Source organism: Mobula hypostoma, chromosome 21, assembly GCF_963921235.1.
Source record: "Mobula hypostoma chromosome 21, sMobHyp1.1, whole genome shotgun sequence".
Classification (NCBI taxonomy): Eukaryota; Metazoa; Chordata; class Chondrichthyes; order Myliobatiformes; family Myliobatidae; genus Mobula; species Mobula hypostoma.
This window is the reverse complement of record NC_086117.1, coordinates 29,158,070-29,230,158: the sequence shown is the minus strand read 5'-3', so window position 1 is coordinate 29,230,158 and position 72,089 is coordinate 29,158,070. Positions and strand designations below refer to the sequence as shown.

At 39.7% G+C, this 72,089-nt stretch overlaps 1 protein-coding gene across 1 annotated transcript; it reads right to left on the bottom strand.

Moving 5' to 3' along the window:
- Nucleotides 1-43,700: 43,700 nt before the first annotated feature.
- mymk (myomaker, myoblast fusion factor) lies at nucleotides 43,701-65,187 on the bottom strand. Its single transcript, XM_063074170.1, has 6 exons — nucleotides 65,066-65,187; nucleotides 64,842-64,976; nucleotides 64,160-64,274; nucleotides 61,071-61,219; nucleotides 58,798-58,914; nucleotides 43,701-43,844 (listed from the first exon to the last, which is right to left on the bottom strand). The coding sequence occupies exons 2-6, from the start codon at nucleotides 64,974-64,976 to the stop codon at nucleotides 43,701-43,703; spliced, it is 660 nt and encodes a 219-aa protein (XP_062930240.1). The 5' UTR covers nucleotides 65,066-65,187.
- Nucleotides 65,188-72,089: the final 6,902 nt, after the last annotated feature.

Genomic DNA, 72,089 nt, shown 5'->3' with positions numbered 1-72,089 from the left:
TCCAGTGAACTAAATGCACCCTTCCAAGATCAAGATGCACAAACCATTAGAAGAAAAAGGAAGAAGAAGAAGAAGAAGAAAGGTGGCTACCACTGTCAGAACCACTTCCTGCAATTTCAGAGTCAACTCCTACAACCACCACAAAGGAAGCCCCAGAATCTGAGATTGTTTTCATAACCACACGTCTCTCCTGCCAAGCAGAGTGAGCCCCCTTGTCAGGAAAGATATTATCCCACAAGAGTAAGAAGTCCTCCACAGCAAATAAATCTTTAGGCCTGAATGGGACAATTTAAAATTTACTATGCTTGCATGCCTGTAGTTGTATTATATATTGCGTATATATTTCAGATGCCTTCTCTATTGAGTTGGAGTTTATAGCTAAGCAGGGAGGGCTGTTGTATATTTAGTATTTCAGTAATATTTGATTAATCTTGTATATATACTGGTTGATTAAGCATTCTTGTTCATTTAAATAATTCTTTACAAGTTATATATAAATACATGAATTGCATAGATAATCACACTACGACATGATAAGTGCTCGCCTCCTTAAACACGAAGTTAGACCCACATTCCCAGACTTCCTTTCATTTTCACTACTGGCCATTTCTGGCATCTCCATACCTGAATGCTTGATACAGCAGTCAGGAAAACAGTTCGGAATCATCTTACCGCTTATTTCTCACCAACTACCAGTGACAAAAATCACTGTTTTTTGAGCACAAATACACGCAACTGATGCTATTTTAAAACTGTTTGCTCTAAACACAATGTAGTGTCTTACAGTCATGCAAGTCTGCATGACTCATGCTGGTTTGTACTGACTCCTGCCTCAATTAAGTGTCCCAAACAAACATAGGGAATCCCGGTATATTTCTTGATTAGTTTTTGTTCTTTAAGAGTTGTCCCAAATAAGCAGTTCCCATGATTAACCAATTATCCATAATCTACTGTACATATAAGTCACCATGTACTACCCTGCAATTCATTTCTTGTGGGCATTCACAGTAGATACAAAGGAACATAATAAAATCAATAAAAATCATCAAAGATGGACAAACAACCAATGATACATCAAAAATGATACTAAGATACATCCCTAAGAAGAAGTATTCTAAAGAGCAGATGAGGCAACTATGACTGACCACAGAAAACAAAGATAGCATAAGATCAAGAGAGGGCAAATAATGTAACAAAAATTAGTAGGAAGTTAGAGGATTAAGAAATTTTTAAAATCCAACAGAAGGCAACTAGAAAAGCCACAGGAGAGAAAAGATGAAATATGAAGGTAAGGTAGCCAATAATATAAAAGAGGATACATAAACTTTTTTCAGATAAATAAAGAATAAAAGGGAGGCAAGAGAGGATATTGGACTGCTGGAAATGAAGCTGGTGAAGTAGTAATGGGGGACAAGAAATGACGGACTTAATAAGTATGTTGCATCAATCTGCACTGTGGAAGACACTAGCAGTATGCCAGAAATTTGAGAGTTTCAGAAAGCAGAAATGAATGTCATTGTTATTATTAAGGTGAAGGTGCTTGGGAAGCTGAAAGGACTGAAGATAGATAAGTCACCTGGACCAGAAAGACTACACCCCAGGGTTCTGAAAGAGCTAGCTGAAGATATTGTGGGGGCATTAGTAATGATCTTTCAAGAATCACTAGATGCTGGAGTGGTTCCAGAGGACTGGAAAATTGCAAATGTTACTACGCTCTTTAAGAAGGGAGGGCAACTTTAAAAAAGAAATGATAGGACAGTTAGCTTGACTTCAGTGGTTGGGAAGATGTTGGAGTCCATTATTAAGGATGAGACTTCAGAGTACTTGGAGGCACATGATAAAATAGGCCAATGGTTTCATTACAGAGAAATCTTGTCTGATAAATCTGTTGGAACTCTTTAAGGAAATAACAGGCAGGATAGATAAAGAAAATCAGCGGACATTGTTCACTTAGATTTTCAGAAGGCCATTGACGAGGTGCTGCACATGAGGCTGCTTAAGAATAAGAATCCATGGTATTACAGGAAAGATACTAGCATGAACAGAAGATTGGCTGACTGGCAGGAGGCAAAGAGTGGGAATAAAGGGGGCCTTTTAAGGTTGGCTACTGTTTTTCTAGTGGTTTTCCACAGGGGATGGTGTTCTCTTCACATTATATGTTAATGATTTAGATGATGGAATTGATGGCTCTGTGGCCAAGTTTGCCGAAGATATAGAGAATCAGAATCAGAATCACTAGCACACATTGTGATATTTGTTGTTTTGTAGCAGCAGTACATTGCAATCCACAATAATAAAAACTATAAATTACAATAAGTATCTACGAATAGAGAAAAAACAAAAAAAAGTGCTGAGGCAATGTTCATGGGTTCATTGTCCATTCAGAAATTTGAGGGTGGAGGGCAAGAAGTTGTCCAGAAATATTGAGTATGTGTCTTCAGGATCCTGTACCTCCTCCTTGATGGTAGCAATGAGAAGAGGGTATGTCCTGGGTGGATAGGCCTCTTTAATGATGAATGCTGCCTTTTTGAGGCATTGTCTTTTTAAGGTTTCCTTAACACTGGGAAAAGCTAGTGCTCATGATAGAGGTGGCTGAGCTTACAACTTCCTGCAGATTTTTCAATCCTGTGTAGTCGACCCTCCATACCAATGTTGGTGCAACCAGTTAGAAAGGTCCCCACAGTACAACTGTAGAGATTTGCAAGGTTTTTTGTTGACATACCTACTCTCCTCAAACTCCTAGTCTGGTGTCATGTTTTCTTTATAATTGCATCAATATGTTGGGCTCTGAATAGATCCTCAGATATGTAGATCCAGGAACATGAAACTGCTCACCCTTTCCACTTCTGATCTCTCAATGAGGTCTGGTGTGTATTTCCTCGACTTCCCCTTCCTGAAGTCCACAATGAATTCTTTGGTCTTACTGACATTGAATGCAAGGCTGTTGCTACAACACCACTCAACCAGCTGATCTACCTCACTTCTGTATGTCTCCTTGTCACCATCTGAAATTCTGCCAACAATTGTTGTGTCATCAACAAATTCATAGATGACATTTGAGCTGTGCCTAGCCACACAATCATTGTTGTAGACAGAGCAGAGTGGTGAGCTAAGCACACACCCTTGACATGCGCCAGTGTTGATTGTCAGCAAAGAGGAGATGTTACTTCTGATCCACACAGACTGTGGTCAAGGATTCAATTGCAGAGCGAGGTACAGAGGCCTAGGTTTTGGAGCTTGTTGATTAGAACTGAGGGTATGATTGTGTTGAATGCTGAGCTATAGTCAATAAACAGCAGGCTGACATAGGTACTACTATTGTCCAAGTGATTAAAGGCTGAGTGGAGAGGTGTGAAGTTGCATCCGCTGTAGACCTATTGTGGTGATGGGCAAATTGCAGAGTGTCCAGGTTCTTGCTCAGGCAGGAGTTGATTATAGTTATGACCAACCTCTCCAAGCACTTCATTACAGTAGATGTGACTGCCATTGGGCAATACCCATTGAGGCAGCTAATCCTGCTCTTCTTGGGCATTGGTTTGATTGTCGCCCTTTCAAAGCAGGTGGGAAACTCTGACTGCAGCAGTGAGAGATTGGAGATGTCCTTGAACACTCCTACCAGTTGCTTGACATAGGTTTTCAAAGCCCTACAAGGTACATTATCAGGGACTGTTGCCCGGTGATAGTTCATCCTCCTGAAAGGTGTTCTGATATCAGCCTCCAAGACAGAGATCACAGGGTTATCAAATGCTACAGGGATTTGCACAGATGTAGTTTTATTCTCCTTTTCAAAGCAGTATAAACGGCCATTGAGCTCATCCAGGAGTGAAGCATCACAGCTATTCATGATGATAGGTTTCACTTTGTAGGAAGTATTGGCCTGCAAACCCTGCCAGCACTGTCATGCATCCAATTCCATCTCTAAACTCAGAATAGTTTTATTGCCCTTAAAATAGCTTTCTGTAGGCCATACCTGAAGTTCTTGTATACTTCTGGATCATCAGTCTTGAATGCCATGAATCTAGCCCTCAGCAGACAATGAATCTCTTCATCCACCCACAGCTTTTGGTTTGAGTATGCCTGGTGTGTTCTCAAAGCCAGACACTCATCCACACAGGTCTCAATGGCAAGTTATTGACAACTGTGGCGTATTCATTCAGACTTGAAAATGAATCCCTGAATATTGTCCAGTTCATTGCCTCAAAGAAGTACTGTAAGCATTCCTCTGCCTCCCTTGACTATATCTTCTTAGTTGTCACCACTGGTGCTGCAGTTTTTAGCTTCTGCCTATACTCTGGGAGTAGAAGTACAGTCAGGTAATCAGATTTTCCAAAGTGTGGATGTGGGATGGCACGGTAAGCATTCTTGATGGTGGTATAAAAGTGGTCATGTTTGTTGGCTCCTCTGGTTCCATAGGTAATATTTTGGTGGCGGTTGTTCAAAGACTTCTTCAAGCTGGCCTGGTAAAAATCTCCCACAGTATTAGGGAAAGCATCAGAGTGTGCAGTTTTGTATCTAGTGTTTACATTGCTTAGTCCTTCAGTGCCTGCCTGACCTTGACCAGAGGTGCAAGGTACACCACTGGCAGGATGATGGCAGAAAACTCCATCAGCAGATAAAACGCTTGACATTTGACCACTAGATGTTCCAAGTCAGGACAGCAGAACTGAGACAGAACCGCCACATTTGTACACCACAATGAGTTAATCAGAAAGCATATTCTACATCTTCTGCCTTTAAAAGACTGAGCTGTCCTGTCTTTGTGGAGAATAGTGAAGCCATAATGCAGCAGCGCTGCATCTGAAATTGTGGGTATGAGCCACGTTTCCATAAAGCAGAGTATATAGCAGTTCCTGATGTCCCTCTGGTACAGCAATTTTGCTCTGAAGTCTTCATATTTATTTTCCAGAGACTGTACATTCACCAGCAGGATAGTCAGCAGTGGAATTCTAAGACTTCTGCATTTCAATCATACCTGTAGACCACAGCGCTACATTCCCACTTCCATTTTCTTAAAGGGAAACTGTACTTGCGACCTTAGTCTGCCAAAAAAGGTTTATTGATTTTCAGTATCAATATTTTTAAACATCTTAAAACGATGCTACTTACTGAAATACCCATGGCTGTGACTCTGGATTTCAGCTGTAGTAGTCCTAATCATGAATATTTGATGATTCCCATCGGAGCTGCACATAAATAGTTGCCACTTAATGGCACCATCTTACCAGAAGTTGGAGAGGTCTGTAGTGCTGAGGAAGCAGGGAGTTTGCAAAAGGACTTAGATTAAGAGAATGGGCAAAGAAGTGGCAGATGGAATTTTGTGTAGGGAATTGCATGGTCATGCATTTTGGTAGAAGCAACAAAGGCGAGGACAAAATCCAAAAATCAGAGGTGCAAAGAGATTTAGGAGTCCTCATTCAGGATTCCCTAAAGTTTAACTTGCAAGTGGAGTTGGTGGTAAGCACTGTTTCCTCTAAGCTGTGCATGTGCACAGCCACGCAGTAGCTGAAATGTTCCCATGTGCGTAGGCTTTGTTGCCACACAGCTGGAATTGTCTTTTATATAATGTTAATATATTGTGACATTTTGCTAATATAATTTTGAAATCTATGTTAATATAATTGTGAAATACCCTATAATTACATATTAATGAATATAATCCATAAATTTTCAAAATAATAAAAGTAGCACAATGTTTACAGTAAACATTTTAGAACTTCAACATATTTACATTGTTGATGTTTCAAGTTACAACACCGTTACAAATTGTAAAAATATATACAGAATGGAAGTCGGTAGTCATGTTTAATAAACTGCTACCTTGATGAATACATACATTGTTTGAAGTCCATGCAATTTCAGAGCAATGGTTGCTCCATGCAGCTGTAAAAAAAAGAGGGAAGGTTGCTGGATAGGAAGACAAATGCAATGATAGCATGCATTTTGAGAGGACTAGAATATAAAAGCAGCGATGTAATGCTGAGACTTTACAGGTCATTGGTCAGATGGCACTTCTGAGTATTGTGAGCAGCTTTGGGCCCCTTACATAAGAAAAGATGTGCTGGCATTGAAGAGGCTCCAGAGGAGTTTTATGAGAATGATTCTGGGAATGAAAGGATTAACGTATTTGATGGCTCTGGGCCTGTGCTCACTGGAGTTTATCAGAATGAGAGGGACTCAGTAAAACCTACCAAATTTTGAAAGGCCTAAATAGAGTGGATCTGGAGAGGGTGTTTCCTATAGTGGGGAGTTTAGGACCGGAGGGCCCAGCCTCAGAAGAGGGATGTCTGTTATGAGGACGAATTTCTTTAGCCAGAGATTGATGAATTTGTGAAATTCATTACCACAGTCGGCTGTGGATGCCAAGTCATTGGGTATATTTAAAACAGAGAATGGATAGATTATTTACTAAAAGATTACGGGGAGAAGACAAGATAATGAGCTGACAAGGACAATAAATCAATCATGTTGGAATGGCAGACCAGATTTGATGGGCTAAATGGCCTACTTCTGCTCCTATGTCTTACAGTCTTATGGTCTTATAATCAATACTGAATTCTATAAAGCTATTGAGGGGCTGGTAATGAAGGTACCACAATACTTAGGTGAAATTATTCTTCCATTTTCAGTATTAAGATGGTTTTCTGTCAAAATAATAGTAAAGCTACAGCCACTATAAGTAGCAACTTGCAGCTAAATGCAGCAAACTGCTTTTCATTATGATCTGTTCATCATAAGCAACACTAGGAACTGCATCTTGCCATTTTCCTCACCATCCCACATTGAATGATGTAACAATTCTGCATTTGCACAATGATTATAAATTCAACTCCAAAGAAAATTACTGTCAAACTTCCCAGTGTAGAAAATTTTATGATATCTGAAATCTCATTTCTTGGAGGCATAGTGGCACACGTATCATGGGAAGAGGTGTTTTGGCCCTTGATTCCATGCTGACTATCAAGCACCACTTACACTAATCCTACACTAATATCAGTTTTTATTCTCTCCATATTCCCATCAAATCCTCCAAATTCTAATATGCATCCTTCATGAGAGATGTCATCACATAGTAAATCCAGCTGGAGATACATTTCTGAGTGTACATTTATAAAGTTAGTAGCTCTTATAATAGCCATGTATGGTGGATGAATTTTTCTTGAACATCATGTGGGATTCACACTTTGACTCAGGGAGCAACATCTCACTGGGAAGAGAAGGCTGAAGAAGACTCTTGCAATGAGTTGTCCTGCAGCAGACAGCAAGGTAACTCTTCTGTAGCTACTGAAATTGAATTTGTCACCTTTCTTGAAGATGATCATGATTCGGTCTCTAGGATGCCTGGTTTATCTTTTTAGCAAGCTGTGAAAGGTGAAGCTATAAATTTTCACCTGAACCTCTTCTTTATCAAGTTCTGGAATTTCAGCAGAAATAATATCTACTCCCAAGAACCTGTCGTTTCTCAATTACAGATTATGTTTTTGACACTTGGTCTTCTGACAATTACTTGGAACAAGGACTTATCATAAGTAATACCAAGACCCCATGGCAATACTCTGATCCAGGCACTGGTACCAGCAAGATTACACCATCTTGTGACTGAGAGATGGGAAGGATGTCTACATTAACTATACCATGAAAGCTATTGATAGCTGTTGGACTGACTGTCCTACCTCCATCAGCCTAAAAGAAGGAACAGAACAACTGTGACAAAAAAAACAATGCAAATTGTCTGAAGAACCCTGTAAAGGAAGATTTTCTTAGATATTAATTTACAGGCAACCTGATGAACATTAACCAGCTGAAGCCAAAGAATATCCACAGTGTCTAGATTTGAACAAGCAGGATAGACAAAGGAGAATCACTCAATGTTGTGTACTTGGATTTTCAGAAGACCTTTGACAAGGTGCCAAGCCAGGCTGCTTAACAAGCTACGAGCCTGTGGTACTGCAGGAAAGATTCTAGCACAGATAAAGCAGTGGCTGATTGGCAGGAGGCAAAGAGTGGGAATGAAAGGAGCCTTTTCTGGTTGGCTGCCGGTGACTAGTGGTGTTCCACAGGGGTCTGTGTAGGGACTGATTCTTTTTACGTTATATGTCAATGATTTGGATGATGGAATTGATGGCTTTGTTGCAAAGTTTGAGACAATATGAAGATAGGTAGAGGGGCAGGTGGTTTTGAGGAACTAGGCTATAGAAAGACTTGAACAGATTAGGAGAATGGGCAAAATAGTGGCAGATGGAATACAGTGTCGCGAACTGTATGGTCACACACTTTGGTAGAAGAAATAAAAGGGTTGATTATTTCCTAAATGCAGAGAAAATACAAAAAAAAACTGAGACGCAAAGGGACTCAGTAGTCCTTGTACAGGGTTCCCTAAAGGTTAATTTGCAGGTTGAGTCTGTGTTGAAGAAGGCAAATGCAATGTTAACATTCATTTTAACAATACTAGAACATAAAAGCAAGGATGTAATGTTGAGAACTTATAAAGCACCGGTGAGGCCTCACTTGGAATATTGTGAGCAGCTTTGGGCCCCTTAGTTTTGAAAGGATATGCTGGAACTGTAGAGGGTTCAAAGGAGGTACACAAAAATGACTCCAGGATTAAACGGCTTGTCACATGAAGAGCTTTTGATGGCTGTAAGCCTATATTCACTGGAATTGAGAAGAATGAGGGGAGACTTAATTAAAGCCTATTGAGTGGTGAAAGGCCTTGACAGAGTGGAAAGGATATTTCCTATGGTGAGAGTGTCTCAGATCAGAGAACACAGCCTGAAAATAAAGGGGTGTCCTTTTAGAACGGTGATGAGGAGGAATTTCTTTAGCCAGAGAGTGGAGAATCTGTGGAATTCATTGCCACAGGTACCTGTGGAGGCCAAGACTTTATGTATATTTAAGGCAGAGTTTGATAGATTCTTGATTAGTCAGGGTATGAAGGAACACGGAGGAAGGTAGGAAATTGGAGCTGGGAGGAAGGTAGGAAATTGGAGCTGAGAGGAAGGTAGGAAATTGGAGCTGAGAGGAAAAATGGATCAGCCAGGATGAAATGGTGGAGCAGCCTTGATGGGCCAAATGGCTTAATTATGCTCGTATATCTTATGGTCTTATGGTCTTATTTACCTGAAATCAACCATAGTTAAAGCCAATGAAGAGACCCTTGGCATTTCTGGCAGAAAACACAAAAAATAATTTGATGAGAATGATGAGGACAGTCGGAGCTAATAAACAGGAGATTCAGGGCATTCCTGGACTGGAAAGTCTACCATAGCGCTAAAGTCAAGAAACAGGCTTTCAAACACAGTGGTCCACAAGAAGCTGAATGTCCTGAAGAACAGGTGGTAGATAGAATGACTGCAGGAGAACCAACAATTTACCAGTAACCTTGACATACAAGATTTGTCAGTACTCTCAAGACAATCTAAGCTCCAAATACTCAAAGGCCTAAGCTCCTGAGAAGCTAGAGTGGAAGAGAACATCACAAGGGTAGAAAGGTAGTCATCATGTGCTGAAGGAACACCTTGAAGAACTTCTCAACTGTAGCTCTCTCACTGATCCAAAAGCCGTTGATTCCATCCCAGAAGAAACCGATTAGTTTGGTCTTGACTAACAAAAACTGACAAAACATAGCATTAACAAATCAGTACTTGCTCACTTTTATCAATTCACACTTACAAGTGGTTGTTAATATTTTTCCCAGATTATTGTTTATACAAGTGTAACTCTCGGTTCAGCTAGCAGTTTAATCCAGGGGAAGACAGCCCTCGGCCCAGCCAAACTTAAGAAATCTTGTTCGGGTGGATACTGCGCGATGTGTCCCCTGTTACAAATCAATACCACGAAATAACAAACAGTACACAATATGCGATTAAACGATTGAGCTTTATAAATTTTAATTTGACTATATGGTTAGTAAAGAAACAAAAATAGGGCCCACTCCCATGAAACAGTCTAATGCATAACATTGGAGCTCACTGATAAGGCCATTCGTCCACCATCGACCTCCTCCGAGCATTGCTGACTTTCGGACCCTCGCTCCAAGTCCACTGCATCTGGCATTCTACCAACTCTCTCCATTCGCATCTTCTCTCTCATCTGTCCCCAGCAAAAGACCGTGAAATCCTTGCTCCCAGATCCACAAGAAAGAACAACATCCCTCTCATTAGATATTCCCACATTCCAAAGCCCCGTTATCTCTAGTCATAACCCAAACATTGCTGCTACAGAGAAACCATTACATTGCAGTGAAACCTTACAGCGCGTTACACAAGGTTCATGAATTTTGTCATTAAACCATTTGACCACCTGACTTAACTTCAGTTTTTGAACAGAAATGGTACAGTTGCTGTCCTCGTGTTCCGTGGATCAACATCAATGCAGGAGAATTGCAAGAATTTCTACCCTTCTTTTGCCTAGCAACATGAAAGTATCCATTCTGAATGGGCAATCCATCCATTTTAAGTACTGTCAACATTTTAGGAGCCTCCTCATCACTTTTTATCTGTACCTTCTGTTCTTGTGTCTCAGATGCATTTAACATTGCTTTGGAAAATTCCTCTTCCATACTAAGTACCGAGGCAATGTATTAGTATTGCTTGGAATAAGCATCACAGAGGAAGTCATATTTGGCTATTTCTGCCTCACAAGAAACTTGCTGTGCCTCTGACCTCACAGTGGCCTTCAAACATTGTAAAGGATTGTTGCATCCAACTTTTTTTTAAATAGTGGCATTTTGAATGATTACCTAATAGCTGTTGACATCCATCTCTGGAGAATTCCGATCTTTGACTCTTGACCTTGACCCTGTGTGCTCCCAATACATCAGTTTCTAGCATGAAAACTGCAGACAAATATTTGGAAGAGGTTACCATGAACTTAGCCAGTACAAAGGAATTATGACCCAGTTGCTAATGCAAACCACTGAATCACTCCATATATTTCAGGTGACCATTAGCCATTCAGCACTGTGGAAGAAAGTTAACAATAGCAAATCACATCTATCTTTGTTCTCCCATAACCCCCAAACATTAGAATGACTTTAATGTTCTTTTGAATTCACTTTATTTTGTTATTTTCACATCAGTTTGCAGTCCTTGTCTGAAAGTGCTGAAGTTTGTTGGGCATGCTCCAATTGCATGTTCAAACTGATCTTTATTGTATGAATTTAAACAGTGTGTGTCAGCAGGATGTTTGACTGTGGGTCACGAGTACCTGACACCCACCCACACACATTTACCACCAGGGGTCACTGGCTTGTGATCAAGAGCAGGATTCTTGGCTGATTTTCCTCTTCCTTGTCCAAGGACACGTGAAATTATTTAGCATACATTACGATATGTCTTTTGTATAATACCATCAGATTGTTGTATTATTATATCAAAGCTCTGGAAAGATGCACTAATTAATACTAATCATTTAGTACCTCAAATAATTAAAGTCTGCGGTCCCCAATGTCTCTGAAATAAAATTTCCTGTGGCTTCTCTTTACACCACAGTACAACTATCCAAAAAACGTTGCCATTTTTAAAGTACCTGATGAGTTTTAGAATTATTCCAGAGAAAGCCTTGCTTTGTCTCATTAGTGTCTCATTAAGTGAGAATGGAGCAATGTCAATGCTGTGAATACTCTCCTGTCCAATGTTTTCACGTTGATTCTATAATATCTGTCGGAAGTTTGATTATGATGTGTCTGCTCAGAACTGTTTCTATCTGATTTTTAAAAATAGGATCTGAATACCTGTCTCGACACTTTAATGGTTCAGTTACTAACAGTCTGCTTGACTTAATCAAAAGCAGACTTTTACATCCTTGCTGACAAGTAGGCACAGTAACAATGTAGACACAATTCCAAATATAAACACCGAATTCTTGCTTCTAATGGAAAGTGACCACACATTATGGAGATATTGTATGGAGCAGGGGTATAGAGTAACAATGCAAACTTACAGCTCAGTAATCAGGTCCAATAAATGTTAGCAGCTGAGGACTAAGCATTGCCTGTGACATGAAGAATGTTTGTACTGCACTGGATGAGAGGGTGTCTGCGGCTAGACTGCATTAAGAACAGTTTGTGCAATCCAGCTTCCAGACAGCTTCAGCTCTCTGGAGTAATTTAGCAGGAATGGTAATTACAAACCCCCTTTTGTTTTGGTCTGACCGACTGTCTGTGGACCTCAGCACATGTTCCGTGCCAGACGCCTGTTACTGCCTGTCAGCCTTGAAGCAGTTTGGAGTATGCTTCAAACAGCCAAGAGGCAGCAGATATTTAACTTTCATTTCTCCTAGTCTGTGAAACACAAACACACACTAAGTGAGTTTAATTTCTTTTTTGCGTAATTTTGTTGTTGATGTTGCTGCATACTTTCATTTATTGTATTATGTAAGATTGTTTGACAAATAATTTCACCAAATTTACCACAAAATCTGTTGGATCATATCCAATGCTTGTCCCAGCCAAGTTGTGCACAGTCAATTCAGAAACACCAATTTGGTTGAGATTTTAAATGTTACAAATTTATAAAGATATTTGTAGATTATAATTGAATCTTCTTCAATGTTATATTTGACTATTTCTCCCTATTTAACAGACCACATAGCATTTGCAGTTTTTGTATTTTGAACGTCCTGTCATTTTCTGTGTTTTTTTTCTTCTAAATGAATACTCATGAACAATATTGAGGACAATTTTTCAAATTATCAGAAACTAGTTAGCCTTCTACAGAAATTGTAATTCCTAAATTATTTGATGTTGCTGGAAATCACATGAAAGGAATTTTAAATCATATTTAAATCACTTTGTTCATATTTTGTCTCAGTTTTTATCTGCTGACCTTTTCTTCCTATTTATTCCACATGCTCTGACATAATACTTTCTACTATTACTGATATAATTTCATTGTTTTAAATATTAGATGTTAATGTAAATTTTAGAGGAGCTGATAAGATGCATTTACTGCTATTCAGTCGTTCTCTGACAGAGTTGCCTAGACATTTCCACTTCGGCTTCTACAAGCCATTTGACTTGAGCTCCATAGCAGATTTTGTATATAGAAATGGGCAAGTGTATTGAGTAGAAACATAGGGACACTTATTGAAAGGGGATAATTTGGGATGCAAAGTGGAACAGAATTGATAACTGTGCTCATCAACTATCCCTGTTTATTTTCCGAGGTTTCCTCACACTGTCACTCAGTAATTCCACCACCAGCACTCACTTGCAGTATTTCTACTAATAGTCCAATTTTCTCCTATTGACAGAACAACCTATCCCCCAGCACCCCACATCACTAATGTTAAACAAGCTTTCATACTGACAATTGCTGATACTTCATTAATTGAATGTTTGCAATATACAGCTGTTTTATACAATCTACCCAAGTAGATAGTATTTTATACTATATTCGCTCTACCTCTAGTACCTTGTAATACCACTGATGTTAGTCCTGCTCCCTCATACTGTTACTCAGTACCAGCACCCTAAATCACTAGTTGTGTCTTTACTGATGTTAATCAGTTCTTTTCACTGTCACTCAGTAACCCTTTTGCCCAGCATCTTGCATTACTATGTATTCACTGAGTTAATCCAGTTGGTTTACACTGTAATTTAGTGATCCAGCAGCAGCGCCCTTAATTGTGCATAATTTCTGCATTGATATTATTCAGTCTCCTTCTCACACACATAATAATCCCTTTGACCAGAGTCCTGAGCCACTTATTGACAAGCAGTATCAATTCTCAATGAAACAGCAAAATGATGCATGTTGATGTCAATGGAATTGACTTCAAAGGAGGCTATGTTAAAGTCCTCAGTCATTTTGTTTGACCTTCTATCTTTAGTTACATACACAAAATGCTGTAAGAACTCAGCATCCATAGAAATGAAGAAACAGTCGACGTTTCAGGTCAAAACTCTTCTTCAGCACTGGAAAGGGAGAAGATGCCAGAATAAAAAGGTAGGGGAAGGAAAAAGAAGGATAGCCAATAGGTGAAGCCAGGTGGTGTGACAGGTAAAGGGCTGGAGATGAAGGAATCTGATAGGAGAAGCAAGTGGACCATAGGAGAAAGGGAAGGAGGAGGGGCACCAAGGGGAGGTAAGAGGAGGTAAAAGGCCAGAGTGGGGAATAGAAGAAGAGGGGAGGAGGAGGGATTTTTTTTAACCAGAAGGAGAAATCAGTATTCATACCATCAGTCTGGAGGCTACGCAGATGGAATGTAAGGTGTTGCTCCTTCACCCTGAGGGTGGCTTCATCGTGGCACAGGAGGAGGCCATGGACTGACATGTTGGAACAGGAATGGGAACGTGAATTAAAATGTTGGGCCATCAAAAAAGTTCTGCTCGATGATGCAGTCCCCCAATTTATGACGGGTCTCACTAATGCATTGGGAGCACCAGACACAATAAATAACCCTAGCAGCACTTAAAGACAAATAGCTAAATCTTTACGTGTCTTTTAGTACAGCTGAAGGGGGACACAAAGTACAGAGAACTTTTAAAGAGTAATGACAACCTCCCAAAGTAAAGGCAGCTGTTACTCAAGAACATTCATTCACCCCAAACAAAGGTTTTTAGGCTGCAGCAGACTGCAAGCAGCTGATGCGTGAAGCATTCTCCTGTGGTATGGGGCTACGTCTGTGGTTAACTCCCTCTGGTCAGAACTTGTGTGTGACTCTGACTCTGAGAAAATTCTAAACGTGGAATTTGCTTCAATGTCTGCAAAAATTTTGCATTAGTAGATTCAATCTTGGTGTGTTTGTGTGTGTGTGTGTGTGTGTGTGTGTGTGTGTGTGTGTTATTCTAAATAGAATTGATTTTGCCCCAGACTATCATATTAAATACAGGAGGAACTCAGCAGGTCAGGCAGTATTTATGCAGGGAAATAATCTGTCGATGTTTTGAGCCAAGATCCTTCATATGCTATCTTTAAAACTTTCCTCATTGCCTAAAATGGATTTACTGGGCTTATCCCACTCTCTTTGTTGATTAGTAGTGTAACATTTGAAATCTTCGGTCCTCAGACTATCTTCTCATTCAAGCAGGACTGGGAGGTTGTGCATAGAGCTTTGAAATTTCCACCTCCAGCAACTACACTTCTATTTTTTACAGACAATACTTCTTAAGCTTGAGTGCGGGCAACTTTCAACCTTCTTTTTTTGTTTGACTCCCCCCTCCCCCTTTTCTTTCCTTGAGATAATGGGACCATCTCACCAGAAAATTATTTTATTTAGAGATACAGCGTGGAGCAGGTGCTTCCAGCACAACAAGCCGCACCACCTAGCAATCCAGCTATTTAACACCAGCCTAACAGAGTAAAATTTACAATGACCAATTAACTTACTAACCAATACATCACTGCACTGTGGGAGGAAACTGGAGCATTTAAAGGAAACCCATGCAGTCACGGGAAGAACGTAAAACTCCTTACAGATGGCACCAGAATCAAACTCTGAACTTCAAGTGCCCTGAGCTTTAAGAGCATGTCGCTAACTGCTACACTACCAAGGTGCCCATTTCACTATTACAACGCGGTAACATCTTGCTTTCTGCCCATCTTTTAATTGACAAAGTGCACCCACTTCTGTTGCTGTCATGCAACTCTTATTCCTAAGCCTTTATTTGTAGTGCTCGAAATGTGAAAGATTTGATTTGTAACACCTTAAATGATCCATTTCCCTCTCAACCTTATTACCCTGCCTTTTCCCAATAACCTTTCACGCCCTGTCTAATCAGGAACCTATCAACTCCTGCCTTAAATGCATCTAGCAACTTGGCCACCACAGCCACCTGTGACAATGAGTTCCACAGATTCACCATCCTCTGGATAAAGGAATTCCTCCTTATATCTATCCTAAGTGGATGTCCCTCTATTTTGAGGTTGTGCTCCCCCACCAAAAGAAACATCCTCTTTATATCCACTCTATCTCGGCCTTTCAACATTTGATAGATGAGATCTCTCCTCATTCTTCTAAATTCCAACAAGCCTTCAATCGCTGCACTTATAATAACCCTTCCATTCCCAGAATCAACATATTATTAATCCTTTAATGCTAAGATAGTTTTTATAGTTGTCTAGTAAGTTATCAACTCAGACTTAGCTTACTAGTTATTCATAACAATAATAATTTAGAAAAGGATATGGTTCATTTTCCATAAAACTGCACTGAGCATAAAAAATTGTAGTAATAAAATACCTATACACTCATTGCATAATTAGACATGAACAAACTTATCTGCAAGAAAATGACCATGTGAAGAGCCATTTTAGCCCATTGGTTACCCCAGTTATCCTTAAGATGATCATAATGATTTGCCTTCTTCAACGAGGGCCACTCACATGATCAAGGTGGTCCCACAACATTACTGAAAAGGAATTTTCAGAATTCTGACAATATTAGAATGGCCAAAAAAATGTCCAAGGTAAGAAGGTGCATGGAAAGGAGAGCTTTATAAAGATCCAGACAATTCCCTCTATAAAAGAATGGATTTCAAAGGGGAAGTTTTGTTACCATGGGTAATCTGAAGAAAAGCATTTCCTGCTAACGTGCTCCTTTTCATAGTTCCAGCACAGAAAGAGTGCACATTAGAATGTGGAGCGATGATGCCCTTAAAACTTGCTGACCATTTACATTAATAATTGAAATTTCCACATACCACACTTAATCAGACTTCTCATATCACTCACAAAAGAAAGTGCTGTAAAGAGTGCACATGAAACTCTTTTGCTGATGAGTGTTAAGTAATCCTCACATTACCTTCAATTCAACTTGTCTATTTTGCTCCTTTTAGAATGAATTAACATTGCATGAAATTATTTTGCAGAGACTTAATTTCCTCCTTTTTGTTCCATTCTACAGTTTATAAACAGGAATTAATGTTGAGACATGAGCTGTCCAGTACCAGACAGCAGTATATGTAAGCTAGTCTTGGATTGCATGCATTTCTTTCACTATTACATCAATATCAACCTTGCTTCCATTATTGTTGTGATAAATGTGTATTCAGAATATCCCAATGAGAGTTATCAGTTAGCAGAGAGCAGTAAAACATTCAGCACAGCTGCTGAGGACAGCTTTATGCACCTGTGGTGTGCATTTCTCAGAAGAGCTGGTGTCTGTCAGAGCATTGCACTCTTGTCAAATTCATTCAGCTTTCTTCAAAGAAATGTGTAGTATTGCCAATGGAAAATGTCATTTTTCTAAATTAATTCATCTTAAAAACATTTCTCAAGGCAGATGTAATATGGGGTATGTTTGAAATTTCTGTGAGAGATCCTCTGTCATTCTTTGGAAAAAATGATGATTGTTTATAGAGAAAAAGTAAGGACTAACTTAGTAGACATTTAAAGCAACTCAAAGAAGTTGTAAGTTCATCTTAAGTTATTCAGCTACAATACAACCTAAAGCGGACTCTCACATATATTGATAGTGATGTGTGTGCGCATGCACACACACACACACACACACACACACACACACACACACACACAAGTTTACAGATTTACACAAACATTACATGTGTACTTCCACACATACATTGTTCAAATAGTAGGTGGATTTCTTCCTGAGTTCAACTACTGCTGAAATTCCAATTGCTTCATGTTTCCTGGATGGTCCCAAAACCTGCTATTGCCTAGGATTGTGAAACAATACACTTCCTTAGAAATATGTGGTTTGTGTCAGTGTTAATACCACACACTGGACCTGTGTACCAGTTCAGTAAGGCAATGTGGAGCACATTTCTATGGAGATCTATTTAACAAGTCATTAAAACAACAGAAGATGAATGCCTCAAAAATGTTGTACATCCTAGAGGGTATGCTGGGATGGCACAGATGCAATGGTACAGCAATTATTTTAGTTGTTGGTACACTATCTAAATTCAATTGCATTCTGATTGTGCTACCCAGTGTTTTTCTCCCAAGCAAGTTCAGGAATAGAAGCAGGGAGAACAGAAATTGAGGGGAGAGGGGGATTTGGGGAAGGAAAACAACTCTGCTTTAAGTTCAAGGAAGGCACTCCAGTTGAGGATCAATGAGAAAGGTGAGAAGGATCAAGAGGGGAATTCTTAATGAGACTCTGAAGAGAGAATCTGGTGCTTGGGAATTATAGGATCTGGGATTTGTGAGCAGTTTGAAGATCAGGTGAAGGGGGATCAATGCACTGCCAGGAATGGGGTGGATGTAGGTAAATAATTTATTTATCATGTAGTCCTCCAGTGATGCTGAAGCATGACAATACTACCCGGGAGTGTTCAGTGATGGGTACCCAAAAATAATCAAGTTCCCCTGCAATTTTCTATAAGATGTGTTGCATAGCGATTGAAGTCTCGCTATGGATCCTTAACATGAAAGTCAAGTAATGGTGCCAAGGATTATCGTAGCTGGAATGAATTCTCCAAGTGACACAAAACCTATCCCTGAAATAGCTGTTACCATGTATCACCATGGCAAAATCACATTTTATTTGAATAATGATGAAAAAACTCGTAGCTCTGTATCTTTCTATCTATTCTACAAAGCCTTTCAGATCTACTGTCTCCTTCTGTCTCTTAGCCAATTTATATTCAGACTGCCAAACCCACTTAAATCTAAAGGGTTTCAATTCTGCCATGAAGCCCATATATATTATTTATTAACTGCTTTTATTGTACATTATCCTTTCATTAGCAAATCAGTCAAGTTAACTAATTGATATATCTGCACTGGTTTTCGTGTATCAACCCTATAATTCAAAAAAATATTTAATTTTGTCTCAGATAATTGTCTCTAAAGTTTAGTCCTAATGGCCTGCCATTACAAAGATTTTATTTTATCTTTGTTTTTGTTAAAAGGAAGGATAATTTGTAATTCTCTAGTACCTTGGCACTTCTCCACATTCTAGGAGGGTAGAATGATTATTCCAATCCCTCTGCAGTTTCCACCCTTATTTCCCAGAGTAAACTAGGAAGCATCCTTATCCGGATGAGATGACATTTTTTTACTTTGAGGATTGCCAGTCTTTTAAATTCTACCTGTGTTGTTCTATTCTCCAGTTTCACTGCTGCCTCCTCATGTTGCTATGTTGCCAGCATTCTATTCTCCAGTGAAAATAGATGCAGTGCAGCATTTGGTACTTCAGGATGCTCTGCCCGCTTAAAAAGTCTCATATAACTTTCCATTATCAGTCTCACTGCCCCTTTTACTATCCTTTTACTGTTTAGATTCATTAAAGAGGTTGGAGTTCCCTTTTCAGTTAATAGTGAATCTTCTCTGTTTACTCTCTCTCTGCCACTTCTGCACCTCCAGCATCAATTGTTTTAGATCTCATGTGCACTTTCTACTTTCCTCATATCAACCTTAGCTCTTGTTATGAACGTTACAATAGTTATAAGTCCCTTCACTACCACTCACTTTACCCTTTAACTTTAGATATCCTGTCTTTCTTATACTTGCACCATCATCTCTTTGCATGCTTTTGAAGACAGCCTAACAATGTATCGACTCCAGCCCACCTTATCCAGAACTTGTTTCAATTCAATATACTTTTATGCTTGAATGCATCCTGCCATTTCTATATTCTAATTTTTAAATGTGCTCTTACTTCTTCCAGTTAAGTTTATTATATTCAATGCTAATATGGTTTTCACTGCTGAGAAGCCATACTCAGATTAGGTGAATGCTCTGCAAAATGCTTCCATTCTATTTCCAAGGGTAACTGACACTTTAATTCTCCATCCCACTCCAATTCTGATCTTTCTCTTTCTTGGGCTTCTTCCATTGTTCCAACAATGCCCAACATAAGCTCAAGGATTGGCATCTCATCTGCTGTCTTGGCATTTTACAACCCTTAGGACTCAGCAATGAATTCAAACAATGCCATACAACCAGCTAAGCCAGTGTTGATGAAAGGTTTATGAACTCCATCGTTTCTTTGTACACAAATAGTAACTGACCTGCCAACTTTCCATTAAAAAGCAGAGTGTTTTATTTCATTGCTCCAGCACTGAACAACAAGCTTTACTGTCCTCTCTCTATTAGCACCAACATCATAATTTCTCTTAATTGAAGTTACCACTCAGCTGTAGTTCTTGCATCTTTGTCTTTCCCAATATTTAGCAATTTACTGTATATATCGGGTGTATTATTCTATTGATCCTTAATATGAACCAAATAAGCTATATCTTTGGGATCATGACTACAATAAGCCTTTTTTACTTTGAAAATAGTTTATTCAATCAATACAGCTGTCTCTGCATTTTCAACTTCCAAACATTCCAAAATCCTTTGAAGCCAGCAATGTTAAATTGCACTTCGCCCCCTTCATCTCTCTTATTACTATTAGATTATAATCTCATATGCAGCCTTTTGGACATAGTTCATCATACTTGCATTTGCCCACTGCATCCCTCCTGTTTCTGAACTATTCTTTAGTCTAGTGCCATTTGCCTTTCCTGTCCTCTACGTATACATTCTTTTACTGCCCTCTAATATTTCATTCTTGCAACTATATTCCTGACAAATTAGCTATCGGCTCCCACACTAGCAGGAAGCAAGCTGAGCGTAATCCCGAGCATTAACAGGCAGCAAGCTGATGGACTCCCCACTTCTAATGAGTAGCAAATTGAATAGACTCTCTGAAGCACCAACAGTGATCTAAGGACATTCAGCAGTGGTTACCTGCAATTTGATCTCCTTTAGTTATTTTTAATTACTTGATTACTTTAGTCAAAATATTTTAGGGAACTTGCATGAAAGATAAAATACAGTATTAGATTACTGACATAGTAGGTGCTTTGTCGAGCACCTTCACTTCTTCTGCCTCAAAAAGCAGGATTTCCCAGGGACCACCTATTTCAATACTACTTCACATTCCCAATCTGACATGTCAGTCTCTGTCCGCCAGAGAAAGCAGGATCTCCCAGTGGCCACACATTTTAATTCCACATCCCATTCCTATTCTGATATGTCTTTCCACAGCCTCCTCTACTGTAAAGATGAAGCCACACTCAGGTTGGAGGAACAACACCTTATATTCCATCTGGGTAGCCTCCAACCTGATGGCATGAACATTGACTTCTCTAACTTCCGTTAATGCCCCACCTCCCCCTCATACCCCATCCGTTATTGCCCATCCTCGGGGCTTCCCCCTCCCCCTTTCTTTCTCCCTAGGCCTCCCATCCCATGATCCTCTCATATCCCTTTTGCCAATCACCTGTCCAGCTCTTGGCTCCATCCCTCGCCCTCCTGTCTTCTCCTATCATTTTGGATCTCCCCCTTCCACTTTCAAATCGCTTACTAGCTCTTCTTTCAGTTAGTCCTGACGAAGGGTCTCCGCCCGAAACGTCGACTGTACCTCTTGCTATAGATGCTGCCTGGCCTGCTGCATTCACCAGCAACTTTTATGTGTGTTGCTGACATATCAATCCATGGCCTCCTCTACTGCTACAGGAAGGCCATGCTTAGGTTGGAGGAGCAACACCTTGTACTCTGTCTGGGTAGCCTCCAACCTAATGGCATGAACATCAATTACTGGAAGTTCATTAGCTAGTCCCACCACTCCCTCTTCACCATTCCCTATCTGTTTCCCTCTCACACCTTCTCTTCTTACTTTCCCATCACCTCCCCCTGATGTTCCTCCCCCTTCCATTTCTTCCATGGTCTTCTGTCCTTTCCTATCAGATTCCCCCTTCACCAGCCCTTATCTTTTCCACCAATCAACTTTACAGCTCCTTACTTCACCCCTCCCCCTCTCCCAGTTTCACCATCACTTCCCACCTTGTACTTCTTCCTCCTCTCACCTTCTTATGCTGACTTCTTTCCCCCTTCTTTTGCAGACCTGATGAAGGGTCTCGGCCCAAAACATCAACTGTTTACTCTTTTCGATAGAAGCTACCTGATCTGCTGAGTACCTCCAGCATTTTGTGTGGGCTGCTAACATAAATTATTTAATTATCAATTTGATTACTTTAATTGATGATATTTAAGTAAACATTGTTACTCAAGGTGCCATATATTTTTAAACTGAATGTAAATAAAGATACTGAATAAAACCAAAATAAAAGTTGAAGAATACATTAGAAATTAAAGTGTCTCAATGATAAATCTTGTATCAATAAACACAGGATCAGATGTTACAAATAAATCTCATCTGTATTCAGCCAAAACCAATTTATTAGTTATTAGAAACTGTCAAAAATATTTTAGGAAACTTGTATGAAAAATAAGGTATTTGATCACTGACATAGATTATTGGTTACAGTGCAGAGTGACAGACTGTCCTCGTAGGTTTCTGGAACTCAATGGTGTTTTTTTTTCCCAGAATATGTCAATGGAATAATGTCAATAACAAGAGATAGAATGTGCCAAAGAAAATATGTTTTTTTTGTTGGCAGAAAGAGTATCTACAGTCACGTAGATAGATTTGAATGAACTACCTATCTTCTATGCTTAAAATCTTCTGACAATCTTTTTCATTTTCTCATTAACATCTAAATCATTGCATTTTACAAATCAAGTTCTCTCTGGCAGATATTACACAGGTAAGCTGCAGAGTAAAATTTCCACTACACAGTTCCACTAAAAGGGAAGACAAAGGCAAATTAGATATTATGGTCCCTACATATATTCTACCAAACACTAACTCAGACTAGATATTTTATAAACACGCAGATGCTGGAAATCTAGAGCAATATACGAAATATGCTGAAGGAGCTCAGCAGGTCAGGCAGCATCTATGGATTCAATGTTTTGGGCCAAGACCCTTCATCAGGACTGGAAGGAAGGGGGAAGAAGTCAGAACAAGATGGGGGGAGGGGAGGGGAGGAAGAAGTACAAGGTGACAGGTAATAGATGAAACTGGGAGAGGGGGAGGGGTTGAAGTAAAGGACTGGGAAGTTGATTGGTGGAAGAGATAAAGGGCTGCAGAAGGAGGAATCAGATAGGAGAAGACAGAAGACCATGGAAGAAAGGGAAGGGGGAGGAGCACCAGAAGGAGGTGATGGGCAGGTAAGGTGTGAGAGGGAAACAAGAATGGGGGATGGTGAAAGGGGGACAATTACTGGCAGTTCGAGAAATCAATGTTCATGCCATCAGGTGTGGTCTTATCATGGTGGTAGAGGAGGCCATGGACTGACATGTCAGAATGGGAATGGGAAGTAGAATTGAAGTGAGTGGCCACTGGGAAATCCCGTTTTTTGAGGCAAAAGGAGTGAAAGTGCTCGTTGAAGCGGTCTCCCACTCTATGTCAGGACTCACCAATATACAGCAGGTCACACCAGGAGCACCGGATACAGTAGATGACCCCAAAAGACTCACAAGTGAAGTGTTACCTCACCTGGACAGACTGTTTGAGGATTGGTAGTGAGAGAGGAGGTGTAGGGGAGGTGTAGGGGCAGGTGTAGAACTTGTTCTACTTGCAACAATAAGTGCCAAGAGGGAGATCAGTGGGGAAGGACAAGTGGACAAGGGGGTCACATAGGGAACAATCCCTGCAGAAAGCAAATAGTGGAGCGGAGGGAAAGCTGTGCTTGGTGACGGGATCCCTTTGGTGGTGGGATCTCACTGGAAGTTATAGAGACTTATATGCTGGTAGACAAACCCTTTCTCTGGTGTGGTGGCAGGAGGATGGGGTGAGAGCAGATATGTGCAAAATGGAAGAGAAGCAGGTGAGGGCAGCATTGATGGAGGAGGAAGGGAAGCCCCTTTCTTTAAAGAAAGAAGAGATCTCAGTTGTTCTGGAAAGAAAAGCCTCGATCCTGAGAACAGAGACAGAGGAACAGAGAAAAGGGAATGGCATTTTTACAAGTGACAGGATAGGAAGAGGTAGAGTCCAGATGGCTGTCAGAGTCAATGAGTTTATAAAAGATATCAGTAGATAGACTGTCTCCAGAGAGAAAGGAGAGAGAGGTGTGAGAAATGGGCCAAGTAAATTAGAGGGCAGGATGGAAGTTGGAGGCAACATTGATGAAATTGACAAGCTCAGTATGGTGCAGCAAGCAGCACCAATGCAGTCGTCAATGTAGCGTAGGAAGAGTTGGGATGCAATGGCAGTTTGGGCTTGGAATATGGACTGTTCCACATAGCCGACAAAAAGGCAGACATAGCTAGGACTCACGCAAGAGCCCGTTGCTGCACCACGAGTTTGAAGGTAGGAGGACCCATAGGAGAAATCGAGGGTGAGGACTAGTTTCACCAGACTAGTGTGGTGGAGGGGAACTGGTCAGGTCTGTTGTCCAGAAAGAAGCAGAGAATTTTAAGGCTCTTCTAAAGGGAGGCAGATTGACATACTCCTCCAGTGAGCACCAAAGAATATGCACAACATGAATTAGATTCAGAGTACACTTCCTCTGTATCGTCCTATTAAACACAACGTGGAGCAAAGTCAGATGAATGAGACAGAATTCCCCTTATATTTGGCCAGGCAGGAAAAGAATAAGTTAGATGCAGATCTAAACTCAGTGTACATTGTTCCACCAATCACCAGTAAGTTACAGCATGATAAAGTAAAATAAATTGTTTTTAATTGATAGGATCATTTTACTAATTTGTCTCAATGTAGACTTTTGTCAGGAGGCTGGAGCAGGGATCTAATCACAGACCCAGTACTGTGCATGCAGTGATATTAATTAAGTAACAAATCCCAAGGTGCAAACAAAGTCAGCATCAAAGTTCAGGCAGAGATCAAAACATCCAGAGGAATCCAAAAACCAGAATCAGAAAACAGGCAAAGTTAATGGACAGATAGATATGCTGGAAAGGCTCAGAAAAACTCACTGGCACAATCTGGCAACAAACAGGTGAAAACACAGGACTGAAATACACTGAGCAATAAACAGAGAGGCAGATGATAGGTGGAGCACAATGAGACACAGGGGCAGCAAAACAGGTAATAATGAGAAACAGAAGAGAGACAGAGTACTCAGTAATACAGGGGCCGGAGTAGAGCAGGAGCAGGGACAGGAGCACATGACAATACAAAACCACAGACTGACAGCTGGGGGAAACACACAAAAAGACAGAGTTCAACTGGAAGTACTGACAACTTTTATTGTATTAAAACATTGTTTGACGACCTCAAATGAAGGATCTATGTGGACTTCAGGATTTCGCAGATACTATGAAGAAAGAGCAAAATCATGGCAGGTGGTTTTTTGAAGAATGTAGAAAATCAGAAGAACAGCATATAGAACTGAAAATCATTGGGTTCCACACACACACACAAATCCTTAAAGCTGAAGTTGGGTAAGAAAGTAATAGAGTAATTGGATTTACAGATACAACCATAGAATATAACAACCAGGAAGTTATGCGGAGCTTAGAAGGACTATGGCACCTAACAGCGACTCCGTTGCTTGCATCTTCGGAAACAGCTCTATTTCTATCTTTGATATCTCTTTTTTCCCTTTTCAAGGTTCTTTTAAAGACACTGACCTGGAGTTACATACTGATTTTGGTTCTTTGCAGAAATGGGACCTGCTCTTGGGGCCTCACGACCAGCCTCTTTTTGATATGCCAAGGGTGTAGCCTGGAAGATTAGTGCCCCTTCAGGATGCCAGATTTTCATGGCTCTGGAGGTGGGTGAACTCAAGGCTGATGCCGCCACCTGATGCATTGCGGGAGATGCAAGATCGTAAGCAGCGAGCTGGCTGCTGGCTGTGGGCCCAGAGATCCGAGTTCTTTGGGCACAGAGCTCAGAAGAAGTGACACAACAGACTTTTAACACCATAAATCAGTGAGTTGCTTTGTTTGGTGTCTCCCCCCTCATTATGAAACAGGGATAGCTCTTTTTCCCTTATTACGGAGAGCGAGAGCCAGTGGTATGTCAAATTACCGGGTGAATGAGTAGTCTTTGGGGTACTGCATCTGTGTCTTCATTGATGCTTTGCTGCACGCTTGAGTGCTCATGGGAGGTTGCCGATGTTTTTTTGCTGCTGGTGGGGAGGGGGTCATTGCCTTGCTACTGCTTTCACGTTGGAGGGGGGAGCAGGGTGGAGGGCTTTGGGGTTCTAACATTTAACTGTCATTCATTCTTTGGGTCACTCCTCTGCTTGCATGGATGTTTGCGAAGAAGAAATTCAGGATGTATATTGTATACATTTCTCTGACATCAAATATGCCACCTACTAAAACCTATTGAAATTTTAAAAATCAATTGCTAAGCTTCAGCTGGAAATACTGGACACCAGACTTCAGGAGTGACAAAGAATTTAAAGAAGGAGATAGAAAAGATATTCCAAGTTATCAGCAACAAGGGTTTTTGTTTAAGGGATATTTAAAAGTTAGATCTGATAATGTTGGAGCAATAAAGGCCTATGAGGTGACTTGATAAACATTTTGCAACTTAACGAATTTTGATGGTGCTGATAGAGAAGAATTATTTCCTCTTGCAATAATCAAATGTTATTGATTCAAAATATCTGGACGTATCTACAGTGTGGATGAGGAGATAGTTTTCACTCAGTTTTCATGATCTAGGTGTTCAGTGAAAATGTGATCGAGGCTTATCCTGAGACAATGTCCTGCAATTCTTGACCTTCAGCTGGATGAAACATTCTCTTGATATCAGCTTGTCAATCCTTCTCAGAAACCTATAATCTCATATTAACAGTCTGCCAAACAGAATATAGAACATAGAACATTACACCCCAAAACTGTCCTGTTATTCTACCAAAAGGGGTTTATATTTGGCCTTTCTTTTCTATAATTGCTCTCCCTTGTGCCAAAATCCTACTTCACACAGCTTTTTCTCCTGGTCCAATCTCTGCTAAATGATTAATATTCTTTCAGACTGCATCCCACTGATTTGAATCATTCCACAGGGTCTCTGTGACATGAAGGGTGTACATTCCTTGCAATTTCTTCCAGATCACTCAGTCCTTATGTCTGACCTGCTACAATGAAGTATGGCCACAGTGCTTTGTATCTTTCTCAAATGCCTACTAAAATCTTATTTATTATCACTATTACAGAACAAGTTGATACTGCCTACTATAACAGGATATTTGTGGAGACCTTAATTTTGTAACATTGGAATCACATTCCTCTCCTTAATGAAACTTCACGCCTCTCACTTCAACTTTCTTATGACTTCGGCTATGAAGAATAAAACTGGTTCTGCCATCAAGTAGATTACAGAGCAATGCTCTTAAATGGTTGTGATTATTTGTAACTGACCAGAGGACTAAGCATTGTAATACTTCATTTGTTTACTGATACAGCATGGAATAGATTCTTCCGGCCCCTCAAACCACACCGCCCCAGTGACCCCCAACAAACCCAACTAACCCTAACCTAATCACAGGACAATTTACAATAATCAATTAACCTGATTAATCAATTAATCAAGGAACGCCTTTGGACTGTGGGAGAAAATTGGAGGACCTGAAGCAATCACATGCATTCCACGGGGAGGACATATAGAGACTCCTTTCAGAACGGCGCTGGATTTGAATTCCAAACTCCAGAATGCCCTGAGCTGTAATAGAGTCATGCTATTTGCTATGCTACCGTGGTACCCCGTAGTGAAGCAAAGATTGTGTCCATCTTCATTTAGAACCCCTACTAATGTTACAGGACTAGTAGTGCTTATACAGTAAGCAGAGATCAGTTCTGGCAGAAAAATTCTCACCACCTTGGAGCTATGAACAATTAGGAAGCTGTACTGCAAAACCCTTCGTTAGTCACGTACTTAGGGTTCCACTATACCATATATTTATTTGAACATAGTCAATTCACACAAGCAAAGACAAGTTTCCTAGAAAAAGAAATTCCAATTTTCTAGAATCCTGGTTATATGTTCTCCAGTTAACAGAAGGAAAAACAGATTGCTGGAAGAACTCTTAGGCTTGTGCAAAGCAGTGACTTAGAGGAAGATGAAAGATGCAGACCTTCACATATTAATATTCTTTTGGCGTTCACAGTAAATGGTCTGAACATCTTTACTTTAATTTTGTACTTATGGTGAACAATTTAAGTGGACAGTGGAAGAAATTTGCAGCTTTTGATTGGAATTTGAATCTTCAACATGGTCTTAATGTCAGATGGGGCGGTAGTATGGCATATCTCTAGCGACCCAGCTTTGATCCTGACTTCCAGTGCTGACAATGTGGACTTGCACGTTCTTCCTGTTACGCGTGGGCTTCTTCCAGGTCCTCTGGTTTCCTCACACATCTCAAAGGTATGCAGGTTGGTAAATTGGATGGTAGAATTTACGGAGATGTGAGGAGTATAATTTACAGTGAAAATTAATGGGGAATGGGATGGTTTTGTGAGCTAACATGGACCTCCTTCTATGTCATAAGGAAATAAAAAGTATGAAAATTTACTGTACAAGTCTGTAACTCAGTATCTGTTCAACCAACCAGCATTTAGTGCTTGTTAAAGAAATTCAGTGTGCATTGCTGATTCATAGGAAATATTTTCAATTGAATAACCTATTTTAAAAATTTCAAAATGTACCAATCAATTGGCATTTTTTTTGCTTTACAATCCAATATGCTTCGCAAGACTCAGCAAATTCACTGAAAACTGTTTTAACAAGCTATCAAAAGGGATGGAATTCTAAAAAGGTGAGTAAATGTGTCAGGCTGGGTCTGACATCAAGGTTCCAAAGATTAAAACAATCCTAGTGTTCCCCATACATTCATTTTTTTGAGGAATTCAGTACACAGACATAAACACAGACATGCCAGCTATAACCTGGAGCACATTCCCTCTGATGTTTTGTTTTATTGTCAGTTTCAGTTACATCCCCAGATACAGGTTATAGTGGCCATTTTCAGCCAAAATACAGAACCTTAGACTGAGCCAAGCATTTCTGAGTCGGCAAAAACCCACCATGACAGCTGTTTCTCTTATTTAACAATGACGATAATTTACTTTGAATACTTTATATTTCCTTGCACAGGAGTATAAGATACATCCATCTTAAGGCAATAAATTAATGCAACAAGGCAGATAGTGTATAGGGACATATAACCCTGATATTTCCCAACTGAAGTCCATCACGTCTTTGATGAGACTAATCTTTGATAAATATTACATTGTTTATTCAAAGGACTGTTTATGCTTATTTTGGAAGATGTTCCTGATCCTATTCCCAATGGTGACCATTACATGCATGTTTTGCTTTTTGTAATGGTTGCCATCAAACCTACCCCAAGTCCTAAGTAATCAAGCATGTAACCGCAGCTGAAACACTATCTGTGAACTGACATTTTTATTTTTAAGTAAGCATCTGAAGTAAGAGAAGTAGTGGGTTCAAGTGCATCCATTTGTATGATCACATACCATAAATATAATACGGATATCTGAGAATTCTCATGCCTGGTCATGTTACTTCCTTAGGCTTGTCACTTCTGATAATGAAACTTCGATAAATTTTCAATTATATTCTCTTCATGCCAATGCCTATTTACACTAACTTAATGATCTAGAGAAAACCTTATGATTATCAGTTATCAGTCAAAGGCTTTAAAAGGATTTAGAGAAAGATAGGAAAAGTTGGCACAATCCCTAAACAAACTAAAATACCTTTAACATTCATAGCGGTGATAATTTGTAAAGCAATGGTTAAGCCCTCACTTAACACTTGCCAAGTGAGAGGTGATTAATGGGAAATACTGTGAATTGATAAAGTGGCAAAATGCAGATACGGATCTGCACTCAGTCCTTGGATTTGGCGTTCATTTAATGTGGAATACACTGAGTGTTTGGAACATATTTTCCACTTTTGTGGACGTATCTCTGAACCCTTATATTCAAAAATATAAGACAAAAGGTCATTTGAATCTCAATCTTTGCTTTTCAAACAAGAGCATTTTTATAAAAAGATTTCCTCACTGAACAAAAAGTAATATCCATATGCCTTTAAAAAGTTTTGTTTAACAAATGCAATCAACACATTTCATATACCTTCAGATTAGACATACAGTTATGACTAATTTAGTTATTATTCCATACTTTGAGTATGTAGAATGACTTTGACTAGATCAGCTACAATTATTATATTTTCACATCGATCAGTATTGGTTACAGCTGGTAATACTGAACTTGTACTGATTACCTCTGACCGGAGTTGTCCTATTCTACCCAATTTCATCCAGATTCTTTCTCCAGTAGTTCACAATGAGAAGTCTAGAGGAAGTGGAAGCAAGAATATCAAATTGCAGAAGTTATGTTTTATCTGAACAAGGAGCCGTGAGTACAGTGCTTCAAGCCTCCTCTGGCTTTGTCTTTGACTAGAAATATATGAGGTAACTGTGACTGATATGTAAGAGTGGAACTTAGAGAATTGTTCAATAGGAGGATTTGGTGTTTAGTCTCAGCCTGGCATTGATTGTTGATGATGGTAATATAGATAACATTGGGGGAGAGGAAAAGCACATTTAGACGAATGAACATTAATGTAATTAACAGAACAATGAACATAGAACAATTCAACATAGGAACAAGCCCTTCATCATGCCAATCTAAACTAATCCCATTTGCCTGCATGTGATCTGTATCCCTCTACTTTTAATCAGTTTGTTTGTCTCTCTAAATCCCTCTTAAATGTCGCTCTCAAATCTGCTTCTAACACCTCCTCTGTCCTTTTACCTTCTCTCTTCCAGCCATCCAGGACTTTCAACATCTTTTCTGGGTGAACAAAAATAGAATACTGAAAGAACTAAGCAGATCATGCACCAGCTACAGAGGCAAAAGGTGTCAGCTGAAGTTTTGGATTGAGACTCTGCATCAGGACTTATGCAAAGTCTTCATCCAAAACGTCAATTTATACCTTTTGCCTGCATGGATGCTGCTTGGCCTGCAGATTGTCTTCCACAATTTCCATTTCTTGTTTCAAATTCCAGCACGTGCAGATTCTTTTGTCTTTACATCTTTTCTGGACATACTTGCGTTTCTTTCCATAAAGAAAAACCAATTCTGTTCAAGATTAGGGAGATGAAATACAGACTGAGTGATTACTTTGATGATTATTATTATTCAGTCTACAGCTGAGACCTTCAGCTTCTGACCACTATTCATGTAAATACTCTGGCTGATCACTCTGAGCTTGGCCACCAACATTGTTCAAATGAAACTTAATATAAACATGAGGAGCAGCAACTCATTTCAAATTAGGCACACATACTTTTTTGAAATAATCAATAAGTTCACTAATTTCAAGTCATAGCCATAACTTTTTCTTGGATAACAGTATTGGAGATGCTACAGCAGTTTCCATTTACAACCCTACAACCGTCGATTTAACTCTAGTCTAATCATGGGACAATTTACAATGACCAATCAACCTACCAACCGGCACATCTTTGGACTGTGAGAGGAAACCGGAGCACCCAGAGGAAACCCACAGGGGTTGTGGGGAAAACATACAAACAAGCAGCAGCGGGAATAGAACCCAGGTCGCTGGTACTGTAAGGCCTTGTGCTAACCACTATGCTACCTTCAGTCTTACAATATCACCCAAAAGTAATTTGCAATTGTTTCTCCTACCTTCATCGTAGCACAGATTTTCTTTTTGTATTTTCCACCATTTCAGCTCTCTTTGCCTTTATATGTACTTAAATTAACCTCAAATTTGAAGAAAAATTAATTTTATTTACAAATACTATCTGATGAGCTGGGTAGTTCCTTTAATTATAATCATTCAAATTTTCATTGCTTTACTTACAAAAGCATTAATTTTCTTGCTTTAATTGAGTGATTTCATACACCATCCCTCCTTAGTATTTCCCCTATAAAAGAGTGAGCGTAGCATGATAGAATTTTAACACTAGTTTCACAGCGACATACATGGGTCTGAAATGAGTGATTCAGGCCTGGAAAAAGAGAATTACAATAGTATGAGGACAGAGTTGGCAAAAGGGAATTGGGAAAATAGATTAAAATGATATATCAGCAGTGGTAGACATTTAAGGAGATGTTTTGTAAATCTCAGGGAGATAGAAAGATTCTATGAGCACCCAACTTGGCTAGCTAAGTTTAAAAGGAGTTTGGATAGGTACCTGGATAGGTGTAGAGGGATACAGATCTAATGCAGGTAAATGGGTTTTAGCATAGATAACCATTGTATCCTAGATATTGGACTACCTGACGGGCAGACCACAGATTGTGCGGCTTCAGAGCTGTGTGTCGGACAGGGCTATAAGCAGCACTGGGGCCCCATAGGGGACTATATTGGCTCCCTCCCTGTTTACCCTGTATACCTTGGGCTTTAGATACAACACTGAGTCATGTCTCCTGCAGAAGTTCTCTGATGACTCAGCAATAGGAGGGTGTATAAAGGGAAGATGGGAGGATGAATACTGAGCCCTGGTGGACAACATTATCAAATGATGCAAGCTGAATCATCTGCAGCTCAACATCAGTAAGACAAAGGAGATGGTGATGGACTTTAGGAAGACTAAGCCTGCACTGCTCCCTGTACTATTGATGGTGAGGATGTTGATGTGGTGCGGACCTACAAATACCTGGAGGTGCACCTGGACTTGAGTGGAGCACCAACACAGAGGCTGTGTACAAGAAGGGCCAGAGTCACCTCTACTTCTTGAAGAGACTGAGGTCCTTTGGAGTATGCAGGCCCCTTCTTCACATGGTCGTCAGTACAATCTTCTATGCATTGGTGTGCTGGGGCAATGGCATCAATATGGGTGATGCCAACAGGCTCAATAAACTGATTAGAAAGGCTGGCTCTATTACAGGTGTCAAACTGGACACACTGGACACTGTGGCAGAACGAAGGACCCCACAGGAAGTCCTGAACATTCTGGACTATGTTTCTCACCCTCCGCAAGCTACCTTGGCTGAACAGAAGAGCACTTTTAGTAACACACTAAGATAACTGCACTGCTCCAAAGAGCACTGTATGAGGTCATTCTTACCCTCGGCTATTAGGCTCTATAGTGAATCAACCTATAGCCAGTGCAGTGATGACATCCTCCTGTTTATTCTTTCTTACTTCTCTTCTAATATTGTATATTTGGATATCTGTGCACTTGTAAAACTACTGTGACACAGTAATTTCCTTTGGGGTCAATGAAGTATCTATCTGTCTATCCATCCATCACAGTCAGCATAGATGAGGTATTAGAAAGTAGAGAAATGGTAAAACGTTCTAGATAATTATTGCTTAAGAAACAACAAACATTGCAATAGTATAATCAGAAGGAAAAGAAAACTCTTACTGGAAATATCAGGCAAAATAGGGATGGAGGTCAAAAAGACCCTTGAACAAAATAGTTTGTAACCCATCTTAGAGGAAATGGAGGCCAAAATTCTGGATTCTACTGAGATCCTAGAACAAAAAATCAGGGAGATGGAAAAACAAAAGTTGGAGAAATAGTTGATCTTCCCACTATCAATCAGCAACTAATGTGGTGTCACACGAATTAGTGCTTGGGCCTGAACTACTTATAATTAATAACTTGAGTGAAGTAGTGGAGTGTACTGAAGCCAAATTTCCTGATAGGCAAAGATAGGTAGGTTCTCAAGTTCTAAGGAAGTAGATATATCGGCAAAATTTAGTGGATGAAGAATGCTGTGGGAAAAGTTGAGGTTGAACACCTCATAGAGAAGAATGGTAGAGCAAATTATTATTTAAAGGAATGAAATACAAATTATTGTGGTATAAAAGAATATTCTTACAAGATCAAAATCTGGGTTGCTGGATTGGGAGGCAGCAGCACTACTCACACCTCTAATCTGGAACGCCATCAAGCCATCTACCCTATTAAAAATGCATTCAGCCTTTATATTAGTCTGATCAATTTTCCCTATTCATGACTCAGTTTGCTGGTGCACTCTTAATTTTTTTATTTTATGTCCTTTCCCAATACACTCTTGTTGCAGTACCCTTATCATTGCCTGGACTATAGGCTTTTGTTTTCTCTTTGTCTTCCTAAGCATCCTTTAACTTGAACCATTATGCTCTATATTTCGTTTGACTTTTCTCCTTTCTGACTCTACCTTCAAAATTAGCTAAACTTGTTTATATTTCACCAACAGCTGTAGCAACACCCACCTTCCCATACCTGTTCAGATGGAAACTATTCGGCTTGCTGAAGTACCACTTTCCCCAGAAATGGTCTGAATTCCTCAGTAATTTAGGATTATTGACATGCTGTAAATTGTGTAGTTTGATGGCAAGTCTTGTCATGGTCCATTGCATGAAGATCAGTTGCAATTTTTTAATATTTTTATTTATTTAGAGATACAGAATGGATCAGGCCCTTCTGGCCCAACAAGCTGCACCACCCAGCAACCCACCGATCTAACGCTAGCCTAATCGGAGAACAATTTACAATAACCGAGTAACCTAATACTACCTAGTACGTCTTTGGATTGTGCAAGGAAACCAAAGTACCTGGAGGAAATCCATATGTTTACAGGGAGGACATACAAACTCCTTACAGAGGACACCAAAATTGAACTCCAAATCCGATACCCCAAGCTGTAATAGCATCGAGCTAACCACTACTCTACCATGCCACCAAACAGAATCACTAACCAAAATTAGTAGGGTAATTGGTCATTGTAAATTGCCCTGTGATTAGGCTAGGGTTAAATAGGTGGGTTGATGCATGGTGCAGCTCTTTGAGCCAGAAGGGCCAGTACCATGCCTTATCACTAAATAAATTCATTACTGGGGGATATTGTGCAGGTTGCAGAGTGAACGAGCTGGCTACACAAATACCAAATCCTCTCTTTGGCCATTAGTAGAAATATTATATTGCTCACAGTTCAGTAAAGGAGCACTTGGCCACTGCTACCAGTTTGTTTAAAGGTTTATTATTTAGCAAATTCCACAGTTAGAATGTCTACAACACATTGGAAGAAGCTGAACTTCAAATTTCTTCCAGATGTTTAGGTGCTACGTGATACTTCAACAATAACCTGGGCAGCCTCCTGACTGAGGAATGTCTTGTGCTGTTCCGCCTGAATATTAGAATCTGTCATAGTCTGGGTAAAACTGTCATTAAATCATAAAATTAAGTTTTGCTCACACAGCCAGCAATTTGCCTTTATTCAATTGTCAATATTTAAACTAGCTCCTGAAGATCACAAGTCCATATAATTTGCTTCCTGTAAGTTGTATTTTCTAGAATAATTTGTCATGGATACCTAAATCAAATTGCTTCAAAAGTACTTGAAAGAACTATTTGTGATGACATATATAAACAGTATTAAATACTGTTGAAATGTCAGCAACGCTGTGTTGCATATAAGGATAGAAATCTGTCAAATAATTGAAAAATAAGGAAATATAGAATCAAGGTTCCGGGGCCTGCCATCACAGGGAGCAGGCATCGCCCTGAAACAACTACCTGACCTCAGACGTGAAAGAAGCTGTCCCCAAACAGTTTCAGCAAACAAATTAAAAACTCACAAAAGTTGAAGTAAGCTGTAAACAATATTAGGAAAAGACTAACGCTACTTCAGAGTTTTAAGGCAAGTAGTGAAGAAATTGCACACGCTTTAGTTATAATCCTCCAATGCACTATTTATTTAGTAATTACCCATTTTGACTACAAAATTAAGAAAATGACTCCACTGGTTAGGAGAGGGATAGTGAGAAATTAGGAAATTAAAAACCCATTACTGTACACACCTGTACAGAGTAAAATACTGGAACCTAGAATTAAGAAAGTAGCAGAGAATTTTGATGCAACTGATCTTTACAATAATTCCTTGTTTTATTGAACGGATCAATTTCTGGTAAATATTTTAAGTGAAACTTCATAAATCAAACAAAAATTGAGAGAAATGCATTATGATTATTTCAGTGCAGGTATTCCTCAATTTTACTAAAAGGTTGTGTTCCAGCAGAATGTTTTGCTAGGCAAAACTTCATGACTCAAAAGGTGTTTTCCATTAGTTTCGATGTAAATTTCCGGTTGCACTCCAGGGCTCAAGAACCTCAGTCAAAACAACATAAAAACTTAAAATTTCATCAACACAAGTATCTGAAATAATAAAATATTATTCTATCACCAATTAAATCTCAAGTTAAGATAATAAAAACATGAAGTTTCCTTTCAGGAAATGCATCAAGTGATTCTGATAGGTCTTGACATACTCTTGTGTGAGAAAGATCACTGACTCAAAACAGGGGTTTACTTATCTTAGGCAAAAAGAGTAAAAGCTTTTCTTTCTCTTAGAAATCTGTGAGTCTTCAGAACTCTCTTTCTCAAAGGCCAACAAAAGCATAATATTTTTTGAGATAGACTATTGATAATCAAGGGTTGAAACGTTGCCAAGGATTGGCAGGAATGCCTAGCTGAGGTTCTGAACTGATCAGCCATAATTTTTTTGAATGGCAGAGCTGGATCTAGGGCAAAGATAACTAAATCATACCCACACATGGAGCTAATGAACAGTGAAATAAGTGAGAGATGTCACTAGTGCTTGGATTCTAGTAGCGCTCATGCAACTGAGCTTAACAGAGTTTGTAACTTTGACAATGAAAATTCCTCCTGTGTGTGTTGCTGGGTGACTGATGAACAAAGTTTAAAGAAGATGGCAGTGGAAATCTGGACTCTTCATTTCACCTGATGTACTTATAACAAAGAACAGCATATTCCATCAAGCACCCACATTTAATACAGCTCTTCATATTGGGATTGGTGTATTTGATGATGGCTATGGCATTTGCACACTTCCAAAGGCTTTTTCATAGTACGCTTTTTTGAGGATGTGGTTCCATGCCGGTGGCTTCTGTTTCCTTTTGTGACCTCTGTTGATCAAATGCTAATAGCTCTTCATTTAGAAGCTTTTCAATATGAAATTCCAATAATTCTTTCATGTCATATTTCATCAAACTCTGCCTCATTTGCCAACATAATACCTTTTAGATTTTTCTGGTTCGTAAACCTAGGATAGTTGTGCACACATTATGACCATTATTTCCTCCATAAACCATTCACTGTAGTATGGATTATATTATCCCAAGAGATGGCTATCCTGATGTTGAACTTGTTTCAAATTTCCCAAGTGGTGAATTTCTCATTGCGGTTTGACTCTGAAATGACATGTTTTATTATGTGCTGCAGTTAGTAAGTCTTAAACATAGTAGTACAACTCTGGTCCATGGGCTGCAACAATGAAATAGAATTAAGGAGCAAAATTGTTACCAGATGGTCACATTATCAATATTAATCAGACATCTAAGGACATTATCAATGTTGAATTAGGTCTGTTGTCTGGATCACTATTTTACAATTTAATTAATTAAGGAGGAGAAAAGTGATGTGATATCATCTTGCAAGAGTGCACTACACCAATGGAAGATTCATTTTTGAATATGTGAGTCTTCAGACATTTGGCATTGCCTCTGAGTTGTCTTCAACCTTCAAGTGTTTATTTCATCCTGTGATATTAAAATGACGTGATAGCAATATTTTCCATTCTGGACATTAACTTTTATTTCATCCATTTTATTAAGGATTGTTCACACTGGAGTACAGAGGCACTCCCTGTGAAATATCTTTGAAAGTCTTAGATTGAAATAAAAGCTGGAGACAGACTGCCTTCAAAGCTGAAACTGATTTTAATAGGTTTTAGATGTTTGGCAGGTAAAATAATGTTAAAATGTTAACCATCTTTGCCTTCTGAACAGCAGATGTAAAATTTCCATTGCAATTAGAAGGGCACATAATTAGACTGGTGAATGACTCTCAGCAAGGTTGGGCCCATCTTATTGAACTTCCTTAGAGTTCAATCTATCTATCTGGAGACAGATAAAACTTTCAAATTCACCCTCTGAATCTGTTGGTAGTTCCTGGACTCAGAGCTTGCAGGTAAATCACGGATATTTCTTTAATGATGGGAAAGTATTTAGAATAAAACTCCAAGAGATAAAATAAATCTGCACTTGCAAAGGTAGCTATTAATGTAATGAGTATTTGATTGATATTTTGAAAGTGTATTGATAAGGACAAAGCACTTGATAAAATCTACATGGGCTTCAATAAAGCCTTTGATGGAAAAACAATGGAATTCATGAAATCCAGGCAATTGACAAACTGGATTGAAATGTGGCTAGGTATTAAGAGATGGTGAAGATGGAGAGCTGATTTTCTGAACAGAAGCTTATAACCAGTGGTCTATTAGTGGAAGCAGTCCCAGGACACAACTGTTTATTATATACAAACCTGTATATTAATAATTTGAAGATGAATATTGATTATATGATTAGTAAGTTTGCAGATGGCACAATCAAGAGTGTAGTTGATGCAGAGAAGAGAAATACTGTAGGCTGCAGTATTCTATTGATCTGTTAGTAAAATGAACAGATGGACTTTGGTCCTGATAAGTATGAGGTGCCTCACCTTGAGAGGAGTAACAAGGGTAGGATATACACAATGAATCACAGGTCCCTAAGGTGCATTGAGGAACAGAATGACCATGGTGCAAAAATCTAGGGATCTCTGAAGATCACACTTCCGGAAGGATGAAGAAGGCATTTGGACTGTATACCTTCATTAGACAGAGCATAGAGCACAGGAAAACGGAAGTTAGACCACAGCTGCAGTACTGTGTACAGTTATGGTCACCATACTATGGAAGGATGTGATTGCACTGGAGAGGATGTTACCTGGAACAGAATGTTTCAGGTCGAGAAGTGATTGGGTAGATTGGGTTTGTTCAACTTGTAGTGGAAAAGCAGAGTTGATTCTTTACTATACAAAATTATAAAGGGCACAGATAAGATAGATAGTAAGCAATTTATAGCGAAGAAATCCAAAACCGTATGGCATATGTTTAGTGAAAAGAGTCAAAGTTAGAGAGGTTGTAAGAAAGAACATTTTCACCCTGTTGGAATCTGAAGCAGACTGCCTGGGTGTCTGGTGGAGGTGAAAACTCACACAACATTTAAGATGTAGCCAGATAAGCACTTGAATTACCACAGCATAGAAAATACTGGATTAAGTGTTGGTAAACGTATTTAGTATAGGTTAGTTGATGGTCAACATGGAACAACAGCTTATTTCTATACAGTATGACTCCTTGACTTCAATTTGATTGTTTGAATATTAGAGCCAGCACAATTTAGCATAATAAAATGAATTGAACAGAATAATTTGAAAAAGGGTTTCAACAAAATGGTACCCTTGGCTTTATAAACAGAGGCACAGAGTTCAAAGGCATGGAGACAATGTCAAATCATGATAAGTCATTAGATATGTCTACACTGAATTACTTAAAGAGACGAAGGCAAAATGAACAAATTATCTCCTTCTATACTCTACGATTTTGACTTATCTATTAAAAATCACTGTTTGAAGACTTGGATAAATATGAAATGATCAGCAAGGTCAGTCATTTCATCCCTAGTATTTTGTTCAGTGCATTTTAGATGAAAGGATTAAAAAATTCCTGGTTTATTTCCTTTCTAAACTCCATTAAGCATATAGCAATAACTGCACTTCAAAAATATCTTATTGGCTGCAGTGTACTTTGGATCAGCCTGAGGTAATCTTTTTTAAACTACAAAGTGAAAGTTTCACATTTACAATCCCAGGGACAATTCTGAATTGAGAGCTAAAAAATATCATCAACAGTTTCTTGCCCTTTTAAAATCTGGGATGGAATACATCATGTCTCTGGGACTTTTACACTTTCAACCCTATTACTTTCTCTGTTACTAGTTTTAATCAATCTTCTAATTCTTCCCATTTTAGACATGGTTGTAATACTTTCCAGAGATTATTAACCAAAATCACCAAATTTCTTTTATTTTCTATGCAAATTATTTCATTTTAATTTAAGCAATATTCTTCCCTCTGTTTTTCCTGTCCTAATATTACTGTGCCTTCTGATGCTTTTAATTTTAAAAGTTCATCTGCCAACTATTTGCCCAATTTCCAATTATATTGAAACCCTATAGCTTATTCTGTTGTGCTGTAGAGTCTTCCATTCAATAGTTTTGCATTACTTGCAAATGTATATACTGGTATGTGGTATGTTGCATCAGTTATTTTATGAAGTACATTAAATAAAGAATGTTACTATTCATCACACTTCAGTCTGTGCTGGCATCTCTGCTTAATGATAAAGCATTCCACTGATATTTCAGTCAGATGTTTCAAAATAAAATCATGAGTTCAATATTAAACATGTTAATGGTCTCGCCAAACTTGTGGTTTCACATAGGGGAAAAATCAGAAGCTAAGAAACTTTAGACGCTGAGAGATCAAGTTTTAACTGAAATATATTACCCAGATGGGTTTACAATAAGCTACACACAGAGAGCAAATTATTGAGGATTTTGATTGGACTGAAGCTCACTTCATCACCTACATAACACATAATTTCAAAGTACTTGCTATTACTGCTGCATACAGTGTATGCTGACTTCAGTAAGTCCCTTGGCGTTATTCCATGTGGAAGAGTGGTCCAAAAGGTTAGAGCCCATTGAATCCAATACAAGCTAAATAATCTGGATGCAAAAGTGGTTTGGTGCAGGAGAGACAGAGCAGTGGTTGTGGCTTTTCTTTGTGATTGGAAACTTATGATCAGCTATGTACCAAGGGACCAGTGCTCAGACCCTTCCTCTTCATTTAGATACAGTTCACCAACTAATTAGATGCGGAATGTGAAGTAGAAAGGATGATCTAACTCTGATGATGATCTGATCACTTAACAAGTCACTTTTGTACTAATTAGAGATCTCCCAATTTGCTGCTGATACCAATGGGCTTCCATGCTACTGACTCTTCAGTGTATTGCCAACAAAAGACAACGGTGATGAATGAATTGAAATGGTGTGCGTAAAGAGTTCCATAGTGGCTGTCAGGCAAGAGAGTAGTATGCAATCTTGGACAGTATTTAGGTCATTTTAAATTGCATCTTATTTTCATGTAGTTTTTACCATTTATTTCAGATAATTACAGCAGTGACTTCAGTCACTGACAGGAACTGGTACATTGACCTCTGGAAAAAGTTTCTAGAAGTACCAAAACTCTTTGTTCACATTTCATGGGAGTTGATGGCCCAATCTGCTGCCTAACAGCAGATCTGACAATGCATCTCAAAAATTAGCAAAAACATGTTGAGGGGATGGAAAATGCTTACTTCTGCATTCCTCCCCCACTCCCTCCTCATACTGCTTCCCAATCCACTCTATCCATAACATTCTCCTTTCTTCATCCTTACTTAAAAGTGTGCCCCTACGTCCTCCTCTCTTCCACTATCTCCATTTTCTTCGGCCCTATGCTAAAACACAGATCAATGAGCAGATCTAAAATACAGCTGTGCTCTTAGGACAACAACTTAAAATATTATAAGAATGAATTGTAATTCAGATTATTGAGATTAATGTCTTCAACATGATTTCTCTGTTCAGTACTTCTATTGACTTTAATTTATATGAATGTAGAGATGGATGATTTAGACCACACATTTCCATGATTACACCACATACCTTCAACTACAAAAATATTCAGCTAAGTAGCTTAATATCTCATCTGATTCATGTTGGACACGTTTGGTTTGAGGTAGTAGAGAGAACATACAAATAGCCATATTGTCAGGATTTTTCATTGTTGCTCAGAGTTTTCTCTTGGTGGTGAAGTTTGACAGGCAAAAGAGACAGCACATCTTCTGTTCCTGGACTCAGCACCACAAAATCCATGCAGACCAAGACTAGGTGAGAATGAGATGTTCAATGCCAAAGTTCTCTCTCTCCAGCATCAGGGATCTGGCTGTACAATCTCTCCAGATCATGACTGACTGCATGTTTATGCCACCAATACAAGAGCTACTGCAGCTGCACCTTAAAACAGCAAATTGGATATACTGATGTACAATAGCACTATACAGACAGAAAGTGGCTGTTCAGAATAGGCTTGATTTTTTTCATCTAATTTGTTCCATTATGTCAGTGATGATAGATTATTGCAAGTGGGTAGAAATTTGGCAAATGAAATTCAAGCCCCATTAAGTACAAATTACAATGTATTGACAGAAAAGGAAGATTTAATAATGAGCAGAGCTACAAAACAGGTTAAAAGAGATCTGAAGTAATGAAAAACTCAACTATATTCTTGTCCAGTCACAAAAATCAAAAGAACACAGGATTATAAAATCATAAAATATTACAATGCAAATCTAAGTGAACCTTGTGCTGAAAAACATCATAGAGAGTTTTTGTGGCATTCTTCTGATACTGTTATAATTTCAAGGAATGTCCCACCTCTCTACTTTGTGCTTTGCTAATCTTTTGCCAGATGTTTTGAAGATGATTGAATGAAACCATTCCAAAAGGAATTATGTGTACGTCCATCAAATGTCAAGTTTAATGTGGGTGGCACCTGAACCAGTTAATGATTGAACTCAATGTGAGTGCCCAAAGGACAGCCAACGAGAGCGTCATCAAAGAATGATTGCAAAGTAGGTTCCCAACTAATTTAATGTCCATCAAAAGATAAGGAATATGATTGCCTCAAAAGATATGCTCAATAAACAAAATAGTTCACATAAAATTGCCCTTCAACATTGATCTCCTGAGTTAGGGAATTAACTTTAAAGTAAAGCATTGACAGAAAACATTCTTATATTCACTCGTGTGCAAGTAGATCCATGTTTGAGGATCAAATCTAAAATCCACAAGAACTCCGAAATCTTCAATGGTATAAATTAAACATGTCTCCAAGTCAGGATATACAACACTGAGATGTACCATACTATTAAACAATCAAAAACCTTCATATGTGCAGTTTTATTCACTAGGTGGTTGCCAATAGTTTTTAGCTTTGAGTTCATTCTAACTTGTTATGTATACTTCCAACTCTATGCCAAACTAATCAAGGATTTATTCTATAGATTGGAACTTAATTTTTATTCCATCTATTATTTCTCCTTTATTCCAGGTGAATATACAGATTAAGACAATATATTGTATATGAGGGAGAAAGAAAAGAAAATACTGATAGGATCAAATGTGGTTTGCGGCAGGAACAAAAATTCTCCATAGATCACCTGATTGAATAACCTGTTTCTGCACAATAAATCCAGTCTAATAGGCCATCAATATGTCTAGACAGTGACTCTTAGGAGACTATTCCATTTCAAAAATGGAAACCACGGAAGTCAATCCCAATCCTGAATTCATCCATCCACATATCACTAATAAGATGATGATTATGAACTCGGGCCAGTGTTCCCCTCCCTAACCCAACACAGCCAATTGTATTAATGTCAACATCCAATTACCTAAGTCCCTTTCAGCAGTGCATCAATGGATAGATAATTTGAGCATGAAATAGTTCAACATCTCCTTCCCTAATGCTTATTTCTACCTGGCAGAGAACAGGGGTTGAACTTTTTCATCAAATCAAATGGTACAAGTACCAACTGGACCTGTGGAGAACTTCTTAGGGAAGATTTGAGATATGCTCACGGTAACATAATAGTTTTGGAAAGAAGAAAGTTCACTCTTTCACATATTTATTGCTTTCCTTCTGTTTTCCCTTTCCCATGATTGATCATGTTATTTTTAAACTTCAATTTATACCACCATATTTTTATAATTATTCATTTGAATAACAAGTTCAGTTGATATTGCCATATAATGAATGATTTCATAAGATATATTTTGGACGTTTCAAATCTATTTGGAGCTATGAAGCAGAATTCATATTTGTATCACTAGTGCATTTACTGAGGAATTCCAAAAAAAAAGGAATGCAGCATAGAAATATAATACTATGATGGGAGACAGGATCTTTACCATTTTCAAACACAGCAGAGAGTGCAGCAACTCAGTTTTACCGGATTTCCTGCATTTCCTGCTTGAGAGTTCATCTTCGGGAGAAGTAAAATAAAAGAAGCAGCCAGGCTACAATGGTAGAAGCTGTGTACATAACTGTAATCCCACTCCTATGAAGAGAAAAGAGGAAGTCTGCGTCAATTACCCTGGGGAAATACTTCCCAATGTCATACAAAATCAGCAAACACTAATTAATTTAGCTCTATTTATCAGAAGTTGCATTTATTAAGACCGTTCTTTGAATTATTCAATGCATAAAGGTAACATTTGGTGTATTATACATGAGCTGGATCTTTGATAGAGCTATTCAGTTAGTTCCATACTTCTGAACTTTCACTGTAGCCCTGCAAATAGCTGTTTAAATATTTATCCAATAATCCTTTCAAAATTACTGTTGAAACTATTTTTATTACCTTTTCAGAGCATTTAAAAAGTATAGTAACTTACTGTCTGAAATACATTTCCTCATGTCACCTTTGGTTCCCTTGCCAATCACCACAAACTTATGTTCTCACGTTACCGATGCTTCTACCAGTTGACAATTGCTTTTAATTTACTCTATTAAGACAATTCAATAACTTTAAGATTTATATCAAAAATCCTCTGCTGATCCAGGGAGAACAACTCTAGCCTTTCCATTTTATTCATATAAATTAAGATAATCATCCTTAGTTCCACTCTCATTCACCTCCTCTGTCCTGACATGTTTTATGAAGGTTGGTATGCAGAATGAAACAGAGTGCTCCAACTGGGCTCCTGTACAACTTCATGAAGGTTTAGCGTAACTTTCCTGCTTTGAAACTCTTTCAAATTTGTATCATTTATTTTGTCTTCCATTTCTTGTTCTCCTTACCAAAACATACTTTACTATTTCACTGTACAGTATTAGTTTTAATGCCTTTGTCTGGTCAACTGACTGCATTGTAAATCTTCCTTTCGGTTTACCACATTTCTGCGATTCTTGTCTTTCACCATTTTTAAATGATGTACTGTAAGCCTAAGTGCATAATTGACAGAGTATAACCACTATACACCTAGTGGCCACTTTATTGGGTACATCTCCACATCTGCACATTAATGCAAATAAATAATCGGTCAGTCATGTGGTAACAACTCAATGCATAAAATCATGCAAACATGATCAAGAGGTTCAGTTGTTGTTCAGAGCAAGCATCAGAATAGGGAAGAAATATGATCTCAGTAACTTTGACCATGGAATGTTTGATGGTGCCAGATGGGGTGGTTCGAGTATCTCAGAAATTGTTGATCTCCTGGGACTTTCATGCACCACAGTCTCTTGTGTTTACAGACAATGGTGCAAAAAACAAGAAAAAACACCCAATGAGTGGTAGTGGGTGAAAAAGCCTTGTTAATTGAGAGAGGTTAGAGGAGAATGGCCAGAGTAGCCAGACTGGTTCAAGCTGACAGACAGTAACTCAAGTAACCACATGCTATAATAGTGATGTGCAGAAGAGCATCTCTGAATGCAGAACGTGTCAAACCTTGAACTGGATGAGCTGCAGCAGCAGAAGATCAAAATATACACTCAGTGGATACTTTATTAGGTACAAGAGGTACCTAATAAAGTGGCCACTGAGTGCAAATTGTAAGTGAGAAATTACTCTCCATAATATACAGCTTTTGGGTGCTTCAAGTAGTGTCCACACCACAAGCACACCTTCATATGCAACTGAATTATCAAAGGGGTTGAATTCTGCCAGTGGCAAATAAATGGTTAAGTTCCATGTCTTCAGCTGTGTGCTAACCTGCACAAAAATTGATTTAGTGATGATTTCCCTGTGAAATAACATTCAACATAAAACAGGGCAATTCCCATACTTGTAATATTAGCACATCTAACATTTTTGTAGCATCAGGTATTCTCCTAATGATGTGACTATTAATGTTACACCCATTTCCTCATATACCACTGTAAACTGCAGCTTAAAAGTGCTATGTATGTTTGTTGTGGAACAGGAACACATTGTCCCACTTTGTTGCTTTTACTATTATTTCAAGGGATATCCTGATTGGGCAACTTTACTCAAAGCAGGTTGTACAAACATCTTCCAGAATGTGCTAAAACAAATATGGTGTTTTTGCTCCAATATTTGGATGCTGAAAATCTTACTCAACAACTGTCTAGCAACATTCTATTAATAAGCTTTTCAGGTGAAACAATGTGAAATATGACAGTTATCTTCATATGATGAGGAACACCACTTCTCTCAAATAAGGAATCATTGAATAGTGCCAGTGTGTTCATATTAATCTCCAATTACAACATTGCTAAATAATACAAAATCATAACATTTGTGTCTGAACCTGAATGCTTTTCACATTTCACATCTTGTATGTGCATTTCAGTATTCCAGTGGTGCATTGCTGATTCCCTCTGTATTTGCAATCTGGCTGTTGGAAGGCAGATCTGTATTCACTTGAGTCCCCTTCTCACTGGCAGAGATCAATGTGAGACTGTATAGACATAGGAAGACTTGGTGTGGACTTTGCCTGTACCTCAAAAGGAGATGTGTCACCTGAAACCAGTATTCATTAAGTGATGAGACTGAAGCAAATCCCTCAGTTAAAAAGAAAGTATGTATAATGTTCAGGGTGAAAATCATGGCGTAGCTCTACACAAACTTCCAGCAGGACTTGGAGCTGAACTGCTCCATTCTCCATATCTTCAATGAAGGTGGCCTGACAGCAACTTACCATGTCACTGTTCATCCATATGAACATTGTCACAAAACAGCATCACAATCGTGATTTTTATCGAACTCTCTGAGGTACTGCAGATGTGCTAGTCACGGCCTTATGGTAAGCACCTGTAGCAGATTCCCTATGTTTGTTACCAGACTGCAGTCTGCAGTGCTCAACGTGAGACACACACCACACTAACTTAATATGCTCATCCATTGGGTCTATCAGATAGGGATCACTGCTGTCCAGCAAACCATATACCTTGAGCCAAATATGAGATCTTGACTTTCAAATGCACATTTCCTCAACTTTTATTTTTATTTTTATTTTATTTAGATACAGCACAGTGTATGACCCTCTGGCCCTTTCAGCCACAGTGCCCACAAACACCTGCTTTTACTCTAGCCTAATCACAGGACAATTTGCAAAGACCAATTAACCTACTAACCAGTACATCTTTCAACTGTGGGAGGAAACCAGAGGACCCAGAAAACCCCACACATTCCATGGAGAGGACATACGGACTTCTTACAGATGATGTTGGAATTGAACTCCGAACACCAACACCCCAAACTGTAATAGTGTCACACTAGCTGCTATGCTACTATGGTACGTGCCATGCTCGCACACTGAAGGTGACAGTGAATTTCATCATGGATGTCTGCCTTCACTAACAGGTAACTCCTGAGATATGAGAAGTGGTCCGTTATAAGAGTGGCAACAAAGATCGACACGAGTGTAGTCTAACGTACACTTTACTGAACCCCGCCAACAAATGGCAACATCATGTGTGTGTGTGTGTGTGTGTGTGTCTCCGCAGACTCCTCCACATCAGGTGGCAGGACAAAGTCTCCGACACGGAAATCCTGGAACGAGCTGGGCTCTGCAGCGTCTACACCCTCCTGCTGAAAGCCCAAGCCAGGTGGGCTGGACATGTGGTCAGAATGCCAGACAGCCGATTGCCTAAGCAGCTGCTGTACGGGGAACTGTGTCAGGGCAAGCGCTCAGTCGGGGGGCAGAAGAAACGTTACAAAGACTGCCTCAAAGCGTCCCTCAAAGGCCTGGGTGTCGACATCAACACGTGGGAGACGCTTGCCCTCGACCGTCCAGCTTGGCGCAGCAAGATCACCACAGGAGCCCGTGCAGCTGAAGTCAGGCGCATCATCGAGGTGCAACAAAAGCGTGCTGTGCGCAAGGCCCGAGCAGCATCCACTGCCACGACAGCACCCACCCACTTGTGTCCCACATGTGGGCGAGCCTTCAGGGCCCAGACTGGCCTCATCAGTCACCTCCGGACCCACAGCCACCAATCTCTCATTTGACTTTGAAGCCATGGTCGTCTTCGACTACGAAGGATGAACAACAACATATATATATATATAAAAAAGGAAAAACCCACCCCCAAAATGTAAAGACTTAAAACGTAACACATAACACACATGGTGAATTTAACTCTTAACAGTCTGGGTCAATTCAGTCTAACAGTCTAATGAAATTAAGGAGTCCCTACACATGTCCCCCTCCCCCAGAATTCACCTTAGCAGACAAAGTCAAATGAGCAGGGGCCCACAAAACTCAGCTGAACCTACTTCTGCCTTCATGGACAGGTGCCGGGGAGTAAGAACAGTCTATGTCAGAAGGTCTAGAGGTGGGAGGCCGGCCCCTCCATGGGGGCTTTGCCATTTCCACTGGACAGTCTATGGGCCAGCCAGAGATGATCCACAGAAACACTGTGTGGGGTATCTCCAAAATCCAGCATAAGAAATTTATCCTCCACTTTCAACACGTGGAATGGGCCTTCATAATGTAGCCGCAGGGGACCCCAATGTCCATCATGACACACAAACACATATTTCACCTCCTGCAGACCCAGCAATAGGTGCAACCATGGCAGGCCATGCTGTGTTGTGGGCACTGGAGCTAAGGTTTTGACGCTGTCTATAAAAGCCGACTGCTGCTGTGAAGCAGACCGTGGGACCGTGGATGTCGGAAGAAGCTGCCCTGACACCCGCAGGGGTTGCCCAAAAATGAGTTCTGCAGAACAGGATTGAAGGTTCAGGCCCAAGATGACCCATGGCAGACTGTCTAGCCAGCAACCAGCACTGGAGCATGCATGGAGAGTAGCTTTCATTGAACGGTGGAACCACTTGCACAGACCATTGGCCTGGGGGTGATAAGCCGTGGTCTGGTGAAGTCTGACACCCAAATCACAGGCAACCACACACCAAAGCTCGAACATAAACTGCATCCCTCGATCTGAAGAGATATCCAAAAGGACGCCAGATCAAGCAATCCACAAGCCAATGAACGCTGAAATGGATGAGCATGGCACTGCCTCTGGCCAATGTGTGGTCCTCTCATTGATGGTAAGGAGGTGAGTAAACTCACGGGATGGGAGCAACGGGCCAACAAATCCACATTCATGTGGTCAAAATGCCACTCAAGGGCCACCAAAGGAGCCAAAGGAGCCAAAGGAGCCAAAGGAGCCTTGCTGTATTGATGCAACTTTGCACGTTGACATGCCAAACAAACACTAGTGCAGTCCCTGACATCTTTCTTAAGCCCAAGTCACAAACGTTTCTGTCACCAATTTCTGTGACACCCTCTGGCCCAGCTGAGTAAACTCACTAGCACAACTGGCCTGGGTTGCCCTGTTGACACATCACGCAGTAGTGAAATGCCACTGTCACTGAAATTAATGTCCACCAACTTCAACCCTGTATCTGTCGAAGGCAGCGCCTGCATGTTCGGATCCAAAACCTGGCCTGCTGCCATCTGAGCGTAGTCCACGCCCAAATGGACAGCACCAGTGAAGAACCGGGAAAGGCAGTCAGCCACAAGGTTATGCTTCCCCACAACATGCTGGATATCCGTACTGAACTGTGAAATATAAGAAAGATGGCACTGCTGTCGAGCAGACCAAGGTTCAGAGACCTTAGTCATGGTGAATGGTAGAGGTTTATGATCCACAAAAGCTGTAAACAGATGGCCCTTTAGGAGTAAATGAAAATGCCGCACTATCAAGAACAGAAACTAACAGTCAAACGTGCCGTACTTGCGCTCACAGGGGTAAAACTGATGGCTAAAAAAAGCGAGAGGCTGCCAAATACCATTGACTAACTGCTCATGCACCGTGCTGACTGCGCAATCCAATCCGTCCATGGTGAGAGCAATTGGCACATCTCGGAGAGGGTGCGCTAGCAGCATTGCGTTAGACAATGCCTGCTTAGAGTCTGAGAATGCCTTGGACCTTTCCTCCATCCAGTCCATGATGTACTCAGCCACTTTATCCTTAAGAGCCTCGTAAAGGGAACGCATGAGCTGAGCCACTTTGACAACAAAATGGTGATATACGTTCACCATGCCCAAAAACTGCTGCAAGACCTTAACGGTGACTGGCTGAGGAAAGCGGTTAACAGCCTCAACTTTAGCTGGCAGGGAACTACCCCTGCTGCATTCACGCAGTGTCTGAGGAAATCAACCATGTCCAAACTGGCATTTCACCGGGTTGACGATAGGACCGTCCACGATAAGTCGTTTTTGACTAAGGCATTCAAAAAGGGTTCTCAAGTGTAAGGGATGTTCATCTCTGCAACAGTTGGTCACCAAAATATCATCTAGGTAAACAAACAGGAATGGCATATCCCTGAGAACACTGTCCATCAGGCACTGAAAGGTCTGGGCCGCATTCTTCACCCCGAATGGCATTCGAAGGAACTCAGACAAACCAAATGGTGTATTAACAGCGGTTTTAGGGATGTTATTAGGGAGGACAGGAACCTGGTGATAACCACGAGTGAGGTCCACCTTCAAGAAAATAATTTTCCCTGCCAGGCGGGCAGAGAAATCCTGGATGTGCAGGATCAGGTATCAGTCAGGGGTTGTGGCGTCGTTGAGGCAGTGGTAATCATCGCATGGACACCACCCGCCCCCAAGCTTTTGCACCATGTAAAGAGGGGAAGCCCATGGACTGCTGGGCCGCTTGATGATGTCGGGGCACTCCATGGCGTCAAACCCAGCCTTGGTGATGGCTAGCTTCTCCGGGTCGAAACGCCTGGCACTGGCATGAATGGGTGAGCCGGTGGTGAGAATGTGGCATTCCACCCTGTGTTCAGTGCCGGAGGAAGTGAAGATGAGCTTGGTCAGGTCCGGGAACTCAGTAAGAAGGCGGAGGAAGTCATCGGAAGCAGAAAGAGTACTGGACAACTTTGAAGTGACAGTGGAGCTGTGTGTGTCAGAGAGGGAGTAGAATATCTTTGCGTTGACGAGGCGCCAGTTCTGGACATCAATGAGAAGGCTGTTGGTGCAGAGGAAGTCAGCCCCCAGCAAGAGTGTAGACACCGCTGCCTACACAAAATTCCAGTGGAACTTCTGCCTGCCAAAGCACAATGCCATCTCTCATTTACCAAAAGTCCAGATGGCGCTGCCATTCGCAGCTTTGAGAGATGGTCCATATCCCCTTGCTCGTATGTCCAATTTGGACGCAGGCAGTATGCTCACCTGAGCGTCCGTGTCATAGAGGAAATGGCACCCGGAAAGAGAATCTGTAATGAACAACAAACTGCCTGACCTGCTGATGCCCATAGCAGCTAACTGGGCGCCGGCTGTTCCGCTTCCCGATTCCTTGAACCCACAGGGTGGGCAGCACCTCTTAGCTCTTGGCCCAAACCTCACACGGTAGAAATACAGGGCAGGAGACCATTGTTGAGCTGCAGCGACTGTTGCATATTCAGGTGGTGGCGAGGCGGCGAAGTTGTCCAGCTGCATGGTCACACAGGCCCTCTTGATGAGTGAAAACACCTTGTCAGCCTCTCTCCTTTGAGGAGAAATCCAGCCACAGCCGACTGCACCTCGCCTGATAGTTTTTGCAGAAGAAGCTCTCTGAAGATGAAACACATCTGATGTCCACCAAGGAGGGACAACATGTGGTCCATCAACTCTGGCAGCTTGGAGTCGCCTAAGCCGAGCAGTGAGAGGAGCCAACAGACGCACACAGACTTGGAAAGTTTGAAAATTTCTAGAAAGAGTTGCTTAAGAGTCTCATACCTGCCAACTTCCAGAGGGTGTGTAGGATGCTTATCGCTATGGTCACCATAGAGCTGTCTAACGCTGCGATGACATAGTAATATTGCATGTCATCTTGTGAGATTCCCCGCACTGTGAACTGGGTCTCTGCCTGGGCGAACCACACAGCAGCATGTTCCTGCCAGAATTCAGAGAGCTTGAGAGCAACAACATTTGCAGTCATGATTGTAAAACGAGTGAAATCACTCCGGAATCATCAAGTGGAGCATCGGGGCAACAATGCAGGAGTGGTGACAAAGATCAACATGAGTGTAAACATAAGGCCCATCCCCTCATGTGCTTGGTTGAACAAAGCGAAGATGACTTGAATCTTAGCCCCCTTGTACACAAACTTAATTATTATTTGTGTACTGCAGCTCATCTACTGAGTTTGGACCTTGTTTCTGGAATATGGGCAACAGAAATTGAAGAGTTTCCAGTCAGTCCTGTGGATTGGCTATACTTCAGCAAGAAGCTTGTTGAAATCTAGATTCAGCAGAAAGGGAAAAAAGATTTTAAAAATCGATTGATGTAACCTTGCTTAACACTGGTCTTCATTGAATTTGGCTCTGTTTGGGAACCATTAGAAACATAGAAAATAGGTGCAGGAGTAGGCCATTCGGCCCTTCGAGCCTGCACCGCCATTTATTATGATCATGGCTGATCATCCAACTCAGAACCCCGCCCCAGCCTTCCCTCCATACCCCCTGACCCCCGTAGCCACAAGGGCCATATCTAACTCCCTCTTAAATATAGCTAATGAACTGGCCTCAACTGTTTCCTGTGGCAGAGAATTCCACAGATTCACCACTCTCTGTGTGAAGAAGTTTTTCCTAATCGCGGTCCTAAAAGGCTTCTCCTCTATCCTCAAACTGTGGCCCCTCGTTCTGGACTTCCCCAACATCGGGAACAATCTTCCTGCATCTAGCCTGTCCAATCCCTTTAGGATCTTATACGTTTCAATCAGATCCCCCCTCAATCTTCTAAATTCCAACGAGTACAAGCCCAGTTCATCCAGTCTTTCTTCATATGAAAGTCCTGCCATCCCAGGAATCAATCTGGTGAACCTTCTTTGTACTCCCTCTAAGGCAAGGATGTCTTTCCTCAGATTAGGGGACCAAAACTGCACACAATACTCCAGGTGTGGTCTCACCAAGGCCTTGTACAACTGCAGTAGTACCTCCCTGCTCCTGTTCTCGAATCCTCTTGCTATAAATGCCAGCATACCATTCGCCTTTTTCACCGCCTGCTGTACCTGCATGCCCACTTTCAATGACTGGTGTATAATGACACCCAGGTCTCGTTGCACCTCCCCTTTTCCTAATCGGCCACCATTCAGATAATAATCTGTTTTCCTATTTTTGCCACCAAAGTGGATAACTTCACATTTATCCACATTAAATTGCATCTGCCATGAATTTGCCCACTCACCCAACCTATCCAAGTCACCCTGCATCCTCTTAGCATCCTCCTCACAGCTAACACTGCCACCCAGCTTCCTGTCATCCGCAAACTTGGAGATGCTGCATTCAATTCCCTCATGCAAGTCATTAATATATATTGTAAACAACTGGGGTCCCAGCACTGAGCCTTGCGGTACCCCACTAGTCACCGCCTGCCATTCTGAAAAGGTCCCGTTTATTCCCACTCTTTGCTTCCTGTCTGCTAACCAATTCTCCACCCACACCAATACCTTACCCCCAATACCGTGTGCTTTAAGTTTGCACACTAATCTCCTGTGTGGGACCTTGTCAAAAGCCTTTTGAAAATCCAAATATACCACATCCACTGGTTCTCCCCTATCCACTCTACTGGTTACATCCTCAAAAAATTCTATGAGATTCGTCTGACATGATTTTCCTTTCACAAATCCATGCTGACTTTGTCCGATGACTTCACCGCTTTCCAAACGTGCTGTTATCACATCCTTGATAACTGACTCCAGCAGTTTCCCCACCACCGACGTTAGGCTAACCGGTCTATAATTCCCCGGTTTCTCTCTCCCTCCTTTTTTAAAAAGTGGGGTTACATTAGCCACCCTCCAATCCTCAGGAACTAGTCCAGAATCTAACGAGTTTTGAAAAATTATCACTAATGCATCCACTATTTCTTGGGCTACTTCCTTAAGCACTCTAGGATGCAGACCATCTGGCCCTGGGGATTTATCTGCCTTCAATCCCTTCAATTTACTTAACACCACTTCCCTACTAACATGTATTTCGCTCAGTTCCTCCATCTCACTGGACCCTCTGTCCCCTACTATTTCTGGAAGATTATTTATGTCCTCCTTAGTGAAGACAGAACCAAAGTAATTATTCAATTGGTCTGCCATGTCCTTGCTCCCCATAATCAATTCACCTGTTTCTGTCTGCAGGGGACCTACATTTGTCTTTACCAGTCTTTTCCTTTTTACATATCTATAAAAGCTTTTACAGTCCGTTTTTATGTTCCCTGCCAGTTTTCTCTCATAATCTTTTTTCCCCTTCCTAATTAAGCCCTTTGTCCTCCTCTGCTGAACTCTGAATTTCTCCCAGTCCTCAGGTGAGCCACTTTCTCTGGCTAATTTTATGCTTCTTCTTTGGAATTAATACTATCCCTAATTTCTCTTAGTTAGGATCCAGCCATTGCTGTTGGACTCCGGACATATTCCACCGAGATACAACACTGGGTGTCACGGGAGGTTGTCCCTGCCTGTGGCCATTGAACTTTGCAGCTCCTCCCATGGAGGGTCAGACACCCTGAGCCAATAGGCTGGTCCTGGACTTATTTCCATCTGGCATAGTTTGCATTTTGTTGTTTGATTGTTTGTGGTTTTTGTATTGCTATATTTATGCTCTATTCTTGGTTGGTACGGCTGTAACAAAACCCAATTTCCCTCGGGATCAATATATCTATCTATCTATCTATCAAGGCTTCTGCACTACGATGAAACAAACATAAGAGCAAGATAAATATCTGCAAGCAGCCAAAAGTTGAGCAGTCCCTCCGAAGTCAAAGACTTTAAATAGATCAAAGAAGATCATGGTTCTGTTCTCCATGTTTGGCCTGAAGTAGTTACATAGTGAAGATCCCATCCCCAGTGTTACTAGATGTATGGAATATATTAATATTAGAGGAGCTTCTTTACTATTGGTAGAATAGTTTAGAAAGACCCTACTAATGACTTTCCCTGTGCAAGATAGTAGGGAGATCACCCTGTAATCACCGCAGTTGGCTTTATCTCTGTTCCCTAAGAAATTTAGGATTACAACAGCTCTTTGCCTCCCCGCCGCACCCCCCGCCCCCCACTTCCTAGTGTAACGACCTGGGAAAGGTTTCACTGCTAATGTAATGGTTTCTCTGTAGCGCAGTGTTTGGGTTATGACTAGAGATAACGGGGGCTTTGGAATGTGCGCAGGCCAATGAGGGGAGGTGTTTTTCTTTCTTGTATGCCTGAGGGAAGGCTTCACAGTCTTTTGTTCGGCGAAAGATGGAGAGAGAAGATAACAGAACAGGGAAATCGTAGACTGTAGGATGGAGTGGACTTGGAATGGGGTTGGGAATTGATGATGCCCGGGGTAAATCGATAGAGAATGAACAGATGGGAAAACAGTGAGCTCCAACATGTGCATTAGACTGTTTCATGAAAATGGGCCCTTTTTTTTTGTTTTGTTTACTAACCCTATAGGCAAATAAAGAATTATAAAGCTCAATTGTTTAATTGTTTGCTATTTGTTCAGCAGAAGATAGAGAGTGAAGATGCCAGAACAGGGCCCTAGACTGCAGGATGGAATGGACTTGGAATGGGGTCGGGAGTCGATAATGGGAGAACATTCTCCATGGATTCCGCGCCCCCCCCCACCCGGGCGTCGTTGAACAAAAGACCACAAAACCTTCTCTCAGACACATAAGAAAAAACACCTCTCCTCATTGGCCAATGCACATTCCAAAGCCTCCGTTATCTCTAGTCATAACTCAAACACTGCACTACACAGAAACCATTACATTAGCAATGAAACCTTTCCCAGATCATTACACTAGATATAGGCAATAAGTTTATTGAACTACGACAGAAAATTCTTATTAGTAAGCTTTAGAACTTCAACAGTGATACTATACTGTATGTTCCTCAGAACTTATTGCTTTTCAGTTAGCATAAGGCCTTTTCAGCTTCTTGTTGACCAGAAGTGATGGCAAAGTTGGATCAAATAGACTGCTGTGAGATGGGTTCAAAGACATGAATATCAACGGCAGAGTCCAAAATGATCAAGCCTTTAAGGTATTCCTTTCAGTAGTCACTGTGTGCCTTTCTGTCTTTGATTCTTGGTTCTATTCTGTCCATGCACTGGGACCTTGGGTGTCTGAATGATGGATGACCTTGACTGTGTTGAAAATTCTGAGCGTATATGACAGTCAGCAAATTACTGGGCTTTCTGCATTCTTTCCAACTATCCCCTGTTCTTTAGATAAAATTTTCTGTTGAATGTCTGCCTTAAGGTGTCCATGGAGCTGTTTCTCTTCCCCTAAGGCACTCTGGAACGTCCGATCTATGAATGCCTTGCATTTTCAGTTAATTGGCTCCTGGATCTCATTATTATCCTCATCAAACCAGTTCCAGTTCTAATACTATATCAACTACCTCCCACCAGGATCTTAAAATGAAAGCCCAGACAACTCCTTTTCCCTCAATTGAATTCTAAAGAAAAGTAATATTCTCTCATTTGTTTCATATTTTAGAAATTTTAAAATTATAGATATTGGTCCCGAAGAACTTTTCCATGAAGAATAGCTGACTGAGGTGTTGCGCCAATGGAGCCAGACCTATCATTCACAACACCTGGTACACCTGGCATGTAGTTGTACTTGGTTCATAGGTTTCACACACAGCCTGTTGCAGCCACACAGGAACATGGTCATCAGGGTGAGGATGACATTGCATACATTTTTCCACCTGTTGTCCAGGACTTGTGCATTATGACTCATCTGATTCACTCCATCTTGGATTCCCAGATGAACTGAAAGACAGCCCAGGTGATTTCCAAGCTGGAGGAGTGGGGCATGGGACACATCTGTGCCAAATACTGCAGTCCCAAGAGCACCTCCTACCTAATGACCAGGTTCTTCTCAGTTATTGAGAAGGAGCAAACACCCCATAGTCACAATTTCTGTTTTATGTTCCCATTCCGCTCAAGCCAAATCCTGTTGCACAGCTCGGCACCTTTAAACCATATCCCCAGCATCTTCAGGTAATCAGACCTGGCAGTGAAAGGGACACTAGATCAATCAGACCAGATACTGAACAGTATGGCCTCATTCTTAATGAGGTTAACTATGGCTTCTAATGCCAACTCAAACTGGTCGCAGATGCTGATGAATCTGCAAACTGACCTCGGATCTGTGCAAAGGATGATGGGACCCTCCACTGCTGGCAACATCATCCCTCTTATTCTCTCGTCACTCCTGATAGCTTTAACACACAAACAAGTCATGAGCAAGTGGCAATCCTGCCTGACTCCAGACCTGATGGGGGAGTTGTTTCCCACCATTAATTTGCACCACAGATGTCTATATGGAGCAGCTGGATCCAATTCATGATTCGCTCTTTCTAAATGCATTAATCATTGTACACATGTGAGAACTCCAAAATGAGGAGCTTCTCAGTTACAATATTTAATTTACTGCCTTCAGCATATTGAAACATTTCATGACAGTTTACATACCAAGACAGATCACAAAAGCAAAAGCAAAAAAAAATTGATACTGAGAAACAAAAGGAGATATTATGGCAGACAAGCAATGTTTAGTCACAGAAAAGCCAAAAAAATGCAGATATGGAAATCAGAAATAAAACGGAAAATGGTGGAAATACTCAGCTATGGAGAGTTGGTCAATGTCAGGTCATCAATTTGAAATGTTAATTCAGCTTCTTTGTTTCCATAGATGCTGCCTGACCTGTTGAGCAGCATTTCCTGCTTCTGTTTCAGCCTCATCAAAGAAGTAAGTTAATGGAAGAAAGGCATATCTCAAAATATAGAGATTTAGAGAGGGAATCTAAAGGTGGAATAATTAAAATCAGGAATGCAAAGAAGGTTAGAATTGAAGTAGATTGGATTTCCCAGAGCTCCGTAGACCAAAGGAGGTAGAAGAAGATAGATGAGGCCATGACAGATATTGAAGGCAAGGAGAAGAATGTTCAAATCAAGCAAATGTTTAATTGTTAACCAATGTCGATCAAGTTGGATGATGCAAATTTGGATACTTGCAATGCAAGTTTGGTTGACTCCATTTATGCAGGGGGAACTGGGAGGCCAATAAGATGCATCGAAGTATCAACTCACAGAAAGTTAATACAAAGCCGTGATTAACGGTTTCAGTAAATGGGACAAGGCAGGATGGAATTGGATGATATTCCAAAGTTAAAAAATGTAAGTCTTATTAATACTGCGCACAAGTTGTTAACAGCTCATTTTAAAGTCAAACATCATACCAAAAGCTCTGGCTCAGCTTCAGACCATTACCAGGGAGAGAAACATGCTTGGCTTAGGAACATGGTTTGTGCAGAGACCAAGGACGATAGCTTCAAACTTGATGCTATTCAGTTTCAAGAAATATTTATTCATCAAGTAATGGGTGCTGGATTCTAGAACAAATCCCTTTGACTCTGGAACCTTGTTTTTCTTTAGCCTAACTAATAAAACATTTTTAACCATAATTCAACTCATTTTATCCATTTCAGAATTCACTCTTAAACCTTGTACAACATTATTAAATGTTTCAAACATAATACATCTTGATTGTCCTTTCAAATATAGAATGTTGAATAATTGGGGAAGGCATATTCAAGAACAATCAGACTTTTTTTGCAATTATTTGATTAATAGAAAGCTATTGATATGAGAGTTAATCACATTGATTCACTGGGAAGTTGTCAGTAAATGAACAAAAGACAAATCTGAAATCAATCAGAAGAAAGTGAAAAGGCTTTTTCCTAAAAGCTCAATATACAGCATTTCACGATTCATCAAACTTGAATAACTGGCATTCTAGAAATCTCATAATTCTCCAGTGAAGGTTTCTATACTAGAGACATATGACATACAATATCATTTTGGTTCCTCTAGTAGATGCTCATAGTACTAGTACTCTTAGAGTTTTCATGTATTTTATGTTTCTTATCATGGAATTTTTAATTCAAAACATTTTTGGGTAATATACCTCTAGTTTAATCAATATATTTGACAAACCAGCTTGTGCCTGATTACAGAGCTTTTCCTGTTCAAATTGTTTTAGCTGAAAATTAAAATGTGTCCCTTATACCTCAAAGAAGAATCGGAGCATCAAAGCAAGTGCACCAAAGCAGAAGCCAGGGCCGATTTGTTGCGTGTAGATGCTTTTATCTGGGTACAGGCCTTTTTTGTCTTTCATTTTCTTCAACTGAAAGTAAAAACTGCAGTCATTCACCAACCTAATTCACATTTAAGTCCTTTAAACCAAGCACTTTTAGTAAAATAATTAAAATGTGTCATCCTTCCACCAAACTCTTTGTACTTAGCATGATCATTTCACAGCCACTATCACTACTTTTGGAATGGTGATAACAGCACATTCTTGCTCACTTTCTGAGTAGTTTTGAAAATATGCAAGAAGTTATATAGAATTTCATAGAATATGCAGCACAAAAACATGACATACAAGCCAATCAGTTATCTGACATTTACGCTTCACTAGAGATATATACATTTTTAATCATTTTATATGCACATTTTCAATTAATTTTCCCTTATATGTTATCTAGGACCCTCCTTAAACACATCTTTACTATTTGCATCAAGAATGTCCTGTAGTAGTGACACCCACATTTTTCTGTTCAAAAAGTCTGCAGAGTTCCTCATTTTATTTCTTGGTAACTTCTCAGTTGGGTGCCTTCCCTTTTGCTCTTTGACACAAGCAGAATAACTGTGCCTAGTCTATCTCAATTCCTGTGTAACTTTAAGAATTTTGATTAAATTGCCCTTAATTTTTTTCTTCAACTAGAGATCTAGTCTGTTCATTACTGATTGCTATAATCTACCAATTTTGGTGTCATAAATCTGTCTCTATATCCATTTTATTATTTGGTGAATCAGACCTGTACAGGTTGCTCCAAATATGGCGTAACTAAGGGATGATGCAAATTTAGTGCAACTGGTCTACATTTTGCTTCTCCCTTTTAGCACATGATTTGCTTTCCTTTTATGTTTAGCTAATTTTAGTGACTAGTGTATTTGTACCACTACACCTTTTTTTACCACCATAATGTGTGATTTAATTTTTTTCATCAAATTGTAGCCAAATTGCAAAACTTGATTAAATTTACAAATAATCACTTGTGATCATTAGCAATGTGACAGATTACTTAATAAAAGATAAAGTTTGTAGTTAAGATTTTCTTTCACCCTATTTCATAAGAAGCTGCTGACTATAAGCACTAGAAATGTTAACGCGCCACCAAGTGGATGTAATTCTCTTCATATTTCTCTACTTATTGAATTCATCACAGTAATGAGCTTCCTATGGGGGTCTCCTAAGCACCTTAACCAAGATAGCGAGTGTCAGAGCATAATTGAATGCAATCTCACTTACTTTCTACCATGAAAAACATTGGGAGAAATTCAGGTAACCTAACTAATTAATAAACAATAATTGTAAGGGAGCTGAGATCTCTTACTGTAATGGGACATGAAGAAAGTAACATTTAAAGATAGCAATTTTTACATAAGTTATAAGAATTTCCAGAAATATTTTCATTTATTTGAAAATCAAAACTGACTGACACAGGAACCCTGAGCTTCCCGTGCTTTCCACTTTAATTCTCCATACCATTCTGTCTGTGGCCTCTTGCACTGTTATAATGAACTTGAGGACCAGCAGATCATCTATCATCTAGGCATGTTGCAGACTTCTTGACACTGCTGAATTCAACACTTCCAATAATTTGCTTCCCCTGTCTATATCACAAATGGCCATTTTTGCTGTAAATAATCTATCTGTGATATGGGCTTGTTTCCTTCTTCCTTCTCCATTAGTACACCTTGACTTGTTATTTGCAACACATCACACATCTCTGTTATCCTGACTGCCCATAATCAACCCATCTCCACATATATTCCTTTTATCTAACACATGCCTCCCCTACCTTCTCTTCAACTTAAAACTAACATTTTTCTCCCTTTGTCAGTTCATGTAAAATGTCCTCCGCAAGAACTGCAAACACTATTTTTCTTTCAGCAGGTGCTATTTCCACCATTTTCTAATTTTTGTTCCTCATTTTATTTTTTAATGATTATTTCAATTTAATAGCCTTTCCTTCTGGGTCTTCCACATTAGTAGAATTACTAGTCCTGACTCTTTTCAAGATCTTGTACTCGTCATCCTCAATACTTTTTCTCCAAGAAAAAAGAGAGCCAGCCTAGGATCCAAAGGCCAGAAAAATAATTGCTTTATTATCTTGCTTCTGAGCTGCCTATGAAACTAGTGAAGCATAATATAGGGGGAAAATCTGAATAAGGAAACAGCCACAAAGACTCGTAAAAAAAATAAATTCTACATACAAATTTGATAGTTATTATAAAGACAGCTGTTCCAATCGGTCCAGAATAAACTCCATAGCCCCATCGATCTTGATAGATGCGCACGGACATTGTCAGCACTCCAAATATAATCAAAGTAGACCTTTTTGGTTCCTCAAATTCAGCTAATGCTAAATAGCAAAGAAATAAAAGAAATATTTCAAATTTTATAATTATTTAGTGGTTCACACAAATTGCAGTTAAGTGGAAAAAACTACTGGTAATTATGCATCACAGAATTATTAAACTATAATAAGATTAATACTTTAGGTAATCTTCCGTATACGTCTTGGTAACCAGCTGATAGATTTTCTATTATGTGAGAAATACCCAGTGTGTCTGGGAAATTTTAATCCCTCTATATGCTCTGTCCGCCCATGAAGAATCAATTTTGAATTATTTGGAACGAGAAAAGTACACATATAACCAACCACCCAATCACCTAAAAAACTTTACAAAAAAACTTTTATTGCACTGTGGTATATACAGAAATGGGTCTTTTGTCCCAATTTGTCCTTGCTCACTGTGATCCCTACTAATACTAATCCCATTTGCCTGGATTAGGCCCATACTCTCTGCTCCTTTCCTGTTCAGGTACCCATCTAAATGCCTAAGTATGAAGTTGCAAAATATCACTATATCACTATATCTTCAACTACTTGCTGCTTTTCTAGCTATACCACTGAAGTGGTCATTATCTAATGTATTGTGTCATGCTTTGGGGGCCATTCTTCACGTGGGATTATTCTTGATTGTGTTTCCTTGAGCTGAATAGCCTTCCTTTGTGCTGTAAAGTGATTTAATGTAAAATAAGAAGTACCATGTGCTAATTGAATTAAAATTTAATTAAATAATTAGATACACTTTCTAGCTAGGAAGTCAGAAAACATTATCAGAACATTGAATATAGAGGTGTACAGCAGAGGACCAGGCCATTCAGCCCACAATGTTGTGACGAACCAGCTAAAAGCAAATCAAAAACACCCTAGCACTAATCCCTCCTACCTACACCATGTCCATATCCCTCCATCCTCCTTATATCGATGTGCCAATCCAAACATCTCTTAAAAGCCTCTACTGTATTTGCCTCTACCACCACACCAGGAAATGCATTCCAGGCATACACAACTCTCTGAGTAAAAAACTTACCCCTCACATCCCCCTTAAACCTAGCCCTCCTCACTTTGCAATGATTGCCTCTGGTATTAGACATTCCAATCCTGGGAAACAGACACTCTCTGTCCATTCTATCTGTGCCTGTCAAAATCTTGTAAACCTCTATCAGATCTCTCCTCAGCTCCAGAGAAAACAACCTAAATTTATCCAGCCTCTTGTGATAGCACATGCCCTCTAAACCAGGCAGCATCCTGCTGAACCTCTTCTGCACCCTCCCCAAAGCTTCAACATCCTTTCTACCGTGGGGAGGCCAGAAATGTACACAATACTCCAGATGTGGCCTAACAAGAGTTTTATAAATTTCCAACATCACCTCCTTACTTTTGAACTCAATAGCACAATTAATAAAAGTAGGCATTCCATAAGCCTTATTACTAGGACTAAGCAATGTGTTTGCTCTCCATAGAAAAAAAAATTAAGCTAATTAGCAAGAATTAAGCCAGCACCAAAAATGCTATGACAGTTAGTCCACCATTGAATAGAAACTGAATTTAGATTTTTTAAAATATAGTCTTTATTACCTAACCTAATCTGGTTGTATTATCTAACCTATAATTTAAAAAGAAGTAGGTATTATGATTGATATCAATTTAAAACAGGCAATTTTTTTGAGAGGAAAGACTGAAATATAAAGACACTAGAAAATACTGGGCAATCAGTACAATATTTGCCCCAGAGACCGTTCATCAATAATGATACACTAAATGTAAAAAGCAACGTAAAATCTGCAGTTCTGGCTAATATATCTGATGACATCTTTATCATGTAAGCTGCTAAATACTGCTAATCAGTTTTAATAAGAACGCACTTCAGCGTCAGTACTCCCAGTCTTAAGAATAAAAAGTAAATTCATTTTCAAACCCAGTACAGTACTTGAAATTATATATTTATATAACTATTCAATTATTTATTCACCAAAAAAAACTGAACTTTAGTCAATGTCTATGCAGAGATTTTCTCCAGAAACTATCAAATCTACACAGGGCACAAATGCTGGAGGAACCCAGCAGCCCAGGCAGCATCGATGGAAAAAAGTACAGTCGACGCTTCAGGCCAAGACTTCGACTATACTTTTTTCCATTGATGCTGCCTGACCTGCTGAGTTCCTCCAGCACTTAGTGTGTGTTGCTTGGATTTTCAGCATCTGCAGACTTTCTCTTGTTTGAAATCTACACAAGAACTTCCTTCAAAAATACATTCAGCATAACTTCACACAAACACCACTCAAAAGCACATTTACTGTACATACCTGCACACACTCTATAGAGAAACATGTCTAGCATATGTACTTGATAATCTTCCTTCAGAAACTTCTTCATCATTTCTAAACAAGGCCTCTTCAAAAATTTTTTCAGGTGTATAGACAGATATGCTCACAAACACTCTTCAACACTTCTATTCACACTCTCCCTTCAGCATCACGATTATGTTGAAATACCAATTCCTTTTAGAAACAAATTCACAACATAAACTCAAGACTCGCTGATGAATCACTTCCATATCAACACACAAACTTCCTCAAAAACATATTTGCTATATCTATCTATCCTTAAACTGCCTTCATCACATCTACACAGACTCACACCAGGAGCATACAAGAACGATACAGGAACTCACTTCAGAAATATTCATCACATGTACATACAAACTGCATTCAGGGATACAGAAATCTTTTCTTATACAGTTCAATGATTTTATTTAAATATTTCTAAATATGCAGAGATGTTTTTGCTTCAGGATCTGTTCAGTATTGAGATTCATGGAAAAGTGAAGTCATTTGTATCTTTGTATTTGCTATCCAATGCCACAGTGTGTGCTGGGGAACTCCTGTTAAGACAAGAGAGCCACTTACTTTGTCTATTCTCTTATAGGTGGAGTTTGCAAATAACACATACCTAATAAAGTGACCCACATGGATAAGGCTGTGCCATAAATGCTGAAATACTGCAGAATGTCATGCCGCATGATACATAAAATTGTCAGCCCAGGACCTTCACAAGCGTGGAAAAACTATATAGGTGAAAGAGATACAGATTTAATACATAATAAGCATTAAATAAAAGAGATGAAGGAGTTAGATTCATTCCAGAAAAAGAATGGATAAAAATTACACAAGTAATGCTCAGGAGGGGAAATCCAGACGTCAAATAAAGTTGAATGTTCATTTGGTCATACCTTCACAACTCAGAGTCAAGAAAACAGAGAAAAATTCACTTGTGGCACACAACTGTTAGTGGCAACAGGACTTCGAAGTTCAAAGTGCAAAGTAAATTTCTTATCAAAGTACATTTATATCACCATATATAACTCTTGAGATTAATTTTCTTGCAGACATCCACACTAAATCTGAGAAACACAATAAAATCAGTGAAAGACCACACTCAACAGGACAAACAACCAATGTGCAAAAGACACCAAACTGTGCCAATACGAAAGAACAAAAACAATAAATATCGAGAACATGAGATGAAGAGACTTTGAAAGTGAGCCTATTAGTTTTGGGAACAATTCAACACTTATTAATAGAAAAACCCTAAGGGTAAATACAAAAAATGAAAAAAAATTATATCTTCTCACCGCAATGAAAAACATTGTGAAGAAGTAAACCATTGCCTCCATATGGAATCTCCGCTTCGCTGCAATTGTAATGATTGGGAGGAAGACCAGACTGCTGATAGTTGGAAGCAGAAGTTTGGCAATCGCAGCTCCCATCTAAACATCCAAAGAGGATCAAGAATTAAAAGCAAGCATACATCATTAAAAGGTTGTAGTTTCTTGAGCACAAATAGGTTGAGACGTACCCTATCCTGCTGGTTGCTAAATGTTATAAAGCAGCTGCTGGGAGACCTTTAAAATTTAAAAGTCCAGCACTTAGTTCCTTCTAACACATCATTGAAGCCTAACAGCTGCAGCTCACCAAGTCTCCTGTAAATGGACCAGAGAACCAATGGCTCATTTATTGGAAACATCAGAACATTTGTCATTGTTTTTAATCCCACTGAGCATCTGCTACATTAAGATTCAGACCCTAACATGGTGCTAACACAGAACTCCATGGTAATGCGGTTTCTAAAGCATAATATGTCTTGGTAACAATAAAAAATAACAACATTTTATGTGAAAATCTAAAATTAAATCAAATCTACTTTCCAGACAGGATTGCATAATGGAAGCACTTTTGACATCATAAATTCTTTCTTAAATTTATCTAAGATTTTTTAACTGACCTAGAAAGAGATTTGAAATAAGTCACCAATAAAAGTTAACATTGATTATGATTTCTTGTGTAAAGATGAATCAGGAATAATGTAACGCACTAAAAGAGCTCATGGGAGTTATGATCACAAGAGTGCATTTCAGAATAGCACCTGTCTGGAACAGCAACTGTCTGCAGTTGGTTGGTACTCATACCAAACAGCAGTTCACAAGAATAAATACCAGCAAATGTATTTCCAGGCTTTCACCACACCAAATGCTTTTACACTAAGCATCATAGTGTATGTTTCTTAAAAATCTAAAACTTCTTTACTCAGGTAATAACCGCTTGTTATTATGTTAATTATTAACACTCCAATACTATTCATCACAAGGCTAACTAGTAAAATGCCACCAATTCATTGCCAACCACTCCAATACCATCTTGTCTAATACCAACCACTCCTACTCCATACCAAACACTATACTACTATAGACAAAGAGTCATCTAATTGAAACATTAACCTTCTTCCACCACAAGTATGATCTGTCCCGCTAAGAGTTTACAAATTTTTCTGTTTTATTTCAATTTTACATAATTTTTCTGAATTTTTCCTTATCCTTCTCCAATATTAATCACTGAAGCATTAAAAAATTGCAACCCCAAACATGTATCGCAGCTTCTCCAATGCCACTCAGCAGAATATCAACCCTGTCTAACATTAATTACTCAAACACATCTCGAAGACAGTCCTCTTGGGGATCAAAGATGTCTTGTTTTCTGTTCAGTTTTGTGATTTCTGAGCTGTCTAATGAGGCCAAACTAGGAACTGTAATCTTCCACAGATGGAAGAGGCCATGGGTGGTAGGACAGTCAAGGGTTTAGTTTAGGTAATTCTGTCACTTCTATAGGTCTTCTGTGTGTTCACCATGTAAGCTCTTGAATGCTTTTTCTCCACCTTGGCTATCATCAGTCAGATGTTACCAGGAGTCGGATCTGAACAGAGCTTTGGGAAGACTTGGAATGTGGGTAAGATGTGTGGCCTGAACCACGGCTCAAGGATGTGGGCCAGAGTTTAAGACTAATTTAAAAAATGCTATTAACTCTAATACCATTACTCCAAATTAACCCTTTAAATATCTAATACAATTGTTTGACACTCCAATATGAACCACTGAGAACACTTCAAAACCATTGCTTTACTAACAGTATAATACTATATACAGTATCCAATTTCCTCTCATCTATAGACATCTACTCAAGTACTAAATAATGTTATCAACCAAAATTGAAAAAGGTGAATACAGGATTAACGGTGTTATATTTGAATGCGTGCAGTATACAGAATAAGGTAGATGAATTTGTAGCAGAGTTACAGATTAGCAAATATGATATTGTAGGCATCACTGAATCATGGCTGAAAGAAAATTAATGTCTAAGGATACACATTGTATCAAAAGGCTAGGCAGGAAGGCAGAGGGGTGGCGAGGCTCTATTGATAAAAATAAAATTAAATCATTAGAAAGAGGTGACATAGGGTCAAAGGGGGTTGAATCATTGTGGATAGAGCTAAGGAACTGCAAGGGTAAAAAGACCCTGAAGGGAGTAATATACAGACCCCCAAACAGTAGTAAGGATGTGGTCTGCAAGTTACAACAGGAGATAGAAAGTGCATGCAAAAAGGGCAATCTTACAAAAGTTATGGGGGATTTCAATATGCAGGCAGATTGGAAAAATCAGATTGGTGCAGCATTCCAAGAGGGGGAATTTCTAGAACGCCTATGAGATGGCTTTTTAGAGCAGCTCATGGTTGAATCCATGACAGGATCAGCTATTCTGAATGCTGTGCAATGAACCAAAATTGATAGAGAGCTTAAGATAAAAGAACCCTTACGGGTAAGTGATCATAATATGATTGAATTCACCCCGAGATTTAAGAAAGAGAAGCTAAAGTCAGATGTATCAGTATTACAATGGAATAAAGGGAATTACAGAGGCATCAGAGAGGAGTTGGCCAGAATCGATTGGAAAAGAAGGGAATACCGCAGAGCAGCAATGGCTGGAACTTCTGGAAGCTATTCGGAAGACACAGGATATATGCATTCCAAAGATGAAGAGGTATTCTAAAGGCAAGATGACACAACCATGGCTAACAAGGGAAGTCAAAGCTAACATAAAAGCCATAGAGAGGGCATATAATAGAGCAAAAATTAATCGATAAATTAGGGGATCAGGAAGCTTTTAAATTCCAACAGAAGGCTACTAAAAAAGTAATTAAGAAGGTGAAGATAGAATATGAATTAAGCTAGCCAATAATATTAAAGAGGATACCAAAACTTTCTTCAGATAAATAAAGTGTAAAAGAGAGGCAACAGTGGATATCAGACCACTGGAAAACAATGCTGGAGAGGTAGTAATGGGAGACAAGGAAATGGAGGATGAACTGAATAAGTATTTTGCATCAGTCTTTTCACTGTGGCAGACAGTAGCAGTATGGTGGATGTTCTAAGTGTCAGGGGTCATTAAGTGTGTGAAGTCACCATTACTAGAGAGATGGTTCTTGGGAAACTGAAAGGTCTGAAGGTAGATAAGTCACCTAGACCAGATGGTATACATGCCAGGTTTCTGAAAGAGGTGGCTGAAGATCTTTCAAGAATCACAAGATTCTGGAATGGTTCTGGAAAACTTGAAAATTGCAAATGTCTCTCCACTCTTCAAGAAGGGAGAGGGGCAGAAGAAAGGAAATTATAGGCCAGTTAGTCTAACCCCAGTGGTTGGGAAGATGTTGGGAGTAAATTGTTAAAGATGTGGATTCGGGGTTCATGATAAAATAGGCCACGGTCAGCGTGGTTTCCTCAAGGGAAAATCTTGCCTGACAAATCTGTTGGATTTTCTTGAAGAAATAACAAGCAGGAGAATTGGTTGATGTTGTGCACTTGAATTTTCAGAAGGCCTTTGACAAGGTACCACACATGAGGCTGCTTAACAAGTTAAGAGCCCATGGTGTTACAGGAAAGTTTCTAACATGGATAAAGCAGTGGCTGATTGGCAGGAGGCAAAGAGTGGGAATAAATGGAGCCTTTTCTGGTAGGCTGCCAGTGACTCATGGTGTTCCACAGGGTTCTATGATGGGACCAATTCTTTTTACGTTATATGTTAATGATTTGGATGATAGAGTTGATGGCTGTGTTGCAGTTAGCAGACAATATAGAGATAGGTGGAGGAGGGGCAGGTAGTTTTGAAGAAATAGGGACGCTACAGAAGGACTTAGACAGATTATGAGAATGGGCAAAAAAGTAGCAGATGGAATACAGTTGGGAACTGTATGGTTATATACTTTGGTAGAAAAAATGAAATAGTTGACTATTTTCTAAATGCAGAGAAAATACAAAAATCTGAGATGCAAAGGGATTTAGGAGTCCTTGTGCAGGATTCCCTAAAGGTTAATTTACAGGTTGAGTCGGTGGTGAAGAAGGCAAATGCAATGTTAGTGTTCATTTCAAGAGGACGAGAATATAAAAGCAAGAATGTAATGTTGAGATTTTATAAAGCACTGGCGAGGCCTCACTTAGAGTATTGTATGCAGTTTTGGGCCCGTTGTCTTCGAAAAGGTGTGCTAAAACTGGAGAGGGTTCAAAAGAGGTTCACGAAAATGATTCCAGTATTAAACGGCTTGTCATATGAAGAATGTTTGATGGCTCTGGGTCTGTATTCACTGGAATTTGGAAGAATGAGGGGTGACCTAATTGAAACCTATCAAATGGTGAAAGGCCTTGATGGATGTGGAAAGGATGTTTCCTATAGTGGGAGTGTCGAAGACCAGAGGACACATTCTCAGGATAGAGTGTCCTTTTAGGACAGAGAAGAGGAGAAATTTCTTTAGCCAGAGGGCGGTGAACCTGTGGAACTTGTTGCCACAGGCAGCTGTGGAGGCCAAGTCTTTATGTATATTTAAGGCAGAGGTTGATAGATTTTTGACTGGTCAGGGCATGAAGGTATACTGTATAGGGGGAAGGCAGGAGATTGGGGCTAAGAGGAAAACTGGGTCAGCCATGATGAAATGGTGGAGCAGGCTCAATGGGCAAAATAGCCTAATTCTGCTCCTATATCTTATGGCCTTATAATATCAGCCAAGAGAAGCAACAACAGAGGACTACATGCAACCTAAGGTTCAGAGGCAGCATGCTATTGACACTGGCAGGCAATCCAGCAATGAATCAGATCAAAGAGTTCGACAGCCCAGCCACACCCTGTCATGAATGGTGGTGGGTACCAAAACAAAGAAATGATGGGGGCTCTGTAAACATCTCATCATAAATGATGGTAGAAATGAAGGTACCAGTTCAAAGACAACACTGAAGAATTCACTGAAGCAAAAAAAAATGCAGAAGCTAGTTACAGTATCTGAAACAAAAAAATGGAAAATTCAGAAACACTGCCTTTCAACCAATTCAATTCAGCCTATGTGATATCAAAAGCCAATAATATGAAATCCAACAACACGTCTTTGATGATATTTACTTGCACTCTTCTATAACTGCAAAGTAGATACAAGAAAATTGTCTCAGTCGATTCTGTTCATGAAAACCACTTCTATTCCTATATCTTTCATTTCCATCCACAGGAAGGGTAGGGTTCCCATTGTCCTAAACACTCACCCATTCTTGTTCATTGGATTTTCTTCAGTTATTTTTGCGACCTTCAATGGGATGCCATTGCCATATGCAACTCTCAGCTCCCATTAGCATTTCTGACTCTGTGAATCATGTTTCTGTTTCCACCAATACCTTACCATGTAACCGTAGGAAATGCAATACTCTTTTAATTGTTTCCTAACATCTGGACACATAAATACTCCTTCCAGATAAAGCTGTGCCCTGCATATGACACTTACAATGTGGTCTCTTTACATTGAAGGTCACTGATTAGGTTACAATTTTGAAGAACACCTCCATTCAGTATGCAAATATGGCTCTCTGGGTTTTCCATTGCTTCCCACTTTAATTTGCATCCTGATCTCTTTAATTTCCCCTCTGACACTGTTCCAACACCAACAATAAGAAGTATCTTATCTTTTGACTAGATACGTTACAGTTCTTAAGACTCAACAATGAATTCAACTATTTTAAATAACTAACCTCTACTTGTATCAGTTCTGATGAAGCATCAGCAACCGCAAATGTTAATGTTCTTCTTTCCTTGGATGCTGCCAAACCTGTTGAGTATTTTTAGAATTCTCTTTTATCTCAGATTTCCAATTCCAGCAGTTTCCTTATCTTACTTCCATTCTCATTCATCTTATCTAAATACATTCTCTACCAATAGATCAGCACCAATTAACAGCACTTCACCACCCTTTCATATTGGCATTAATAACATCTATATCATGTGCTCTCTCCTTGCCTCCATGTTCTGCTCCCTTCACTCATCATCACAACTTGGCATATTTCTTAGCTCTGATGATAGCTCATTTATTTGAAATGTTAACACTTTCTCCACAGATGCTGTCTTGAGAATTTTGTTTTTATTTTGTACCTCCATATTTGTAATTTTTACTTTTGTTTGCATTACTAGTTACTCTAGTAACAACTGCTTCATTGTCAGCTTCTCAATAACAATGGCTTTATTACAAATAAGCAAGAATAAAAAAGAGGTCTTATTCAAAAGCAGCAGGTACCTTGACCATTCTAACACTTTTCCCATTGAGTTTCCACTAAGCCACCTGAAGTACAGGATTATTTAGGCTCTAATATAGAACAAATGTGGCATGGAGACAAAAACAGAGACCAAAGAGTGAGCAAGTGAGCCAAAACAGAATGACAGAGGCGAAGACTGGGAGATGGAAGACCAAAGATTAAAATGCAGAGGCAGCAAATCAGAGGTGATCAGAAAAATGAGATAGTGGTGAGAGACAGAGAAATAAAGCAGTGTAAAGAGACATATAAAAATGAGTGGCAACACACACAAAATGCTGGAGGAAATCTGCAGGCCAGGCAGCATCTATGGAAAAAAGTACAGTTGATGTACAGTACAATAAAAGTACAGTACCCTTCGTCTCGGCCCAAAATGTTGACTCCAGGTTACTGTAGGAGGTGAGACAAGAGATTGCTGATCCTTTGGCAATTATGCTTGCAACCTCACCGGCCACAGGAGTAGTACCAGAAGATTGGAGAGTGGTAAATGTTATTTCTTTGTTAAGGTAATGGGGATAATCCAGTGAATTATAGACCAGTGAGTCTTGCGACAGTAGTGGGCAAACTATTGGAGAGAATTCTTAGAAGCAGGACTTATGAGCACTTAGAGAAGCATAGTTTGATTAGGGATAGTCAGCATGGCTTTGTGAGGGGCATGTCATGCCACACGAGCCTCCTTGAATTGCTTGATAAAGTGACAAAAGCATTCGATGTAGTGTATATCGATTTTATTAAGGGGTTTGGCAAGGATCTCCATGGTAGGCTCATTGAGAAATTCAGATCATCCAGAGAAACTTGGCTGCATAGATTCAGGATTTTTCCAGGGGTAAGTAGCTAATACAAGCAGGCATACTTTCAACGATGATTGGAGGAAAGAATCGGGGAGTGTCAGAGCTGGGTTTTTTTCACACAAAGAGTGATGGGTGAATGGAATAC

Coding starts and splice junctions, on each gene's coding strand:
- mymk (XM_063074170.1), bottom strand. CDS start 64,976: ATGGGAGCTGCGATTGCCAAACTTCTGCTTCCAACTATCAGCAGTCTG. Junction 58,915..61,070: donor TTATAATAACTATCAAATTT/GTATGTAGAATT, acceptor TTTTACTTTCAG/TTGAAGAAAATGAAAGACAA. Junction 43,845..58,797: donor TGCTCCGATTCTTCTTTGAG/GTATAAGGGACA, acceptor TTCTCTTCATAG/GAGTGGGATTACAGTTATGT.